The sequence below is a fragment of the Anopheles funestus genome, chromosome X (genome assembly GCF_943734845.2).
Source record: "Anopheles funestus chromosome X, idAnoFuneDA-416_04, whole genome shotgun sequence".
Taxonomy (NCBI): Eukaryota; Metazoa; Arthropoda; class Insecta; order Diptera; family Culicidae; genus Anopheles; species Anopheles funestus.
This window is the reverse complement of record NC_064597.1, coordinates 9757525-9829613: the sequence shown is the minus strand read 5'-3', so window position 1 is coordinate 9829613 and position 72089 is coordinate 9757525. Positions and strand designations below refer to the sequence as shown.

Below are 72089 nucleotides of genomic sequence, written 5' to 3'. Positions count from 1 at the left end.
GAGAAAAAAGGGATAAAGCCGAGAGTGTCGCCTGCCAGTAGCAGATGATAAAGACCTAGATGGTTCGAGGAAGTGGGCCTTGGAAGGGAGCCTTGTTTCCCCTCTACATTCTTTCTCTGACAACGCAAAACAGTACTTCAGGGTGAGGAGGGGAAGGGGGGACTCGTGCAGGAAGGAATGGCAGTGTGTGTGTGTGGCTTGTTTCAGAACTTTTAACCTTCGACCGATCTCCATTTTGGTTTGTCCAGTTTTTCTTCCCCCTTTCACTCTCCACGATGTCGCAGTTGTTATTCTTCCTTCCACCTATCTGTTAGATGACAGATGAGGTAAAACCACCATGCTTTTCTATATTTTTCAAACTTCACTCACCTTTCGCCTCCCCCCGGTTCAGCTACTTCCTTTTCTTTGTTTCTTCCTTTCCATTGGCTCAGGGGGGAAAACCATAATGCTTTCGGCAATAAGTTTTCCTCGTTCGACAAGAACCGACCTTTGTCCTTGAAAAAATCGGTTTTTTTGGGGAGGGCGAGGGGGGGGGAGGTGGGGGGTAGGGAAAAAAACTCTTCCCAAGGACCGCAGGTGCGTTTCGATGGAAAAGCGAACAGAGAATTGTTGCTTTCCGTACAGGGGCTCTAAGTGCCGTATAGCAGCCGGATGGAAGAGATGGTGGTATATTGCAAGATGGAGCCACGTTTGATGCTGTGGTTCGGAAAACAAAACCCAGCAGAGGAAAATCATTACGCATTTTACGTGTTGTTTTCCTTTTGTTTTGCTTCGCTTCGCCTAAATTAATCACTTATCTGTGGACCACAACGAACCACGAGCTGGATGAATTTGCTGGTTCGACCAGCCGAGGGTACACCATTTCGGATCTTGTAATTATTTCATTCGTCAGTGCGCAGATGAAAAGCAAACAGAAATAGCTTTCCGACCAAAAAAAAAGGGAAGAAATTCGGTGTGGGAAACAGCTCGGTACATGTCCAACGGCGGACCGTGTACTTACGGTACGACCGGAGGATCTTTCCGTGTAAGCGGATTCCGTGTGTTTTATTATGTTCCCTGCTCTACCTGCAAACTGTCCCAAAGGATCTATTGTTTCAAATATGTTTCTTTTCTCTCTTTCTTTCTCTCTCTCTCTCTCTCTCTCTCTCTCTCTCTCTCTTCTTCATCCTGGAAGGGGTAGTGTCACGAACGGTGAGAGTCCTTATTTGTTCGTACCACATCTATTCCTGATGGGCGGTATTATTTATTTTAGATTTTCAATTTACGTTTCAAGCTTTTTTTTCTCTATCCTCTGCTTCTCCTGGTACTGTCGGAATAGTAACGAATTTAGGTTGCTTTGTACTTTCCGCTGGACTGTGCTGACTGTGGTGGATCACTAACCTATATGTGATGGTTTATTGAAGTGAACGTTTCACTTGCCACTTGACTCATGGAAGTATGAAGTGGATTTACTCTGAAGTATACTGTGAAGCTCGACTCGGCAGATTATAAATGCTACCATTTATGATTAGCTCTTAACATGGCGTTCACCCCACAAGCGGTTAGTGATCAGGAAAAATGATATGGTTATTGGAAATACCTTGGAAAACAATATTCTCAGTATGGAACTTCATCCGTGGAGATAGATTGTTTTTGCCTTAAATAGTATATCAAGACTGGACCATGCCTGATTTACACCACTGCATGGAGTTGCATTGAGCATTGAGTGACAGTGTGTTTTTTTCATATACCCCGGGGTTTTTTCGCCTATTAAACATACCATGTCTTATTATGTTAATAAGAAAACTCCCCCAACAGCTCCTAGTTAGGGAATTTTCTGGCTTTGGCTTTTCCTTAACTTGTTGAAAATCACGTAAGTGACTTGTATACTCTAAAATTGCCAGAAAAGGCACTCCAGTACTCCTCCTTACTTCAATTCAATGTATACACACATCGGGTGTTGCGCTATCCCACCCTGCTACTGTTCTTTCCACCCCCCCCCCCCCTTCCCCCCTCTCACACGGCATCGGCGACCTGAACTTGGCCTCTGTAATCGAGATCTCTTCAGCTGGTGACAACGTCTGCGCCATTCGGCCTCTAGTGCTCGCTTCCGCTACGCCCCGTCTCCTTCTCAAGCGAGCACTTTCTCTTCTGTACATCGTAGATCGGATGAGGTCGGCGTCAGACGGTGGCGCCCGGCGTCGACGACTCTTTCCGGGAGGAACAGGTGGTAGAGTTCCCTCCCGGACCCTCGTCATCCACATTCGCTGCATACACAGCCTTCTCTCGTGCCGCTGACGCAGTACCTCAGGAGAAGGTGGACACGCTCCGCTTCCACTGCCGCCCCCAAAATTTCCTCAGCCATTATGTCAGCCAGTGCCTTCTCGTACCTGCCGTCTGGAAAGAGAGCACCCACACTCTCCAGGACGACATCCTCATCTCCAGCGAGCGCTGCGTTAGGTGTACTGCTCTTATGCTCTTCCTCCTCTCGCCAGATGCGCTGCAGCACCATCGTGATGCTCTTAGGGGCCCGTTGAATCCGGCACCACCACTGCGGACTTTCGAGCAACTTCATGGAGATGTTGTCCATGGTCACCGGGGCTTGCTTGTCCCTATGCCCAGCTGCTCACGCCTAATGTCCTCGAACGTCGGACACTTCGAACATGACATGGGCCACTGACTCAACCTTATCACAGCACCGCGGACTGTTGAGTGACAGTGTGTGAATGACGGAATACGGATTAGTGTAAACACCTCAACGACCCCAGCAACGTATCCGACCAGATGACTGAAATACTGCGAAAAATAAAGGCGGACCCTGTAACCCCGGACCTTGACGAAAATATGACCAAAGTTCGACGAATGCAAAACGGTGGCATGTTACTTAAGCTGAAGATCGATGATGGCAATATGGCGGTCTCCTTCAGAGACATGATGCAAAGAACAGTGGGAGAATCTAGAAGGGTTGGAGCAACTCTGCGATCAGTTTGACCTCGCGGGATGCAGCTTTTAAAATAAGGAAGAAGTCGTCATACAACGGCATGCACACGGCATATATTAATATGCCCACCAAACTCTCTAGGCTTGTCGTTAAGACCGAGAAAATAATGGTCGGAGGGTTCATCTACACCTTGCAGATTCTTCGTACGATCAAGAAGTACTAAAGTTGCTGAGTAAGAGATGGCTGAGGAAGAGATGCCCTGTTGTAATCGTCGCTAGGCGGTTGAGTGAGGCTGCAGGTGCACCAACAGCAGGGGTTACACAGTGATGGTGAGCATAGCTGCATCAAACAAGAGATTTCATCGCCTCATTCAAGCACATAACCATTCGCAGCACTTTCTCCCAGTACGCGCCTCGGTTCAATTATTCCTGGAAATCACCACAGCAGATGCGCTGAGCGCTACCGGAGGACATCACCTTTGAGGCGATGTCCGTCAATGACCATTGACGTATGATGAAGCAAGCCATAAGCAGCACACAATCGAACCATTGACCCCGTAACACGTAAGCAGAGGAATCAAAATTTGACGACTGAGAAGGCAGCCGATCCGACTCTTCCAGGACAAGGAGCGCACTTTGAAAGAATCGGATGAGCAACTGGGGCAGCAGCTCGGGCGAAACTCGTAAGCTTCGTTCCATGAATGCTATGTACCGCAATGAGGAGGGAGACATCCTGTTGGACGAGCGAGAGGTGATCGACAGGTGGAAGGGCTATTTCGACAACCACCTGAAGGGAGCAGATGCAGGAGATATCGAACCAGGCGCAGGAAGCAGAGGATTGCGACTACGACAGCCTTCATGATGATGACGAAGTGTTCCCACCATCCTTGGATGAAGTCATCAGTGACATCAAACATGAAATGCAACAAGTCAGCTGGGAGCGATGGTCTGGTGGCCGAGCTGTTCAAGATGGGTTCGGAGAGACGGCAACCATTACGCATCGGCTGATCGTAAGGATTTGGGATCAGGAAGAACTACCGGACGAGTGGAAACTGAGTGTCATACACCCAGTGTACCCAAAAAGGGCGACATACGGGACTGTGTTAACTTCCGAGCCATCACAGTCCCGAATACTCCTCTGCAGAGTTGCGCCCCTTGCCACAGATTTCGTCTGAAGCTACAGCTTTACTCTACAGCAGATCCTCCAGAAGTGCCGAGAGCAGCAGATCTAATGCTCTGTTCATTGACTTCATTGGCCTATGACACCATGGATTGGATCGAACTATGGAACACCATGCAGCAGAATGGATTCCCAGGGAAGCTGGTACGGTTGTTGAAGGCCATTATGGACGGGGTGCAATGCAAGGGAAGAGAGTCGAACATGCTGTTGGAATCGTTCGAATCTCACTGGGGTCTGAGGCAAGGTCTGTTTAACATCTGAGGCACGATTTTAACCCGTTCTCTCCAATTTCTCGACTTCGCGGATGACATCGGCATCATCGGAGGGACATTTGCGGCGATGTCCGACTGAAACGCGAGGCCGACAGAATTGGATTGAGGATCACTACGACGAAGACAAAGTACCTGCTTGCCGGATGCTCTGACCGTGATAGAGCCAGACTCGGGAGCAGAGTGTCAGTTGACGACGAAGATCTCGAGGTGGTAGTGGAGTTCTGCTACCTTGGTACGATCGTAACTTCGGACAACAACATGAACAGCGAAATCCGAAGGCGCAATCTTCAGGGGAATCGTGCCTACTACGGGCTCCACAAACTCCTGCGATCCAGAAGACTTCATCAACACACGAAATACACGATATATCGCACACTGATACGTTCGGTAGTCCTCTACGGGTACGAGTCCTGGACTATACTAATGGAGGACCATTCTCCAACGGCAGATGCTCAGGGCTATCTTCGGCGGCGTGTACCAGCAGGGTGAAGGAAAATGAATTTTGAGCTGTTTGGCGATGCAGATATCCTGACGGTGGTCAAAGCCGGAAGGATACGATAGCTGGAGCACATGATGAGGATGCCGGACTCATGCCCCACCAGGAAGGTGCTCGTCAGCATTCCGTTCGGTACAAGACATAGAGGAGCCGACCGAGTTCGTTGGACGGGATCAAGTGAAGTCAAACTTGACGGAGATCGGATGCAGCCGTGGATGGAAGATTTCTCGATGTTTTTACTGGTCGATCACGAGGACATTAACGAAAGGAAAGACACGAGCAATAACTTACTTTTCATTCTACTTATACACACTATCGATCATATGTTCCAATGTTACGTTGAATCATGCTCAAGAATAGTTTCAAGAATGATGCTCAAGAATAGAATAGTAGAAAAAAGTGAAATATATCATTCGCTTTAAAGGGTCGTCTGTAATATGAGGACACCACAACTGAAACAAAACTCCAACACAAAACACTTTAAGCAACAGCAACAACAAACACGGTACGAAAACTGCCTAAAGGAAAGCTGATTCCTGGTCGGAGTTTTCCGGTTTTTTTCCACAATGGACGTTCGGCTGTGTTTTCCATGTTTTTTTTTACACCGCCACGGTTGCAGACTATCAGCTCAAGCAGGGAGACCGCAACGGCAACACGATTGCACTGACTACAGATTAGTTCCACGCTTACAGCTGCTGCGTACACGATTCACCGTGGTGAAATTGCCCGCGGGGAAATTAACTCGCGGCTCGGAAGAAACAGCAGCAACAAAAAAAAAAACACATCAACCACTCAACATCATCCGCTTCGCTTTACTGCTTCTTGAGACGACTACTAATTTCAGCATACGCAGGCATCAGCTGAAACCAAAGGTAGAGAGTTGAGAGCAAATAAATATAAAAACCAAGTATGACATTTCACGTAAGGTGTGTGATTTTTTGCTGTTTTATTTTTCTAGCTACTGAAGACATTGGTAGCCAGTTCTTGATCGTTGCTCAAATTCACCACCTTCCGGTGCTCGGTTGGGTAGAACTCGGTCAAGACACGGGGACCCATCCTCAACGTCCGCAATCCCTTTGGATCCGAGTTCCGGTCCGAAACCGAGAATTCCAAGGACACATCATTCAGCAGCACCTAATGAGCCTTCGGGGCAGACAAAGGATAAAGACAAAGCTCACCATCAGCTCAACGCTTGGCGACACACCCAGGGGACAAATGGTAATGCCCGTGAGATCCGGTACGAAAGACCGAATGGGAAATCGGGATCCGGGGATCCGTTCTCGGTGCGAACACACAAGCGAAAATGTAGTTTTACCTCGTCTCCCTGTGGGTAGAATAAACCCCCACCCCCCTCTAAAGGGAGCGAGTGTTACTCCTTTCTCCTGTGTTTTTATACGCCACCCTTAAAGAAATGCTCGGAAATGAAACGAACATCATCCCTCTTCCCGGATGCCATCAATGGAGAAAGACGGATCCCTTGGGTACGGCATAGCACTTGGAGGATTGTCCATAACTTTCAACAATATGTAAAGGACACTTTACTTCTTTAGTTTTGTAAACATATTTAAACGAATAAAATAAAGTTCTTTATTTTTAAATGTAATTCGACCATTCGTTTCAGTTAATGGTATGGATTCATCGCTGAATATATTTTCTCTTGTTTTTCATGCCATTGAATTCAACATCCGGCATTTAGTATTCAAAAGGTTTTTTTGTTTTTCAACAATAGAACCTTCCGACCGTATTTTCCATCCATAGTTTTTTTTCTTCATTTCGCCTACCAAAAAGAAAAAGGACACACAGGGTAATTTTTCTTCTGCCATTTGTCTGTTTTTCTTCTCGCTCTTCCTTCCTCCCTCCTTCCCTTTTCAATTCATAAACACCAGCTGGTGTGTGAAAATTCAACTCGCCCACCGTATAGCACCGTTTGGTGTAGAAAACAGACAGGCTGAAATAAGCAAACAAACGCACAAGCGCGTAAGTGATGGGAGGCATTCCAACAAAACGAAACCAAACCCGCTTGTCCGTAGTCATCCTTTCGCTGTTGGCGATCCGCAACCAACCGAAAATGGTGCGATACTGGCCGATACGGGGGTCGAAACGGTCCAGTACCGGTTATGGCTGTGTCGGAACAAATCGAAACCGAACCTCTTTCACCCAGAGCGCCATGATAAATTCTCCCGAAAGCTCCGATCTGCTTTTCCCGACCGGAATTTGGGAGAAAATGTGAGCGCTTGACAAGATTATAATTCTTCCGCTCTCATATTTCGTTTCGCTTCGGTTTGGTGGTTTTTGCGCAAGATGGAAAGGTGAGGGACAGAGAGAAAAACTAGGACGAATTATCATCCATCTGTGACTGCTCCAGGCCAAATGCTCACGAGAGGTTCTCGTACGGGAAAAGGAAGCGACAACAACAAAAACAAAACATTCATCGATTATTTCGACAAGGATATGGAGCGAAGACACAAACCAACTCACTCACATGAGAAGGAAATGTTGGGAATATCCTTCTATGTAGTTTGGTACGCACACCGAGCAATAGAGGGCGCTTTAACTAAAAAAGGATATTTTCCTTTCCGTTAGCGTTAGCGTTACTGTTATACAGATTGTTTTAATTTGGCGTTACTTCATACAGGACAATGCGAAATATTTCAAAGTAATGTTTTTGAGCTGCACATAGGCCTTTGATAGGGTCAATAGAAGCTTTTTGTGGCGCACTGTGTCTGCTATGGGCTTTATTCCAGGATTGTGTCTGTGGCTTTTGCGTACGGTTGTTGAACGATCCTCTTCTCCCCTCCTTGTAAATAGACATTTTTCCGCTTGCCTTCCTAACCACCGTCACCCCGTCACTAAACGCTTAGCAATTGTCGCGTTTACAAAAGCGATTCAGATTTTTTTTCAAAATACCATACCCTGTTTGAGAAAACGTAATATTTTCCTCATTTTTGCACAAACTTTTGCCTATAACTCGGTCGGTATCCAACGGATCGCTAATCTTTAACTTGTGGTCGATAGATGGCACCAATGGCTACATTTTCTTGTTGGACGGCCATGCAGTCAGATGTCTGTGCCAGAAGTTATTCGAGGAACCAAGTTCCTTACCCTGTTTTTGAACAATTTAGCAAAATTTTAAATGTGATATATTTTAATGGGAATTTGTTGCAATATGTTTCTTTTCACTCAAATAATGCTTTAAACTCAAAAAAAGAATAAAAAATCGAAAAAAAAAATTTCAAAAAAATTTCAACTCGAAAATTTCATAAGGCTTACCCCTTACGTTTTTTTTGAGAAATTTTGCAAAAAAAATAAAATTGTTTTATTTTAATCCCAATTGGTTGCAATGAGTTTCTTTTCACTCAAATAATGATTGAAATAAAAAAAAGAGTGAAAAATAATGAAAAAATCAAAAAAATCAAAAAAATGAAAATTTACTAAGGGTCATTTTTGCACCAAATTTTGCCTATAACTCGGTCGGTATCCAACGTATCGCCAATCTTTAACCTGTGGTCGATAGATGGCATCAATGGCTACATTTTCTTCTTGGACGGCCATGCCCTCAGATGTCTGTGCCAGAAGTTATTCGAGGAACCAAGTTCCTTACCCTGTTTGATAAAATGTAAAATTTTTCTCATTTTTGCACCAACTTTTGCCTATAACTCGGTCGGTATCCAACGGATCGCCAATCTTTAACTTGTGGTCGATAGATGGCACCAATGGCTACATTTTCTTCTTGAACGGCCATACCGTCAGATGTCTGTGCCAGAAGTTATTCAGGGAACCAAGTTCCTTACCCTGTTTTTGAACAATTTAGCAACATTGAAAAATGTGATATATTTCAATGGGAATTTATTGCAATATGTTTCTTTTCACTCAAATAATGCTTTAAACTCAAAAAAAGAATAAAAAATCGAAAAAAAAAATTTCAAAAAAATTTCAACTCGAAAATTTCATAAGGCTTACCCCTTACGTTTTTTTTGAGAAATTTTGCAAAAAAAATAAAATTGTTTTATTTTAATCCCAATTGGTTGCAATGAGTTTCTTTTCACTCAAATAATGATTGAAATAAAAAAAAGAGTGAAAAATAATGAAAAAATCAAAAAAATCAAAAAAATGAAAATTTACTAAGGGTCATTTTTGCACCAAATTTTGCCTATAACTCGGTCGGTATCCAACGTATCGCCAATCTTTAACCTGTGGTCGATAGATGGCATCAATGGCTACATTTTCTTCTTGGACGGCCATGCCCTCAGATGTCTGTGCCAGAAGTTATTCGAGGAACCAAGTTCCTTACCCTGTTTGATAAAATGTAAAATTTTTCTCATTTTTGCACCAACTTTTGCCTATAACTCGGTCGGTATCCAACGGATCGCCAATCTTTAACTTGTGGTCGATAGATGGCACCAATGGCTACATTTTCTTCTTGAACGGCCATACCGTCAGATGTCTGTGCCAGAAGTTATTCAGGGAACCAAGTTCCTTACCCTGTTTTTGAACAATTTAGCAACATTGAAAAATGTGATATATTTCAATGGGAATTTATTGCAATATGTTTCTTTTCACTCAAATAATGCTTTAAACTAAAAAAAGAATAAAAAATCGAAAAAAAAATTTCAAAAAAATTTCAACTCGAAAATTTCATAAGGCTTACCCCTTACGTTTTTTTTGAGAAATTTTGCAAAAAAAATAAAATTGTTTTATTTTAATCCCAATTGGTTGCAATGAGTTTCTTTTCACTCAAATAATGATTGAAATAAAAAAAAGAGTGAAAAATAATGAAAAAATAAAAAAAATCAAAAAAATGAAAATTTACTAAGGGTCATTTTTGCACCAAATTTTGCCTATAACTCGGTCGGTATCCAACGGATCGCCAATCTTTAACCTGTGGTCGATAGATGGCATCAATGGCTACATTTTCTTCTTGGACGGCCATGCCCTCAGATGTCTGTGCCAGAAGTTATTCGAGGAACCAAGTTCCTTACCCTGTTTGATAAAATGTAAAATTTTTCTCATTTTTGCACCAACTTTTGCCTATAACTCGGTCGGTATCCAACGGATCACCAATCTTTAACTTGTGGTCGATAGATGGCACCAATGGCTACATTTTCTTCTTGGACGGCCATACCGTCAGATGTCTGTGCCAGAAGTTATTCAGGGAACCAAGTTCCTTACCCTGTTTTTGAACAATTTAGCAACATTGAAAAATGTGACATATTTTAATGGGAATTTGTTGCAATATGTTTCTTTTCACTCAAATAATGCTTTAAACTTAAAAAAGAATAAAAAATCGAAAAAAAAATTTCAAAAAAATTTCAACTCGAAAATTTCATAAGGCTTACCCCTTACGTTTTTTTTGAGAAATTTTGCAAAAAAAATAAAATTGTTTTATTTTAATCCCAATTGGTTGCAATGAGTTTCTTTTCACTCAAATAATGATTGAAATAAAAAAAAGAGTGAAAAATAATAAAAAAATAAAAAAAATCAAAAAAATGAAAATTTACTAAGGGTCATTTTTGCACCAAATTTTGCCTATAACTCGGTCGGTATCCAACGGATCGCCAATCTTTAACCTGTGGTCGATAGATGGCATCAATGGCTACATTTTCTTCTTGGACGGCCATGCCCTCAGATGTCTGTGCCAGAAGTTATTCGAGAAACCAAGTTCCTTACCCTGTTTGATAAAATGTAAAATTTTTCTCATTTTTGCAGCAACTTTTGCCTATAACTCGGTCGGTATCCAACGGATCGCCAATCTTTAACTTGTGGTCGATAGATGGCACCAATGGCTACATTTTCTTCTTGGACGGCCATACCGTCAGATGTCTGTGCCAGAAGTTATTCAGGGAACCAAGTTCCTTACCCTGTTTTTGAACAATTTAGCAACATTGAAAAATGTGATATATTTCAATGGGAATTTATTGCAATATGTTTCTTTTCACTCAAATAATGCTTTAAACTAAAAAAAGAATAAAAAATCGAAAAAAAAATTTCAAAAAAATTTCAACTCGAAAATTTCATAAGGCTTACCCCTTACGTTTTTTTTGAGAAATTTTGCAAAAAAAATAAAATTGTTTTATTTTAATCCCAATTGGTTGCAATGAGTTTCTTTTCACTCAAATAATAATTGAAATAAAAAAAATAGTGAAAAATAATGAAAAAATAAAAAAAATCAAAAAAATGAAAATTTACTCAGGGTCATTTTTGCACCAAATTTTGCCTATAACTCGGTCGGTATCCAACGGATCGCCAATCTTTAACCTGTGGTCGATAGATGGCATCAATGGCTACATTTTCTTCTTGGACGGCCATGCCCTCAGATGTCTGTGCCAGAAGTTATTCGAGGAACCAAGTTCCTTACCCTGTTTGATAAAATGTAAAATTTTTCTCATTTTTGCACCAACTTTTGCCTATAACTCGGTCGGTATCCAACGGATCGCCAATCTTTAACTTGTGGTCGATAGATGGCACCAATGGCTACATTTTCTTCTTGGACCGCCATACCGTCAGATGTCTGTGCCAGAAGTTATTCAGGGAACCAAGTTCCTTACCCTGTTTTTGAACAATTTAGCAACATTGAAAAATGTGATATATTTCAATGGGAATTTGTTGCAATATGTTTCTTTTCACTCAAATAATGCTTTAAACTAAAAAAAGAATAAAAAATCGAAAAAAAAATTTCAAAAAAATTTCAACTCGAAAATTTCATAAGGCTTACCCCTTACGTTTTTTTTGAGAAATTTTGCAAAAAAAATAAAATTGTTTTATTTTAATCCCAATTGGTTGCAATGAGTTTCTTTTCACTCAAATAATGATTGAAATAAAAAAAAGAGTGAAAAATAATGAAAAAATAAAAAAAATCAAAAAAATGAAAATTTACTAAGGGTCATTTTTGCACCAAATTTTGCCTATAACTCGGTCGGTATCCAACGGATCGCCAATCTTTAACCTGTGGTCGATAGATGGCATCAATGGCTACATTTTCTTCTTGGACGGCCATGCCCTCAGATGTCTGTGCCAGAAGTTATTCGAGGAACCAAGTTCCTTACCCTGTTTGATAAAATGTAAAAATTTTCTCATTTTTGCACCAACTTTTGCCTATAACTCGGTCGGTATCCAACGGATCGCCAATCTTTAACTTGTGGTCGATAGATGGCACCAATGGCTACATTTTCTTCTTGAACGGCCATACCGTCAGATGTCTGTGCCAGAAGTTATTCAGGGAACCAAGTTCCTTACCCTGTTTTTTGAACAATTTAGCAACATTGAAAAATGTGATATATTTCAATGGGAATTTGTTGCAATATGTTTCTTTTCACTCAAATAATGCTTTAAACTAAAAAAAGAATAAAAAATCGAAAAAAAAATTTCAAAAAAATTTCAACTCGAAAATTTCATAAGGCTTACCCCTTACGTTTTTTTTGAGAAATTTTGCAAAAAAAATAAAATTGTTTTATTTTAATCCCAATTGGTTGCAATGAGTTTCTTTTCACTCAAATAATGATTGAAATAAAAAAAATAGTGAAAAATAATGAAAAAATCAAAAAATTCAAAAAAGATGAAAATTTACTAAAGGTCATTTTCGCACCAAATTTTGCCTATAACTCGGTCGGTATTAAACGGATCGCCAATCTTTAACCTGTGGTCGATAGATGGCATCAATGGCTACATTTTCTTCTTGGACAGCCATGCCCTCAGATGTCTGTGCCAGAAGTTATTCGAGGAACCAAGTTCCTTACCCTGTTTGAGAAAATGTAAAATTTTTCTCATTTTTGCACCAACTTTTGCCTATAACTCGGTCGGTATCCAACGGATCGCCAATCTTTAACTTGTGGTCGATAGATGGCACCAATGGCTACATTTTCTTCTTGAACGGCCATACCGTCAGATGTCTGTGCCAGAAGTTATTCAGGGAACCAAGTTCCTTACCCTGTTTTTGAACAATTTAGCAACATTGAAAAATGTGATATATTTTAATGGGAATTTGTTGCAATATGTTTCTTTTCACTCAAATAATGCTTTAAACTAAAAAAAGAATAAAAAATCGAAAAAAAAATTTCAAAAAAATTTCAACTCGAAAATTTCATAAGGCTTACCCCTTACGTTTTTTTTGAGAAATTTTGCAAAAAAAATAAAATTGTTTTATTTTAATCCCAATTGGTTGCAATGAGTTTCTTTTCACTCAAATAATGATTGAAATAAAAAAAAGAGTGAAAAATAATGAAAAAATCAAAAAAATGAAAATTTACTAAGGGTCATTTTTGCACCAAATTTTGCCTATAACTCGGTCGGTATCCAACGGATCGCCAATCTTTAACCTGTGGTCGATAGATGGCATCAATGGCTACATTTTCTTTTTGGACGGCCATGCCCTCAGATGTCTGTGCCAGAAGTTATTCGAGGAACCAAGTTCCTTACCCTGTTTGATAAAATGTAAAAATTTTCTCATTTTTGCACCAACTTTTGCCTATAACTCGGTCGGTATCCAACGGATCGCCAATCTTTAACTTGTGGTCGATAGATGGCACCAATGGCTACATTTTCTTCTTGAACGGCCATACCGTCAGATGTCTGTGCCAGAAGTTATTCAGGGAACCAAGTTCCTTACCCTGTTTTTGAACAATTTAGCAAAATTGAAAAATGTGATATATTTTAATGGGAATTTGTTGCAATATGTTTCTTTTCACTCAAATAATGCTTTAAACTAAAAAAAGAATAAAAAATCGAAAAAAAAATTTCAAAAAAATTTCAACTCGAAAATTTCATAAGGCTTACCCCTTACGTTTTTTTTGAGAAATTTTGCAAAAAAAATAAAATTGTTTTATTTTAATCCCAATTGCTTGCAATGAGTTTCTTTTCACTCAAATAATGATTGAAATAAAAAAAGAGTGAAAAATAATGAAAAAATCAAAAAAATCAAAAAAATGAAAATTTACCAAGGGCCATTTTTGCACCAAATTTTGCCTATAACTCGGTCGGTATCCAACGGATCGCCAATCTTTAACCTGTGGTCGATAGATGGCATCAATGGCTACATTTTCTTCTTGGACGGCTATGCCCTCAGATGTCTGTGCCAGAAGTTATTCGAGGAACCAAGTTCCTTACCCTGTTTGATAAAATGTAAAATTTTCTCATTTTTGCACCAACTTTTGCCTATAACTCGGTCGGTATCCAACGGATTGCCAATCTTTAACTTGTGGTCGATAGATGGCACCAATGGCTACATTTTCTTCTTGAACGGCCATACCGTCAGATGTCTGTGCCAGAAGTTATTCAGGGAACCAAGTTCCTTACCCTGTTTTTGAACAATTTAGCAACATTGAAAAATGTGATATATTTTAATGGGAATTTGTTGCAATATGTTTCTTTTCACTCAAATAATGCTTTAAACTAAAAAAAGAATAAAAAATCGAAAAAAAAATTTCAAAAAAAATTTCAACTCGAAAATTTCATACGTTTTTTTTGAGAAATTTTTCAAAAAAAATAAAATTGTTTTATTTTAATCCCAATTGGTTGCAATGAGTTTCTTTTCACTCAAATAATGATTGAAATAAAAAAAAGAGTGAAAAATAATGAAAAAATCAAAAAAATCAAAAAAATGAAAATTTACTAAGGGTCATTCTTGCACCAAATTTTGCCTATAACTCGGTCGGTATCCAACGGATCGCCAATCTTTAACCTGTGGTCGATAGATGGCATCAATGGCTACATTTTCTTCTTGGACGGCCATGCCCTCAGATGTCTGTGCCAGAAGTTATTCGAGGAACCAAGTTCCTTACCCTGTTTGATAAAATGTAAAATTTTTCTCATTTTTGCACCAACTTTTGCCTATAACTCGGTCGGTATCCAACGGATCGCCAATCTTTAACTTGTGGTCGATAGATGGCACCAATGGCTACATTTTCTTCTTGAACGGCCATACCGTCAGATGTCTGTGCCAGAAGTTATTCAGGGAACCAAGTTCCTTACCCTGTTTTTGAACAATTTAGCAACATTCAAAAATGTGATTTATTTTAATGGGAATTTGTTGCAATATGTTTCTTTTCACTCAAATAATGCTTTAAACTAAAAAAAGAATAAAAAATCGAAAAAAAAATTTCAAAAAAATTTCAACTCGAAAATTTCATAAGGCTTACCCCTTACGTTTTTTTTGAGAAATTTTGCAAAAAAAATAAAATTGTTTTATTTTAATCCCAATTGGTTGCAATGAGTTTCTTTTCACTCAAATAATGATTGAAATAAAAAAAAGAGTGAAAAATAATGAAAAAATCAAAAAAATCAAAAAAATGAAAATTTACTAAGGGTCATTTTTGCACCAAATTTTGCCTATAACTCGGTCGGTATCCAACGGATCGCCAATCTTTAACCTGTGGTCGATAGATGGCATCAATGGCTACATTTTCTTCTTGGACGGCTATGCCCTCAGATGTCTGTGCCAGAAGTTATTCGAGGAACCAAGTTCCTTACCCTGTTTGATAAAATGTAAAATTTTCTCATTTTTGCACCAACTTTTGCCTATAACTCGGTCGGTATCCAACGGATCGCCAATCTTTAACTTGTGGTCGATAGATGGCACCAATGGCTACATTTTCTTCTTGAACGGCCATACCGTCAGATGTCTGTGCCAGAAGTTATTCAGGGAACCAAGTTCCTTACCCTGTTTTTGAACAATTTAGCAACATTGAAAAATGTGATATATTTTAATGGGAATTTGTTGCAATATGTTTCTTTTCACTCAAATAATGCTTTAAACTAAAAAAAGAATAAAAAATCGAAAAAAAAATTTCAAAAAAAATTTCAACTCGAAAATTTCATAAGGCTTACCCCTTACGTTTTTTTTGAGAAATTTTTCAAAAAAAATAAAATTGTTTTATTTTAATCCCAATTGGTTGCAATGAGTTTCTTTTCACTCAAATAATGATTGAAATAAAAAAAATAGTGAAAAATAATGAAAAAATAAAAAAAATCAAAAAAATGAAAATTTACTAAGGGTCATTCTTGCACCAAATTTTGCCTATAACTCGGTCGGTATCCAACGGATCGCCAATCTTTAACCTGTGGTCGATAGATGGCATCAATGGCTACATTTTCTTCTTGGACGGCCATGCCCTCAGATGTCTGTGCCAGAAGTTATTCGAGGAACCAAGTTCCTTACCCTGTTTGATAAAATGTAAAATTTTTCTCATTTTTGCACCAACTTTTGCCTATAACTCGGTCGGTATCCAACGGATCGCCAATCTTTAACTTGTGGTCGATAGATGGCACCAATGGCTATATTTTCTTCTTGAACGGCCATACCGTCAGATGTCTGTGCCAGAAGTTATTCAGGGAACCAAGTTCCTTACCCTGTTTTTGAACAATTTAGCAACATTGAAAAATGTGATATATTTTAATGGGAATTTGTTGCAATATGTTTCTTTTCACTCAAATAATGCTTTAAACTAAAAAAAGAATAAAAAATCGAAAAAAAAATTTCAAAAAAATTTCAACTCGAAAATTTCATAAGGCTTACCCCTTACGTTTTTTTTGAGAAATTTTGCAAAAAAAATAAAATTGTTTTATTTTAATCCCAATTGGTTGCAATGAGTTTCTTTTCACTCAAATAATGATTGAAATAAAAAAAAGAGTGAAAAATAATGAAAAAATCAAAAAAATCAAACAAATGAAAATTTACTAAGGGTCATTTTTGCACCAAATTTTGCCTTTAACTCAGTCGGTATCCAACGGATCGCCAATCTTTAACCTGTGGTCGATAGATGGCATCAATGGCTACATTTTCTTCTTGGACGGCCATGCCCTCAGATGTCTGTGCCAGAAGTTATTCGAGGAACCAAGTTCCTTACCCTGTTTGATAAAATGTAAATTTTTTCTCATTTTTGCACCAACTTTTGCCTATAACTCGGTCGGTATCCAACGGATCGCCAATCTTTAACTTGTGGTCGATAGATGGCACCAATGGCTACATTTTCTTTTTGGACCGCCATACCGTCAGATGTCTGTGCCAGAAGTTATTCAGGGAACCAAGTTCCTTACCCTGTTTTTGAACAATTTAGCAAAATTGAAAAATGTGATATATTTTAATGGGAATTTGTTGCAATATGTTTCTTTTCACTCAAATAATGCTTTAAACTAAAAAAAGAATAAAAAATCGAAAAAAAAATTTCAAAAAAATTTCAACTCGAAAATTTCATAAGGCTTACCCCTTACGTTTTTTTTGAGAAATTTTGCAAAAAAAATAAAATTGTTTTATTTTAATCCCAATTGGTTGCAATGAGTTTCTTTTCACTCAAATAATGATTGAAATAAAAAAAAGAGTGAAAAATAATGAAAAAATAAAAAAAATCAAAAAAATGAAAATTTACTAAGGGTCATTTTTGCACCAAATTTTGCCTATAACTCGGTCGGTATCCAACGGATCGCCAATCTTTAACCTGTGGTCGATAGATGGCATCAATGGCTACATTTTCTTCTTGGACGGCCATGCCCTCAGATGTCTGTGCCAGAAGTTATTCGAGGAACCAAGTTCCTTACCCTGTTTGATAAAATGTAAAATTTTTCTCATTTTTGCACCAACTTTTGCCTATAACTCGGTCGGTATCCAACGGATCGCCAATCTTTAACCTGTGGTCGATAGATGGCATCAATGGCTACATTTTCTTCTTGAACGGCCATACCGTCAGATGTCTGTGCCAGAAGTTATTTAGGGAACCAAGTTCCTTACCCTGTTTTTGAACAATTTAGCAACATTGAAAAATGTGATATATTTCAATGGGAATTTGTTGCAATATGTTTCTTTTCACTCAAATAATGCTTTAAACTAAAAAAAGAATAAAAAATCGAAAAAAAATTTCAAAAAAATTTCAACTCGAAAATTTCATAAGGCTTACCCCTTACGTTTTTTTTGAGAAATTTTGCAAAAAAAATAAAATTGTTTTATTTTAATCCCAATTGGTTGCAATGAGTTTCTTTTCACTCAAATAATGATTCAAATAAAAAAAAGAGTGAAAAATAATGAAAAAATCAAAAAAAATAAAAAAAATGAAAATTTACTAAGGGTCATTTTTGCACCAACTTTTGCCTATAACTCGGTCGGTATCCAACGGATCGCCAATCTTTAACCTGTGGTCGATAGATGGCATCAATGGCTACATTTTCTTCTTGGACGGCCATGCCCTCAGATGTCTGTGCCAGAAGTTATTCGAGGAACCAAGTTCCTTACCCTGTTTGATAAAATGTAAAATTTTCTCATTTTTGCACCAACTTTTGCCTATAACTCGGTCGGTATCCAACGGATCGCCAATCTTTAACTTGTGGTCGATAGATGGCACCAATGGCTACATTTTCTTCTTGAACGGCCATACCGTCAGATGTCTGTGCCAGAAGTTATTCAGGGAACCAAGTTCCTTACCCTGTTTTTGAACAATTTAGCAAAATTGAAAAATGTGATATATTTTAATGGGAATTTGTTGCAATATGTTTCTTTTCACTCAAATAATGCTTTAAACTAAAAAAAGAATAATAAATCGAAAAAAAAATTTCAAAAAAATTTCAACTCGAAAATTTCATAAGGCTTACCCCTTACGTTTTTTTTTGAGAAATTTTGCAAAAAAAATAAAATTGTTTTATTTTAATCCCAATTGGTTGCAATGAGTTTCTTTTCATTCAAATAATGATTGAAATAAAAAAAGAGTGAAAAATAATGAAAAAATCAAAAAAATCAAAAAAATGAAAATTTACTAAGGGTCATTTTTGCACCAACTTTGGCCTATAACTCGGTCGGTATCCAACGGATCGCCAATCTTTAACCTGTGGTCGATAGATGGCATCAATGGCTACATTTTCTTCTTGGACGGCCATGCCCTCAGATGTCTGTGCCAGAAGTTATTCGAGGAACCAAGTTCCTTACCCTGTTTGATAAAATGTAAAATTTTTCTCATTTTTGCACCAAGTTTTGCCTATAACTCGGTCGGTATCCAACGGATCGCCAATCTTTAACTTGTGGTCAATAGATGGCACCAATGGCTACATTTTCTTCTTGGACGGCCATGCTCTCAGATGTCTGCATGTCTGTTTAGATGTCTCAGATATTTCTATAAATATGCCTATCTTCTAACGCTGTATAGCTTTAAGCTTTGTTTTTGAATTAATATTGCAAAATTTTAAATGTGATATATTTTAATGCTGCAATAAGTTTCTTTTCTCTCAAATAATGCTTTAAAAGAAGAATCGAATAAAAAATAACAAAAAAAAATAGAAAAAAATTTCAACTCGAAAATTTCATAAGGTTTACCCCTTGCCATTTTTTTGAGCAATTTAGCAAAATTTAAAAATTCGTTTTATTTTAATGCAAAATATTTGCAATTAGTTTCTTTTCACTCAAATAATGCTTGAAATTGAAAAAAACAATTGAAAATAATTTTTTTTTATAATTTCGCCATTGAGTTTCCCTTCCCGTTAGTAAAAATTAATAAATAGATAAATGATTTCTACCGTTAGCTTCTCAGGAGCTGTAGTTTGACGAGAAATCCATCCTGGGCGATCGGGGGAGCCGAATGTCTATTTTAAAGATGACTCTTCATCATCATGCCGTTGAGCTTTTGTGAACAGCATGTTTTTGTCTAACCAGTGGATGGGTATGACAGTTATTGGAGAGCTACCTTTGCGTTCGTTCTGCTGCTCCACAATAACTGTCGGCAGAGCAAAGCATTACATGGCCTTTTTATATTGTCCAGAGATGGGGTGTGATGAATTGTGAACATGCATATGCAGTTGCACATTCGATCGCATACGATATGAATCATCCCACCTAACACACCTGTAACGAGTATAAACGGACCAACAATCTTCATCACAACCGATAGCTCGGGGTCCCTTCAAACTTGCTAGCAACAAATTGGCGGACGTTGAATAGCCACCTTCTATGCATTTCCGCTCAATCTCGCTGATGAAGCACGCGCGCTGATGAGTAAGAGGTCGTAAAAATCGCAATCGATCTTCATGCCGCGCCAACGCGCTGGACACGGCGGCAGAGAAACACTTTTAAATGTGTTGCTGCTTTTTCAATTGAGCTTGAGAATCAACTAAAAAAGGAAACTAATCTGAGTCGTCTTACAAGACGCTTGTCAGGTAAAAACCTTAAATTTTCTTTCGCTTATAAAATGATGAAAAGGAAATTCATTGTTTGTAAAATATCTCACATTTTAAAACGCTCGGCTTCTACCGCAGCAGCCTCTTCGGCGGCATCTAGCATTGAAAGGGAAAGGGAATTTAATAATTTAAGTTCCACCCATCGCTAAGCGTTTAGCAATGAACCTAATCAATCACGTGATTGATGGCAATCTCAACGCGAGTGATCATAAACGGATGGATGAATCACGGTCGGTCGCGAGAAAACAACTGGAATGCAGTAATATACACGTCTGCTCCATGCTGTTTCGTGTTTATGGGTGGATTGTTGACAGTCCCCGTGATACTTAGAGGTATGACCAGTTCTTCAGCATCACAACAACTGCCAGCTGAGCAAAGAATTGTTTGCCCTTTTATAGTGAGTGCTGCTTAAATAACGAATGATGAGTATTTGCATTAGCTCTCCCATGCAGTGCGGTGCATTAGGAGTTGTAAAATAATTATAAAATTATTTCCGGTATGACTTTGGTATAGGCAGCGTGAAGCGGAAATGTTTCAGTGAATACAATTTGGATTTATTTTCAAATAATTTATTTTTTTATTAAACTATTCTTAAGATAATTAAGGAATTTCTAATCGATTTAACATGTTAATGATTATTGTAACAGGTGCTTAGCACCTAATTAAGATGAATGGCATGCTCTACCACTATCACTACACACTCGTCCATTCGATTGTGCAAGTGATAGTGGTAGAGCGCGAAACAGGCTGTTCAGACGGTTTTATAGCTGGCGCGTGCGCTTCAAGCGATTTGCATCGATGCTGCAGATTTTTATGACGGCTGTGTGCATCATCCGGTGAGCATGATTGATTTGTCATATAATCATTGCTTGGACCTCCCTTACCTTACGTAGTCATTACTTATTTTATGACCCAGTTTTATTGCATTTTTATTGCTTGTACGTCTTGTCTGGGAATAATTTTAAGGGTAAGTCAATCATAACACCAGAAATGAACACGACACGAAGTATAAAAGACTCGTGGACACACAGCTTGACACTTCATTAACACCGTCACCACAAGCGACGCAACGCACTGTATGACGTTGTTGATGAAGATACCAAAAAACCTTGCGTGTTAGAAAACGATTGATCGTTTATAAATTATATTAACGCTATTAATTATTTAAAAATGTTGTTATCTAATTTAGGTATTTACTACAACACAAAATGAATATTCTTTGACACTTTAAAAGATTAAACTTTTTTTTACATTACCAAACATATTCTTATACTCTCTTTTCACGCATTGAAATTCATCTTCTACCCCTATTTTTGCATGTTAGCTTCGGGGATGAATAAATTGAGCTTAAAGCTCAATCGAGCGAAAGTTCGCACCTACTTCGCCATTGAAGTAAAGCTTATCCGTAAATGTGGGGCTTTTTCTCAAAAAAAGAAAGTGAACTTAAAACGTAACATTCGTAAATGCTTTCTTGGGAATTAATTCCAAAACACAACTTTGAATATTTTCCTTACCTGATATGCCTTCACAAGATGAGTGAAAGCTTGATGAGCTTAAAGTATGACCAAGACTAACAGAAAAGCTTACTAGTGTGTGCATGAGATAGCAGATCTCCATCTGCTGGAGAAACCGGAGAAAAGCAAAATGAAAGCTCAGCTAAAGTGAGGGATGAATGGATGTCAGGATTCAAAGGATGTCAGGACAGAAGGGATATCCAACTGCCCCTAACATGTAGAACAGGCGCTGGCTGTCCTCCTCCGCTTAATTTAGCCGAATAACCCATCTTCCCAAGGGGTTGGGTTTCTCCGTATACCCAAGCTCAGATATTTAGAGAGGTATGTTACCATGCTGTACGACGGGGACGTAGTGAGTCGGAGTAGGGTATGGAGTGTCTATATTATCCTTCTAGATGCTTCGAATCCATACCCATATCAGTACGGTATTGCTACATATACTGACAACAGACCTACACGAGATATCCTGTCGGCCGAGCGAGAGATGATCGACAGTTGGAAGTGTTACTTCAACAGACACCAGAAAGGAGCAGATGCAGGAGAGACTGAGACTGAGGAAGCACTCTAGAGAAATACTAGGACAGCCCGCAAGACGATGATAAAGCGCCCCCGCCATCCTTGGAGGAAGTCATCAGTGTCGTCAAATAGATGAAATCCAATAAGTCAGCCGAGCTATTCAAGATGGGCCCGGAGAGGCGGCATGCATTGGTTTACCCGAAGGATTTGGGATCTGGAACGAGACCCTTGCCACAGATTTCGTCGGAAGCTACCAAGCTGGATTCGTTGGAGGTAAATCGACCGCCGACCAAATCTTTACTCCACGGCAGATCCTCCAGAAGTGCCGAGAGCATCAGATCCCTACGCAACACCCGTTCATTGACTTCAAAGCGGCCTATGACACTATAGATCGGTTCGAGCTATTGAACCCAAGCAGCAGTATGGATTCCGAGGGAAGCTGGTACGACTGTTGAAGGGAACTATGGAAGGGGTGCACTGCAAGGGCAGAGAGTCGAACATGCTGTTGGAATCTTTCGAATCTCACCGGGGTTTGAGGCAAGGGGATGGACTCTCCTGTTTGCTGTTTAATATCCGGAGCACGATTTTCACCCGTTCTATCCAATTTCTCGACTTCGCGGATGGCATCGATGTCATCTGACATCTGCGGCGGTGTGCGACGACCCGACTGGAACGCGAGACCGACAGAATTGGATTGAGGATCAATGTGACGAAGACAAAGCTTGTCGGAGGCTCTGATCGTGATAGAGGCCGACTCGGAAGCAGAGTATCAGTTGACGGCGAAGATCTCGAGGTGATAGAGAAGTTCTGCTACCTTGGTACGATCGTATCTTCGGACTAGAAAAGCTCCACAAAGCTAGAAGACCTAGAAGACTCCAACAGCAAACGAAATGCACAATATATCGCACACTGATACGTTCGATAGTCCTCTACGGATACGAGTCCTGGACTATGCTAATGGAGGACCATTCTCCAACGGCAGATGCTCAGGGCTATCTTCGGCGGCGTGTACCAGCAGCATGAATCTTGAGCTGTTTGGCGGTGCAGATATCCTGACGGTGGTCAAAGCCGGAAGGATACGATGGCTGGGGCACGTGATGAGGATGCCGGACTCATGCCCCACCAGGAAGGTGCTCGTCCACAGCAAGCTCGTTGGACAGGATCAAGTGGAGTCGAACTTGTCGTAGATCGGATGCAGCCGTGGATGGAGGACGGCAGCCCTCGACCGAGATTCCTGGAAACTTATTGGAGACCTGGCCATGTCTACGCGACGTTCTCAATCGTGAACAGGGCAGAAAAAAAAATTAGGACTTTTCATCATAATTGGAAAAAGCACAGCTTTCGAAAGCTTATTTCATACTAAACTTGCATGCATTATATTCATTTGAGTTGTAACGCTGGAAAAGCACAAAAATGAACTTGAATTCGAAAATGAATCCACAATTTACTGTATGATACTGTATGATGGAAGTCGACAAAAGAAAGTCCTTGCAGGATATATAGAAAAACCCTGCGATGTATTTTGCTATAAAATAGCTTACCATAAAGTCGGACATTTTACTTCTGGCTGACACTTACCATTCCTTTCTGCTTTATTACATATAATTTTGTTTCTTTCACACCTTTTACAAACAAACACACACAGACACGCAGTACCGTTTCACGTTCAATGATTACAAATTAGGTTGAATACTTTATTGTCTCGCCAGCACCTTCGCAAACATAAAATGCGATGGCGAATAAATACAATAGAAACATGGACCCCGCCACAACAGGGACGGTACGGCCCAACTGGACCCTCTTACCAAAAAAATGGAAATGTTTTAAGAGTAAAATCTTACACGGATACACAGTTACAGGCTAGCTCTGTTGCTTTTTTGTGTGTTTTTTTTTCATTCCTTTTCCAACGTTTTTTTTTCTTCTCTCTTGCACCAATATTTTGCACGCACTTGTGTGTGCACACGCTACTGATTGCGTGCGGAGGAAAATATACCGCGTTTTTACAAAATATTTATTACGCTGCCACCGACCAAAGGTTACCTACACAACAAGGGTGGAACTATATGGGAACGGGAATGATTGAAATCCTTTTTGAGGGAGAACGGTGATATCCTGTATATGGCGACAGGGCTGCACTAGGAATAGAAGGTACCTTACACTGACTTGCGCACGCGCAAACAAACGGCATCACACGATCGTTCGCTGTCGGCGGTTCGATACATTGCATGAGTATTTCGATACGATACGATAGAGGCAATAACAGCTACCACAGGTAGAACGTAGAGAGAAGGATTTTATAACTGGTGGAAATAGATGGATACAGCTGGTTTCGTTCGTGACGTTCCACCGAAGGTTACAAATGCTGCGTAGTGTGCTTAGCCGACGACGATCTTGCTGTAGTCGGAGTCTACAAAAGAGAACGAGTGTGTGTGAGAGAGAGAGAGAAACAAAAATTAGTACATCTCGCAAGTGACAACTAAGTATCTGCTCACTAAGAGAGCGACTATGCAACAGAATTAGCGACAGTGAGACACTAACGGACTGGGGTTTTAGGTGACAGTTTGACATGCGTGGTTTGAAGGTGAGAGCGGAGTGAGTAGAGCGAGTAGTACAGAATACAGACGTGGCAGAGCTGTCAGGCGTCGTGTAGTGAGCGAGTAGTGTCTAGAGCGTTTAGTGACTGGTAGTGATGGTCTCATGCAAATTACCTGAGTATCGACGAACGAATCGCTTGCGCCCGGTTTTGACACAAGCGTGAAAGCACAACAAAACACACACGCACACACACACACGTACATGTTGCGCATGTTTATGTATCTACTAATGTCTTATGTCTTTTCTAGATGCTAGAGAACGTGACTAAGTTTGAGATGGCTCATCACCAACGCGTTTGTATGTGTGTGTGCGTGTGCGCGCGCGCGTGTGTGTAATTTGCAAACGTTGGAATATCTGTCGTCTCACACTAGGAAATCGTTGTCCGGATGTGTTGTTGCAAAAAAGTTGCGTCAACCTGTCTACGTGTTGGTACTCTGCGGCTTGACAGCGTCCTGGTCAGTTGTCGTGTCCGTCGTTTCATCCGAGCGTCGCTTGTGATGCTGGTGCGTCGTCGATGGGTCAGCGATCTCGTACGCGAGAGACTTCTGCACCTCGATCCCGTTGCCGAGCTGTTTCGTTAGGTCGCGCAACTGCTGCTCGTGTACCAGCTCGCCGGAGGAGGATGACTTTGGCGGTAGCAGCTCGTACGATATACCGCTCGCACTGTGATCTACCTCACGCGAACGTGGATTAACGAGCGAATCGTGATGAAAACCCTTATCGCCACCGTGCCCATGTTTCAGTGCCATCGAGCGGTAAATATCGTACGAGCTGGGAAGCCCGGGATCACTCTCCACGTGTGTCGCCGAGAGTAACTTCGGGTAGCCGCCCGCTCCGAACGAGGTAGTGATCGAGTGCGAATGCGTGACGGAATCGATCGGACCGGCCGGTAAACCGTAGATCGACGGTGGCAGATAACCACCCTTCATCGGTTTGAATGGCGGTGGATTCGAGTCGGACGGTATCTCGTATTGGGCAATAACCTTCTTCGGTAACCCATCCGTATGGTGCGGTATCTTCTGGTTCAGTATCTGCCGCAGTACGTCCGTCGCTTCGACCACGTTCGTGTGGCCTTTAGCGTACCCGGTCGGGAAGTGATCGTGATGGTGCTCCTGCTGATGGTGCGATACTGTAGATAAAAAGGGATAACAGTGACGGAGATGTGCACAGGGTTAGTGCTTGGCTAAAGTCCCGAACAAGCTTACTAGCGTCTGTTTAGTTTACTGATGTTGCTTCGACGACCTTCCAAAATTACCTGTTGCACTACTAGTATTGGGTCAAGTGCGAAAGAGGTACCTCAATCACCATATTGTGCGCGCTCCCGCACAACCCACACGAAAAAGAAGTAGCTACGTACGGAGCGCTACACACAGGAGCGATTGTGCGATGCGCTCCCATTAGCAAATTTCCTAAGGCTATACCCTTACCTTATTTTAGGAAATTTTGCAAAAAAAATTTAAATTGATTTATTTTTATGCGAATCGGTTGAAATATATTTCTTTTCACTCAAATAATGCTTTAAACTAAAAAAAGAATAAAAAATCAGAAAAAAGTTTCAAAACAATTTTCCACTCGAAAATTTCATAAGGCTTACCCCTTACGATTTTTTTGGGAAATTTTGCCAAAAAAATTAAATTGTTTTATTTTAATGCCAATGAGTTGCAATGAGTTTCTTTTCACTCTAATAAACCTTGAAATAAAAAAAAGAGTGAAAAATAATAAAAAAATCAAAAAATTGAAAACAAAATGAAAATTTTCCTCATTTTTGCACCAAATTTTGCCTATAACTCGGCCGGTATCCAACGGATCGCCAAACTTTAACCTGTGGTCGATAGATGGTACCAATGGCTACATTTTCTTCTTGGACGGCCATGCCCTCAGATGTCTGTGCCAGAAGTTATTCGAGGAACCAAATTCCTTACCCTGTTTGAGAAAATGTAAAATTTTCCTCATTTTTGAGCAATTCAGCAAAAATTTTAAATGTGATATTTTTTATTGCGAATTTGTTGCAATAAGTTTCTTTTCACTCAAATAATGCTTTAAATTAAAAAAAGAATAAAAAATCAGAAAAAATTTTCAAAAAAATTTTCCACTCGAAAATTTCATAAGGCTTACCCCTTACGATTTTTTTGGGAAATTTTGCAAAAAAAAATTAAATTGATTTATTTTAATGCCAATTGGTTCAAATAAGTTTCTTTTCACTCAAATAATGCTTTAAATAAAAAAACGATTAAAAATAAAAAAAATGAAAGAATTAAAAAAAAATTAAAATTTCAGGCTAAATTTGAGCTACCTTAAGCGCACCGCACGCTTTAGAGAGCGAGAGCGGTGCGCTCCGCTCTAGCAAAAGAGCTACTTGATCCAACATTATGCACAACTGATGAGAGACGCAACGCCCGACCGAACAGAAAAAATCGGCTTTTTAACTTTTACAATTATTTATTTTGCGCTAAAATTTTTTTCATTGGGTTCGCCAGTCGGGATCAAAAAGACCCTCTCCATGCGGTCACGGATCATCCTCTCAATCCCACGTCACCGTTCAGATCCCGATCGGTGACATCTACACCGGCGCCCTCTAGCGGACGTTAGCTCCACTTCCCGGCTCCTTTTGTAGGTCCTACCTCGATCGCGCCGTCACAAAGTGACAACAACTAAAGATCGATACGGCAGCCCTGTACCCCTGTACGATAAATTCTAACCTCACATTTTGTTCACACCGTGAATGGTGTGAACTTTGCGCGAAATTAATTTTGTGACACACACCGATATATTCGGTTTTGCTGATGAGAATGGCGGTTTCTCCCGTGTGTGTGGTTCGACTGACACGAGGTTCTTAACTCCCCTTCCGTTATTGAGTTGAGCATACTCCATCAAACTTGTGATGAGACTGCTTTGTACCGACCGCGCTCACACCGAGAAGACGAAGTTTGGGGTAGTAAATGTGGGTTTAATATTGCAGCATAGAGTATGGTTGTTTGTGGTCTTTCTCCCAGACGTACGAAATAATTGCTCAAATGCTCGACATTTCGGGGTAGTTCGGGATGCGATACCCGGGGAGGGGGCGCAAATGGGGAATCGATAAGCCGAACATTATATTCTAACCAACAAATAAGTTACCCCTCCACGCGTGTGTGTGTGTGTCAGCCAGTCCCCTTTTACGGTAAAGGTTTATTGATCGATGATCCGTACCAAGCGAGTAATTAATGCTCGATTTCCGGCCTTATCGGCTCGTTAGCGCCAAAGTTGGACACACTGCTCTCGAAAGCCCGAATGACCTAATCTTCAACCCCGGTCCGGCCAAAGGGCACTCCAAACTTCGGGCGGAGGGAGAAGGGTGGTCCAAGCGCTATATCCGTTTTTGGTGTGTCGAAAAGGAAAGGTCTCGTCTGCAGGCAGCGTGCGATTCGATATACGGTGCGTGTACGCACCGACCTTCGGAACCGAAGGATGTAATCATTTAAATTATACCCTTTGCAGCATGCGTTACACCATCCTGCGCCGCCCCGTGCTTGTCGGTTGTAGCCAGATGTCGGTTTGACGGTGCGTCATGTACCATCAGCCCAAATTCTCTGCTCCGTGGCGTTTGGTGTGGCTTTCGTACGCAAACATACAGCGCTAGACTTTCTCCCTCCCACCTGCCAGCCTTAATGATTGCTGATCTAGAGACGCAAGGAACACACGAACTCGGATGATGAGCGCAAGCGAAACAGTCGACCACATCGGGGCTTGACTTTGATAAACAAACGAGCCGTTATTCGTGGTGGAAAGATTCTTCCCTCTTTCGGTGCTTCCCGTGTTTAAAGATGTGTCATAAATATTCCAGCAGGTGAAGTTACCGATTCCCGATTGTCACCATTATCGTTGCCTAGGGCACGCACAACGGTATATGCTAGTTGCGAACCCAATATACACCGACAGAGACTGCCGAGAACAGCTCGCGGTATGTTTACCCACCCAGAAATGCAACACCCGACACGCTATTCGATGCCATTTCCATCGGTTATTTTGCCGGTAAGGGTAAGAGCACCATACTGTCACGACCTCGGCGGTGTACCGCGAACGATACATAATTGAGCCCGTCACTCCGCTGCAACTGTACCTGTATGCGCTCATGTATGGCGAATTGGTTGGCTTGAACTCGTTGAGGGAGCACAAACACCAAACCAACAAAAAAAAAAACACACACAGAAGTTAAAAACCTTGCCCAACATTATGCAAGCCGATGTTTGCATTATCGAGTTACGGTTTTGTGCAGTGGGACGCTCATTAGTCGCGACATCGATATGATAAATCGCATCAAAATTCGGTACTCGGTTCCGATATTGTCGCCGATTCAATTACAGCATACTGTTTGCGTGAGCGGTGCATCGGATGTTAGCCTGCGGGGGCGGTTTATCGGATGTAGCTAAAGCCGTTCGAATCTCGGACGGTTGCCCCGGAGTGGACGGTAATCTGGTAACGTGCGGTACACCACAAAATGTTTAATAGTGTTTAACGAGTGCTAGTTTCATAACCGTTGACTCGATTTATCGGCTGAGCGGGTTTTGGCTTTATCACCCGAGCCGATTATGAGCCGATTCTGTGGGATGAGAATGGCCCGGCAGAACATCTGTCGGTGTACAGATGCTCACAGCGTGCTTCGTACAATGGGTTTCAAAGATTTTATCAATGTTGAAGCTTTTTGACGTCAAGAGCTTCCAAAGTGTTTGAAAATAGTTGAAAAAGAAACTTCAAGGTTTGCCCAAAAAAAGTTACCTGAGGAACGCATCTACTGAGAGCTATTGAGAAGGAGAAATTGAAAGGATTGTCTCAGGAACGCATCTACTGAGAGTTATTGAGAAGGAGAAATCGAAAGGATTGTCTGATTGAAAATAGTTGAAAAAGAAACTTCAAGGTTTGCCCAAAAAAAAGTCATCTGAGGAACGCATCTTCTGAGAGTTATTGAGAAGGAAAAATGGAAAAGATTTCTTTATTGGATTCTGTATTGTCTGAAGAACGCATCTACTGAGCGTTATTGAGAAAAATATTGGAAAGATGTCTTTATGGGTCTCTGTATTGTCCAGGAACTTCTTTATTCTTTTAACCCGAGAACTCTGAACTATTACTGATGCGATGGAGTCATTTAGTTCTCAATTTTGGATACCTTACGATCTCATCTTCTGTTGAGTGACACAGACACAAGACTCCAGAAGGGAGAAGGTCCTCAAAAGTGGTCTATATCCAGCAGACAAGAAGTGCCTTACGATATATAACTTCTTCACTCAGGAGTCTGGATATTGCCTCGATGATTTCTTGGGGAATGTAACAGACCAACTGATAACGTCCTCAATAATGTCCTATTCTGTGTTAAAACACTTGCTGGTAAATCATGTCATTAAAATAACACCGAACAATCTAGTTTCTAACAGTTAACAGGAGTAATCAAAGCACTTTGACGTTTTGAATTCAATATAAAATATGTTTTTAAAAAGATACTCAGCTTTTAAATTTCAAGCTGTCAATTAAATTCTTTGAATAATATCTCGATTATCTCGTAAAAAAAATATAATGAACTCACCACAGTACAATATTGTTGGGGTGTAACTGTAGATAAATTGTTTCACGCTAGCACATGTCAGTCGTTCTCGGCAAAGTAATTTATTTAACACAAATAAATTAATTTATCATTCCAGCACCATTCAAAAGTTCACAAGTCAACGGTGGTGCCCCATTACATGGTTGCATCTGTGCTGCCAGGCAACTACCAAGCGGTGGTCAATTTTGTAGCGATGATAATTCGGCTAATTGAGATGTAATTCTTATCGTTTCAGCAAACCCGTATTCAATGAGCGTTACGGTGCATTTGCATTCATTGGTAGGCTGCAATCGCAATCATCTCCCCCCTGCCGACGAACGACTTCTTTACCGACACGATATTGAGTTTTATTAAATTGAAATTGTTTACTCGCCTTTGCCATCGCCACACGCTCGTTGCTGTCGCATATGGCAAACAAATTCTCCTATTAAAACATTGCATTGGATCGCACTTTTTTTCAATTGTTGTGTAAATTGGTGCGGTTGATGGTGGTTGATCATTTTTATAACCGTACCAACCGTAGCTCGGTTTCAGGCTTTATCGCTTTATGTACCTTACTTTCTACAAATTCGTGCACCCGCTGCTAATAAAACTGCTCGCATTGGTAGCGAGCCGGAAAGGGCTTTTTTACCCATTGCAAAGGTGTTCTCTCTCTCTTCTTGGCTTTTAACGACCTTACAGGTCACGCCGGCCATTTCTGGCTTACTAGACTTATTTTTACCACGTAGCCGGATAGTCAGTCCTTGCTACGGGGGGACGGTCCGGATGGGATGGCAAAGGTGTTGTTTTGTATTAATTTCTTCCACACTATTAAATGGCGGTTACACTATGGTGGGCGCTGGTAGGTTTATTGAATAAAAAAACACACACATCCACAAAAAAGTCATCCGTACGAATTTAATGTCCCACTAGGGTTTTGTCGTTTTTTGTTCTCCCATCGCAATTGAAAACATTTCAATCGATAGTAAATCGGTTTTGCATCGTAAAATGAAGTTGTTTTTTTCTGGCTCAATATTTCTTCATTTTAATTCACTTCACCGCAAGTAAAGGGAACACAGCTGATTCGGCTCGAGTGGAAATGTGTTCAAAGTGGAGACGCAAAAAAACATGTTGCCGGAAACAAAACATACAAATCTCGCGGGCAAAAAGCAATAAAAAAGGGGTGCATTTTATGTGCAATAGTTGGCAATTTTTCTGCATTGTTGCGTTACAAGCGCTTCGTTTCATTTGCCACCCCGTACACGAACATGAAATTTATTTCATTAATGATCTATTTTTCATCTCCCATCGCCAGTGGTTTGCCAGCGTATTATACGCATAATGCACGCATACATCCGTACTGGGGTAAATGATGCGCAAATAATTGCATTCCTCTTTCACGTCGTATGCAAAAGAAAAATGCTAACCGCCCAAACGACACAAACATATCGGTTACCAAACCAATAATCTTTCCCTAAACGTTTATCGTCGTGGCAACGTGGCGAAACGTTACTTTTTTTTGTTTTTTGGTTTCGTCGTATCATTCATCGTATGATGTCGTCCATCTTATGTTTCGCCCCCCCGAGGAAAATGGGGAATGGGGGAGGAGGGAAAAAAAACTGTCAGCAAATGGCACGAGATTGGCACGTTCATGATTCGCATGATTGTTATTATGAGTAGACTGAAGCAAGGGAGAGAGCAACAACAAAACAAAAAAAAACAAACCTGGCAAAAACAACACAGAAAAACCTTACCCTCGAGTTGCCTTCGAGTGCAGGTTTTGTTATCTGGGGAGTTTAGATTTTGTGTTTTGCTTCTCTTTTTTTGCTTCTTCCTTTTTTCTTCCCTTCGTGCAGGTAGTACTTACCGTCGGTAGAGTGACCGTACTTGCCGGCGGACACATAGCTGCCACCGTGATGATGGTGGTCGTCCAGATCCGCACCGTACGAGTTGATCGAGGGTGACTTGTGCGAGCTCTTTGATGGTGGTATATAGGACGGACCGGACGGACCACTCAGTGCACTGTGGGAGGAGTCGTGCCCGTAGCTGGTCGGTCCTTCGTAGCTGGTAAAGCCTAGAACGATGCGATGAAAAAAAAGGCCATGGTTTAGTATTCCACTACCGATCTTGACTATCATACAAGTATTTGTACTTTTATACTAAAACTAACAAATTAATCTGCAGCAATTAAAAATTTAAATTACATTTAAGAATATGAAAATTTCGTAAGGCTGTAGCCTTCTTTTTGGGAGATTTATCAAAATTTTAAAAATCGATTTATTTTAATGCGAATTGGTTGCAATGAGCTTCTTTTCACTCAAATAATGCTTTAAATTAAAAAAAGAATAAAAACTCAGAAAAAAAATTCAAAAAAATTTTCCACTCGAAAATTTCATAAGGCTTACCCCTTACGATTTTTTTGGGAAATTTTGAAAAAAAAATTAAATTGTTTTATTTTAATGCCAATGGGTTGCAATGAGTTTCTTTTCACTCAAATAATGCTTGAAATAAAAAAAGAGTGAAAAATAATAACAAAATCAAAAAATTTAAAAAAAAATGAAAATTTTCCTTATTTTTGCACCAAATTTTGCCTATAACTCGGTCGGTATCCAACAAATCGCCAATCTTTAACCTGTGGTCGATAGATGGCATCAATGGCTACATTTTCTTCTTGGACAGCCATGCCCTCAGATGTCTGTGCCAGAAGTTATTCGAGGAACTAAGTTCCTTACCCTGTTTGAGAAAATGTAAAATTTTCCTCATTTTTGAGCAATGTAGCAAAAATTTTAAATGTGATATATTTTAATGCGAATTTGTTGCAATAAGTTTCTTTTCACTCAAATAATGCTTTAAATTAAAAAAAGAATAAAAAATCAGAAAAAAATTTCAAAAAAATTTCAACTCGAAAATTTCATAAGGCTAACCCTTTATCTTTTTTTTGAGAAATTTTGCAAAAAAATTAAATTGATTTATTTTAATGCGAATTGGTAGAAATAAGTTTCTTTTCACTTAAATAATGCTTTAAATTAAAAAAAATAAAAAATTAAAAAAAAATCTATAAATTTGAAAATACCCTCGTTCGTTCGCAAACGCGACAATTGCTAAGCGTGTAGTGACGGGGTAACTTATGTTTTGTAGAGAAATAAAACCCCGAAATGTATGCAATTCGCCTTTCAAAGGAATGCTTTTCAAAGGGTCTTGTTAATAGTAAAATTTGTCTTTTTTTTTCTATGTCCCGCCACGTTTGCAGGTGCAGCAGTCGAAAATTTCTTCCAACAGATATCATCCAGCCAGCTGGCTTGTTGTAGGAATGGAAGGGCATCCTTTTGATGCGTAATCCAAAACAACCTCTTACCGACGACGAACGAGTGGCCATTTTCATCCTTTCTGTGCTAGTTTTCAAAATCAATCGATTTCCTTTTATCTTCATCGACCCATCAACACCCGCCAGATACGTTTAGGCTAGAATCGAAGAAGGGAACAACATAACCAACCGCTAGTGCTGGTGCTAGAAGGCAAACAAATTTACGACCCAATGTAAAAAAAAGGGAAAAAGAAAAGAACCGAACCGAATGCCTTAATCGAAAAATTTTTAACCCACAATGACACACACACACCCATCCCTTCTAGGTTTATGGGGGGGTGGGAGAGGGGTTGAAGGGCGGTGGTTTTGCAAACGCAACAGATTAGTTGACCCACGCGTACGGGTAAAACCACCCAACAAACGAATGGTGGACACATTTATCTTTATCCCTTTCTTGCGGGGTTTTTGTGCCGATATCAAGTAGATTTGTTTTTTTTTCTTTTTCTGTGTGTGTGTCTATTTTCGGGTTTTCACTGGCTGAAAATGGCACCCCGTCGACAGGAAGTTTCCTTTGTGAAAGAACATACCGAAATACAGAAATAAGTTGAAGCACCGGATTGTCGCGTGTTTGCGGCAAAACAAATACTGAACGGAAATATCGGAAACGGGGAAATAAAGCACACGGGTTTTCGGTTCGGTTTTGCTTGTTTGATACCATCCCTTGGGTGTTTCTCTTCTTTTTTGCCTCCTTCTTTCTTTTCTTTGATTTAGCTGTTGCGCTCTGTTCATTGCTATTTGCTTCTTTCCCTTTTTTTGACCACTTCCGCCATATTTTTTTTTTTGGTTGTGGGTATGCGTGGTAGCAGATAAACGAAACACGGAAACTCGACAAATATCGTCCTCATCACGTATCACGGTAGTAGCAAGTAAAGTAAAGCAAACGAACCGAAGCCTCGAAGTAAAAGTCGTGAATAGAAATCGGAAACAGTATGACGTTTTGCTGACGTCGGAGACGTGTGGGAGAATGATGGGAGAGAATTTCTGTACCTCTTTATTTCACCCCCCCCCCCCCCCCCCCCCCCCCTGTTATTTCATTTTAGATTAGTCTTCTTTCGCCGTTCAACTTTATCGTACCGCGCTCTTGGAAGTAGGAAGGTTTGATACCATTTTTGACAGGGATTTATTTTGCGATGCCTTTTCGTCCTCATTCTTGCAAGTCTTTCGGGTAGCACGATGAGCACGATGAGCCGTCTGATGTGAAGCATCGTTCAAACTATAAACAATCGATTTGTAGTGGATGGTTTGTCGCAATCGTATATCACGGGAGTGATTGGGATGGGTTTTAGCGTTCCAAAGGAACTTTTGCTCAATTGTTGTCCCGTAAAGCTAATGTGAAGGACGGATGCCGTGCGGGTGTTTGTGAACACCCTGCGGTGCGTTCCAGGCTCCAATTAATTAGATAATTAATTATCGCCTTTTTTGTATTTTTCTTTGCTTTTGAACCAGTGGAGTCCCTTTCATTTGGCTTAATGTCTGGAGAACAAGCTGAGAAGAAGCGGAAAATATGTGCGATTTTTCGATGACTGAAATTGAGATGGGAAATAGTGGATGTAAAATTTTATCGCGAGAAGCTTAACTCCACTCCACTCCCGTCACGTTGTACCGCTGTGAGAAAGAGACGGATGCGAACGATATCAAACTAATGGGCGGTGAAGGGCTGAACAATCAGCATCGAGAGGAAGTTCGTAATAATTTGCATCACTTGTCGCAGCGATTCAGCCAGCCGGAAGAACGATAGGAGCTTCCGGTTGGATGAGAAATAGTATGAAGCATTCAGCATTTGTTTGTCACCCTTTTTCCATGTGCTAAAACCTCCTCCCGAGGGGGAGCAAGGAAGGTATGGACATAAAATATTACTTCCCACGACCGACAAAAAAAAATCTGCGGATTTACGTCCAAACATGCTAAGTCGTACGTAGACAATATATTCCTCACGATGAGAATGAAATTTTTGGGCGGTTTTCCGAATGACACTAAAAGTGGTTCAAAGCTAAAGAAAGATCGTTTTTAGGGGTTTTTTTTTTACTTACTTTCACCCGACGCATCACCATGATGATGACCGGAGGAGGATGAGGATGAGGACGATGTGCCGGACAGACCGGACAGGCCGGACGACGACGATGACAGGATACCGCTCAGCTTGGCAAACGGATGGGACGCATGTTTCGGCGGGATGAGATGGGCCGACAGGGCAATCTTTTTACCGACGCCGGTCACCGCATCACCACCGGAGGCGATCAGTTTGCCCGCACCGCTCACCAGATAACCGGAACCCTTGATCAGCTGGCCCTTGATCGCCGTCACACCGCCGGTGATGGCTTTCACCGCCTGGAACAGCGTGTTCAGGATCGATTTTTTCAGCGACCAACCATCGAAGTGTGTGTCCTCCTGTTTGACGAGAAGCGAACCGAGACGAAGTTAGCCAATTAGCATCGGAATAGGGGCACGAACGCCCGGAACGCATTGTGCAGAATCTTTTGCTTTATATTTTATTTCCTGCGTTTCAGTTATGGGTAGGAAACGGTTCCAAACATTGATGCGATTTATCAAGCGTGAGAAATGCTTTTTGTAAACAAAAACATAAAATAAATTCATAGCTCATTTCACCGCTCATCAAGAGATTTACTGAGAACATAGAGAGAGAGAAAGCGAGAGAGAGTGAGTGACATTACGTAAATCAACCAAAAACTACGGATGGATGGAAATGACACTGCTCCAAGCAATAGTTTCGAACCTCGCGGATGTGTTGATGATAAATTTTGAATAATGGCAGTGTTGCCAGCCAACCAAATTTAACCTTCCGATCAATGTTATTTTAGAAAGCAAATTATTTGCTAAAAACAAAATCTCGCTGGAAACCCCGAATTATCGTAAAATCAATCACATGTCCTATATTTTTTAATTATTAATTTTTTTTAATTTCTAAACTTACTGAGGGTTAATAAAAATGTAAAGGCAGTAAAGGAGCAAAAAAATATGAAAGACGAGAAAATTAATTACTAAAAAAAAAACACATTAAATGAATGAAATCTTCAACGGCATTGAATCGACGAGATAGTTAAAAAGGAAATAGGTCATTAGAGTCAATTAGGATGCAAAGAGCATGGCAATCAAGCAGGAAATGAAAGGAAATAAGAAAAAAAGCATACGTTTAAGAATGTGAGAAATGATGGATTTTCATGGTTATTTAGCTGGATGTAGAAATCGAATAAGAAGTGATGGTTGAAGAGGATGTACCATCAAAGAACCGTTGGCTGAAAGAAAACTTGAATGATAAAAAGCAAAGGAATTATCAAAGTAAAGTACACCCTCTACTCGCAATGCAAAAGCAAAACTAGTGAAAAGGACGTATGGCCTTACGGACTGAAAGCTGACGAACAAACCATACCAGATTACGTTAGCTTAGTCTCATACTCTAGCTTACAGCTGTAAAGCTGTTAAGCGTCTTCTGAAGCTTCTTAAATTGATAAAGTTCATCCTCAAGATTCTTCTCCATCGTTTCCGTTGCAAGGAATGGAGATGAAGGAAATATTTTAATTGAAATGCACTAAACAAACCATTAATAAAATAGTAGACGGGAAAGCCTTTTTTGGGATATTACGTACGAAGGGATACAAATCAAGAGAGAGAGAGAAAAAATTGCACTATTTTAGTTTTAAAAATAAAAAAAATTCTCTTCGATGGAGACGCCCAGTAGTTTATAAAAAAAATCAATAATAATTTAAGAACCTTTAAAATTCTCTCTCCGATGGAGACGCCTAGTACTTTACTAATTCACGAAAGAATTAATATTGATTTAAGCCTTATTTATGCTCTATTATGATCATTTTAAACCTTTAAATTTAAAGTAAAAATTATTCTTTTATTACAAGAAAAAAAGGGTAGCAATTTCGTTTCATTTCTAGCTTAACCTTTAAAATTCACCTACAATTTGTGTCTATGCTTAAAAAAAATCAATTCAATGAATTTATTTTCCTACTTTTACTGTGCGTGTTGAGCTATTCGTGTATTCGGAGGGTAACGCACCCCCGGGTAACGATACTCGTCAGCATTTTAAGCTGTCACGCGACACGTTTCGGCACAAAACCTCATTTACTTCCGACCCGTGCTATTATCTTGTCAATGTTTTAAACGGCGCCGCTCGTACGCGGGACCAGTTGAGGCCCAGGTGTGTGCACCCCGAGTGTCACATTTCATAGGTTTCGATGGTAATCATAACGTATTTATGCCTGGTTGCTTTCTACTGGTTGCGGCACAGTGTTTGCCCGATGACAATCGACCGTATGTTTACGAGCTTGGCTGTGTTAGAAATTGTTTGGAAGGTTTTCAACCCAAAAAAAGAACCAAAAAAGGGAATAGACAACAAACATTTTCTCACATGCAACCTATGGTGATGATAATAACTGAAAATGTTGTGACCCTTGGCACTCTGGAGTGGAAAATAGTCGTCAACACATTTGTTCTGCTGGTGACAGTACACGATGGCGTGTAGTGTTCTAACCGCAATGTGAAATGAATGATAAATCGTTTTTTTTCTTGGTTTTCATTCTGGAATCAATTTTTGAGGTTATTTATCTTGTCGGAACCTCAAGAATATGGTGAGCATTATATGTCGCTGAACTTTACGACGATGAAGTGTCTACTAGTTTCTCCAGAAGCTTAAATACGTCTAGACGTCACCAAAGCAACCGCCGTACTGCCAGCTTCTCCATCATACTTACGTGCGGCTTTTCGTACGAATGGCCAGATGAACCATAGCTGGAGCTACCGCCGCTACTTCCGTGTCCCGAACCGGAGCTCAGCGATGAGCTGCTGCTGCCCGCAACCAACGATGCCGAAGCGGATCCAATACCCGACAGCAGTGTCTGTGGGAAGAGGAACACAAAAGCACAGCCAAAGGTTAGCAATCGTGTCGATTTTGCTGGCTCACAATTCTCACTTCCCACGCTTACCTTCTTGAGACCGGACAGTAAATCAAACGAACCGCTACCACCGAACCCGGACCGTTTGATTCGCGACACGTCCTCCGCCAGCTCCACGTCGGCAAGGTCGGTCGGGTCCAGGCTCGTGGTGGCAGGTTTGGCGTAGGATGCTAACGGCAGCAACACAGCGATCAGCAGAATGATCTGTTACGAACGAGAGTTAAATACGATACAAGAATGAACAATGTTATCTGGAGAGAAATTGAAGAACGAGGGGCAAGGAGTTGAAGAACAGAAGAATAGAAGGCAAGGCAAGTTTCAAGTGGGAATTCTTCGGGTACTTCATGTAACTGCCCGTTCCTGGGGCACTGTGTCGTGGTTTAATTGATACTCAAGCTAATGACGATAATGAGTTCAGGCGAGGGTAACAACAAAGCAAAACAGGCACACACACAAGAGAGAAAAAAAAAACACAAGATTAATGTAAGTACACAAAACAGAGAGCAAGATTTCCCTATTGCCCCTTAAGTCGCCCTTTAAGACAATAGAGATGAAGGGAGATTAGCTTCAACCGCCGCCGCATTATGTGTGTCTTTTCTCCCTCACGCTTTTATCGCTTTTCTTCTGCTCGCTTACATTGTTGTGTTTACTTCGTTGACACCTTAGCCAGATCTTGAAATGTGACTACTTCACACGATGACTCCCATACACCCCCCCCCCCCTGGTAGAGCTTGTCTTGGAAACTGGAACCCTCCGGACACACTGGTCGGGGCTCTACTGGCTAACTGGCAGAGCAAAATGGTGACTAATTGTCACTTCTCGGCTTTTTGTTATTTGTTTCCAATTTGCCTTCTAATTAGGTACGGCCCTAACACGTCCAGGATTGGACGTCCAGGATTAAAGAGCACCATCAAATACCGACACCGAAGAAGTGCCGTCCGGTAAGTGGTTGTTTGCACGCGACTACGTCCCGGGGTTTGGGGTTAAACAATAACCACCGATGGTGGCTTCCGTACGATGTGTATCGAACTAATCATGCCCATTTACCAATCGTTTCACACATTTTGCACGTCACGCAGGAAGGTCGCTGAGGAAGCGAACTTCCGGACATCCCGCACAAGACAAGGTGCTTCACAAACTTCAAAGTTGTCAAAGTTTAATTGAAATTTAATTATTTCGGATTGCCGTTGCAATGGGAAGCCATACCACCGCCGTCCGGTACGTCATCTTCACATCCGCAAGGTGTCGCCCCGCCTCCGGGTGTAAGATTGCATTACCGCATTACCCGTATGCATCCCCCGTTAGCGAAAATGGTAAACTTTTCGAAGCCTCCCAAACCCCCCGTCAATGTTTCACGCTGGATGTAATTAAATTCCTTGAACAATTCGAGTTTTCGTTGTTCGTCCAGAGAGAGAGAGGTTCACCTTTTGCGACACATCAAACGCTGTGTGTGTGTGACTTGTTAATTGAATGTCCGGCGGTACTCGTGCCACACTGAAAACCACATCCTCTGCGAAAGCTGTTTTCGGGGGGCGTAATGTAACCAATTATTGGTCGCTCATTATTGGAAAGCGAACAAATTACTGAGGCCCAAAATGTTTTCCCTTTCCAGGCGTTGGGACGCTTTTGGGCAAAAACTGGGAACGAACATTCAATTACGCGGTACGATATAAATCGCATTCAACCCATCAGAGGTACTCGTAGGGCGTCGCTTAATGGGTTTTGTCTTCCAAATGCAAATCTACATACGTGTGCTCGGTTTGGTTGAGCCGCATAATTTATATGCATTCCTGCGTCGCTTTTGCGATTTTTGCTTCAAGATTTTGCCTGCCACGCGAAAAAAAAAACATTGGAAGTATACGATAACTTCACCGGATTGTTGGTCGTATGGACGAAGAATCACGTTTGATTTGTTTTTTTGTTTTCTATTTTTGCTCTGTTGGAGTGTTGGGTAACTGTTACAGTTCCAAGAAATTCTATCCTTCTGTAACGGATGCAAACCTACATTTTGAGGACGTGATGTCCGGTAACTGGTTCGTTGCTTTAAAGCTAGTATCGCCGACGAACCATGGTGAAAGGATGAATTCTGGAGAACCATTTGCATACACGGAGTATAATATCGGGATTCATCCTCACGTGCACGAAAGACAACACACAAAAACTCCCCACAACGACCACTCAGATGTATATCCGTTTCTGTGCGAGCTTTACTCGCAGGTGCTACAAACAGATTGATTTTTTATTGCCATATTTAGACGTACACAATGCGCTGACACACACACACATTCGTGTGATACCATTTCGGTGAAGAAAAGAAGAAAAAAAAATAGAGTATCAAATTGCGGAGGTTGCAAACCATGCGAAACTTGCTCAGGAATTCTGAGGTACTCGCTACTCATTCCAAATCCGTATATCCCTGATGTTGGGAAAAGTGTTGGGAAACGATACGGAAACACACAACAACTAACGTCGACTGCATCTGCATTCAAACGAACGCTAAACTGATGCAATCCTGATGCCCTATAAAAGTGGTCTACATAGAACTACCAACCAGAAACCCTTCCTTTGGCTATTAAAGAGGGGGAAAGAAGGGAGAAGAATAAAACGTTCCATCGTGACCAAAAAGCCCGATATCCAATATTGCTGTTTTATTGGCCCAACAGCTAATATTAACCAATAAATATTTCTCATCCCGTCGCCCAGCAACAAAAAAAGGGCTTCGAACGGAACGACTCGATAGATAGGGCAATTACCGGACATTTATTGTCTGTGCTGCTGTTTCTACCGCCGTACTTGACCTTCTTAGCCCGCGTAGTAGCCCGCTTTAAGGATGCCTTGGGAAATGAATTCAACCCAACCGTCGCGTGAAAGACATTCTCGTCTAGTCTCGGACAGATAATGACATTACGTATTTATGCAGTTGACAGCAGCACCAAACGGGTGTCGAAAAGTGAAATCGAGTGGTAGGAAATTTAGGCCGGATATTGTTTTACTAGGCTTCACCCCAAAAAAAAGGCGAGGCTTCTTTTTATTTTAGTAGTGCGATAAAAATAACACGCCACCATGGAAGAATTTTATTTGCCTCCTCGCTTGAGGTTTCGAATATTTGGCAGCATAAAACCCGAATCGATTGTTGTATGAATAGGGAGGGTAAAAAGAAGAACCAAAATAATGAAAGGCCTGCATAAAACCGCGGTCCACAAATGTTTGGATCAGTTCGTTAAAATCTTGCACGACTTGCGGGGTTGCGGCATTTCAGATTCGAGCCTGAATTTCCCGAGGTAACGACGGGGTTCTTTGGGTTTTTTTCGCTTTACTTCCGCCTTTACTTTCGATACGTTCGTCTACATTCATTACCAGGAACCCTCAGCTTTATCTCCACGAAAGTAAAGAAAGTTGAAGCAATCTGCAATCAAATTTTGGCTGACTTCAGCTCCGACCATGGGGAAGAAATTGATGGACAAAGATGCGACCAGCTGAATGGCTGAAGATCTGTTGCGTGTCTCTTTCCCGGTGGGTATGAGGGTGGAGTGAGATTATTGTCAGTAAAGTTGGATGACCTTATTACAAGCGTATTCCAGGAATAGCTAAAGGCATTGCCGGAATTTCAACGCTTGGAGATTGGAAACAACCGCACATAACCTCGAACCAATAGACTGTAGCTCCAAAGTTCCAAGAAGGGGATTGTTTTGGGGGATGTTTAACAGTATTAAACAGAGTGCAAAACATTCATAAGCGGCTTTAATTAGTTGACAAATTTGTCATAATTTCGCATTAGTCTATATTGGAACGCTACATTCCAGAGTACCTGAGGGATCGAAAGCTTTCCCCTGCGAGACATTATAATACGCAACAGATCATAAGCTCACACCAGTGTGTCCATGTCAAGTGCTTCATTAAGGCAGCCTGTAGGTGTGTACATTCGGCGAATTGGTTGCAATTAACCAAATCACTCGAAATCTTGCATTATCCCTCGCGGTAGATACACGCGTACTCCGTCAATTAATTTAGCATGCAAAATGTACGCACGATCTGATGATGTACCGGCTGCAGCTGCTCATATTTTCAACCGTACACGGTATACGGGCAATATTTTATCGTCCGGTTTGAATGTCGGCACCCGCCGTACCCGCGTATGGAACCGAATGTGATACCCGTGATCGTGTGATTATTTATTCAAACCACGCGTACCTTCCTCACAACTTACCCCGCCACCATACCGAACTACGTAACTACGTACGAAAATGATGATAAAATGCAGTTGCACCGCAGCGATAAAATTGGAGCAGCGAGTGACTTGAGTACGCTACTGCCTTGCGGATAACTTGACACCCTGGTGGTAAAGTTCGGAACGGATCGTTATGGTCGATGTGCGAATTGTGCCATCTTGAACTGAATTGCTGCCAGGCCGCACTCCCGGGAAGATACCTGAGAAGCTCGTAAGGCACTTGGGGTAGTGCCCAAGGTATCTTCGGGAGCATCCTTCCCCGAAGTGTGGTGTTTCGCCAAAGGACAGGGACGTCATGCTGTCAGAAGATGATGCTCCGGCATGTTCAACGCCGCTCTCCTAATCATATTAAGCAGCGTACGGAACGGACCTAGTATCCTCAAGTCTTCGCCTATCGGCAAGTAAGATTCGTGTGAATTTAAATAACAATTGAAGCATTATAAAGACCAACTTCTTAAGCTCTACTCCCTCCACTACTTATCATGTTTTCATACAAGTTAAAGAAAGAAAAAAAAAGACGCCAACATTGCTTGCTTATTGATTTCCCGAAAAGCACCAATGTCAGCCACCGAAAACAGTAATGTCCGGATAAAGTTGTTGCTGACCTTCCCCTCTCCGAAAAGCCGGTTTTGTTGGTGAATTTAAATTTTATTCCACCCACATCAAGGTTGTCTCGTGTTTGTGGATGCTTTGCGGTGATGTAGCGTGAGTTAATTGAAGTTTTATTTATACCATGCTACGACGGACAGCTTGAGGAGCTTTTAATGCTGCCAGTCGTCCATTTTCCTGGACCAATGATGCCCTACAGTTGTGAGGTTAGAAAACTTTTCTAATCTAACGCCTGCACGACCCCCCATGCAATAAAACCACTCCAACACTCCCCGAAACCCGAACGAACACACAAAATGTGTCTCTGTGTGTGGGTGTGTGTGTGGAGGGGGGGATGCGACATAAATTCCAAGTATCTCCAGGAATTATACATGCTTGCTGTAGAAGACAGTAACTACACTTATTCCAACGTTTTGCTACTGAATGCGAAATAGACATACACAGTGTAACGGTGACAAAGAAGGAGTTTAAACGAAGATGCAGCAAAAGTGGGGTTTTTTTTGCTTCGTTTGAGCCCTGTAAGTTTCGCCATGCGCCATTGCAATTTTAGCAGCCGAGAAAACTCGCGTACGAGCCGAAGATTAATGTATAATATTGGCGGGGTACAATTTGTACTCGTGTGTTAAAGGCGGTATAAGGGGCCAACAGCGTGACTTAAATCCTTACCGTGCGTGTTCAACTTAGACTTGGAGAGATTAGGTCCTTCCCAAAAAAAAAAGAAAAGAGAGGGGAACTTTACCTCCAAAATGAACTCCTTCAGCTGAGGAGCTCAGGAACTGCAAGTATGCTTAACCTGATTTTATGGAGAATGTAAAGAAGCTTCAGATGGGATGTCTTCTACTCTCTGCATACAACAACGAATGAATCTTTATTTGCATCTGCTCCCTTTTTTTGCGACTTCCGGGAACAAGGAGAAACTTGACTCTTCCAATTTCTTGAAGTTACTTGTACTAACCTTGGTTACCAAGCGTTTATAGGGGCTCTTTTTTGTTGAATTTTCCTTCGAGTAGCCCCATATGATGATGCTACCGAAAAAAACAATGTTGATGGAAAGCCGTTTACACATCCTGCAAAGTGTGTCAAATGATATTGCCCACCTTCGAAAAGCGTGGGGCAACGCTTATCGGCACGCAAGAGATCGGTGTCTCAATCAGGACGGGACGGGAAATGGAAATCGCTCCACCCGGAAACGTGCACCCGGAACATAAAGTTTCCTTTCTCCGCGCTATCTTAATTTATGTTGTATTATTTTTGGCTTTTGCTGTTGTGATTCCAGCAATGGGCTCCCCATTTTTCCGTACATCGAGTGTATTTTTTTTTAAAGTTTTGTTTTGCTCGTTTCAGCTAAAAGGGTAAAGGGTCCTAGTGTAGCATGTACTTTATTTGCGTGTTTCAGTTTTCATTCCGTCTGTGTTTCTATACTGTTTTTGCTTTTTTGTTGCTTATGTCGCATGTTACCATTTTTAAACCTATGTTTGCTAAAAATAAAAGGAGAAAAGCAAGGGGAAAACGCACTACAAATACCGTAGCTATTTTCGACGATGAGCGGAAATAGATTATTCACTCCATTTTAAAGCGAACTCATTTACCATTTAAACGGAAAAAAAACAATTTTCACCCCAAAAATGGTAACCTTGCCCTTTCACGATTTGGTGCTACAACGACGGATGGGTGGGAAATTGGTTTGTTATCCTGTTGCATATCAACCTTGGTTTTTTTTTCATTTAGACGGAAGAAATTGGTGAAATATATTCTTGTTCAAGTTTTTTTTAACTCTCACGCTTTGGTTTCTTGTGACTGGAGAAATACAGGAAAATTTAATACTCAGCATAACTCGGAAACACTTTCCTACAACTCGATTATCTTACCATCGACAAGCGTCAGGGTTAAATCAAAAATGGTTTTCTGCCTCTCCCAGGTATTTCGGTCTGGTTTTTGCCAATACCCAGCAAAACACATTCGTTCACAATTTTGTGGCTGCGTAAGACAAACGCGGATAATTACACAGTCATTACACCAAAACATTCTCGAAGGGTTTACCCTCTCCATCCTCTAAAGCAAACTTGTCTGGCTACACACCTGGGACGGGGGGCTGTCCCACTTTGTGACGCCGTCAGCATCCAACCAACCGAAACTTCGATCGTTCCAATTATTCTTGCTTACATGGTAGCACCAAATTCATCAAGCCGACCAAAACCGAAGCAACCAGCGGAAAACTACTTCTCTCTGGGTGTGTTTGGAAGGAGGGGTGGGCGGGGGGGGGGGGGGGGGGTTCCACCCCTTTTGGGAAAAAGCTTCAAGGTTAGGGACGCCCCATAAGAGCATCCCAGCACTCAGAAATCTCCCAAGGTCTCATCGATCACGAGATCTTGACCAACTGTGCTGGGTCATTAGTCACCTGAGTTTTCCAGAAAATGGAAAATTCGTCTAGTTATTTATTTATTCACTTAATTACATTTTAAGGATTATACATACACAAAAAAGGTTTATACAAAAAACAAGGTTTATACATAATTAAAAATTAATCTTCCATTAGAATAGAAAAATTATTTTCGTTTTTTTTAATCTAAATAAAATCATAATACACCTGTTAACAAAAGTGTAAGAAAGTCAGAAGCGAAGGACAGCAATAACTTACGATTGCATCAATCAAAGCTCGCTCTAGATGTTTGACGATACCGAAAGGAGCGTACTAGCAAAGGGAGAAAAATAAAATCATTCCTAGCAAAATCGCTTCACCTCTCACAATATTGCTCGTCACATCAAACGTATTATGCAGCATGAAAAATCACTACCCTTTACCATTTTCTCATCAAATATGCAACTCATATTGTATTGTTTCGTACTATCACCATATACCATTCGTTTACCCCCCCTTTGCTCCGTATGGAATGAAGCTGCAAATGAAAACTGTTCGCACGAAGCGAAGCATTTGGGTTGCAAACAACCCGTTCCCCGAAAAAAAAGAGGTGGTTGGGCGCGCGTAAAAGACACATTTTCACCACCGTGTGATGGTGTGCGGACGGACACGGGCATACTTTAACACACAATTGAAAAAACCTCAATTCAGCGCTATTTTCCTACAGCACCGTGATGCAAAATCGGGGTTTTCCATTTTGCACTCCGCAATCGTTCGTTCTTGGCCGGAAAGGAAGGATTTTTAGTTGGAGAAGAATTTTGCTATTTGTTTGCCATCTTGTATCGAGGATTTTTTTTTACTCGTTCTTACGGCGATCCTTACAATCGGTAACGTTCTGTGCCGGACCACTTCACACGGCTCCCGATTGGATTTACTATTGGTACGGTACGTTCTCACAATCACAGGTGTTGGTATCAATATTGCTTCTGCTACTGGAAAACGGCATCACGTTCAAAATGCATTTCCCTACCCACACACACACACACTCAGACACACTTAGCGGAACCGATTGCCCTACAGTTGAGTTTGCAACAGTACAAAAGCATTCGTTTTATCTTGAGGAATGCTTTCCTGTTGCTACCAACGTTTTTGCAATCGCCGCAATACCGAAGCAAAAGTGCATCAGATGCACTTTTCTCCCCTCCCACATTGAGTCTTTTTTCCTTTCCATCATTCCTACGTACACACACACCACTGCTTCCGGATTGGTTCAGGTCAACGGGTCCATCCCATCGATAATTGATGCTTCCAAAATGACGCTAGGTTGTGCACAATATGTTTGTTCGGAAACACGACCAAATAATAAATGAAATTGGAGAAATTTCATTCACCTTCCTCGATAAAAGCGCTCCCTCGGGCAATAAAAGCAGGGCAATGAAAATGAAAATTACCACCCGAAACACCCGTTGCAACAGAAGAGGAGGAGGAGGAAGAGAGCAGAATGGGGTAGAAGAGTGGAGAGCTGTCCTCCAATTTTTTCCGGTCTACTTAATGGTATATCGATGCGTTTTGTTGAGAAACAAACACCATCCAATAAAAGCTGGCGTACCGCAAAACATGCAGCACACAACACATTAAAACGAAAAACGAAGAGAGAGAGAGGGAGAGCGAAAAAAAAAAATCACTCCAATGCACTTCGAACTCGTATTGCGCGATTATAATGGTGATTGATAGCATTCGGACATTCAGATAGGTGGAGGGACGGGACGGATGAAGTTTGCGGGTATGATGCAACGGCGGTGTGCAACGGTGTGTTCATCATAATGCCCAGAAATGCCGATTGAAAATGGTTCAATGTAACAAATTCTCACCGACCGGTACGTGTCATGGTGATACATATTCAGGGGTTGATCTGTCAAAATTGATAATTAAACATAATGAGTGATTTTAGTGACCGTAACAGATACATGCAAAAGTCAATGTACGAAACATTATTTATTATTTCAAATTAAGTAAATATCTTGATGGAGAGTAAGCAATGTGGAATACTTCAATCAATTCAAAAAGACTTTAAGAACTACCTTTCATGAACCTCAAAATATTGGATATTAAGATATTCTGAAGTATTTGAAGGGAAAAGACATCCTGGTTGACAAAGTTCTTTTCGCAATTTAAGAGAGTTTTCCAAGGAAATTCAGAGCATTGCTATCATTGGATCTTTTGAGTAAAGAGTTGACATTCGAAAGATTTCTCAAACTTCCTTATAGACATTCAAAGTTGGTCGTTCGTTTTAAAGATTCAGCTGCTTCAACCAAAAGCCCTCAACTAATGTCCAGAGTTGTCTCTTACTGAACTCTTATTGTCCAGAGTTCAAATGGACAATAAAAAATCCAAGAGTCCTGGTGATATTGGTCTATTTCCTTCTTTTTCTTCTTCTTCTTCTTCTTCTTCTTTTTCTTTTTCTTCTTCTTCTTCTTCTTCATTCTCTTTTTCTTCTTCTTCTTATTTTTATTTTTCTGAGAAGCGCTTAGGTGATACAATTGAGGAGTCCAATTTCCTGGGCCCTTCCCTATTACTTCAAAACCTCCACATTTTTGGAGACCGGCAACAAAGCCCATAAGTCTTGGTCTATTACTTAGATACGGTATTTATTTCCAAAAACAATGTTCTCCTTTATGTCTCCTCTGTTTTATGTATCTCAGAAAAATCCTAAGCGACCTCTTGAGGGAGTCTTGAGGAAGTCCCAATAATCTGGTTTAGTAAAGAATGTTTTGTCAATATTGTGTAGATAAGACGAGAGCTGGAGACATTCACTTCCATTTGAAAGTAAAGCATAACATTGTACGCTCACTTTTGCAATGAACTGTAATTCCTGAATTGCAAAGAGAAAGTGTTTCGACGAGGGATAAACAATGATGCTATCATGTTGCATTTTTTCTCCGCAATATTACATATTTTACCAATCCCTTAATAATGCTTAATTGTATTTCACGTTGATTGCAAAACATCATTTCATTTGTCACGCGGTAAATGACAGATGTGTGTTTCGGGATCATGTACACACAAAGAGACAACAATAGCTCAAACTAAACTGACCTATCAATCGTTAGGTGTGTATTGGGGTAGTTACAACTAATATGCGTTTCATCCATATTTTCTAATGAGCTTTAACAACAAGAGCAGGTTGTCGTAACCGAAGCAAAAACCAAAACCACGGTAACGACGGAAGCTCATTGCGCAATCTCGCGCCAAATGCACATTAGTTCCGATTAGTTTACCGGCCATATTGATCCGATCCGGGCCGCGGAGTGTCGGTTGCAGATGAAGCCGTTTTCATTTTTCACAGCACGAACAGCTCGTCAACCGGCAAACAGAAAGCAGCCCAAACGACCCCGAAAGAGAAAGATCGACGACGTTTGCAACACTTCACGTAGAAAGGAACAATGGACTTTGCCTTTCACTGTAAACGCGAAAATCGCGTTCCACTGCAGTGGTAAGTGGATGAAGGAGCGCGGTGAGAAAGGGGGGAGCGCGGGCATAAAGGTTGCGTAACGTACTGAGTGCAGTTGAAAGGCCGAAAAAATGAGCTATAGCATGCGGCTCAGCATGAAGCGATCGGAGTTGGCAGGCTGTTTCAGGGAGACACCGCTACAAGGTGACACAGCCGAATGGGGGGATCACTTTTTGTGGAGCAGTGTCACGTTATGCGTGCATGTTTGCACATCATTACATTACGCAGAAGGTACCGTTGAAGTTCAATGCAATTCTCATTAAGCATTGTGGAACAATGGACATCAACCGAGATGTGGACACTGATGTGTCCGGGCGCGATTATTACCGATCGGTACGCTACACCTTACGCAACAGCTATTCATCTCTGTCTCAATTCTAATCATCCGCTAGAAAAGGAAAAAAACGGCTGAGGATAAACCGCACCAAAAAAGATCAAATCAACCACTGTCTGAAAGACTTTCACAGCGTAACCGCAAAACCCCCTATTTGTTCAACAGTCGAATCTTGCGAATCTCCAGAGCTCGGAGTAATTTTGGGTCAGTGTGGTACACCCCGGGAAAGATCCCGCAGATAATGTCCCGGTGGAAGCTTTCTACAAATATAAAGAAACTAATTTGTGCTTGTGTTTACGTCCCATGGTGCAGGAGTTTTGGAAACATTCGTTTCTCATTTGTGACGTTTGCGGAAGGGGAATATTTGTGCGATTTAGATAATGTGTGCTTGAAAGTGGAAAGGCTCATCGGTGAGCTTGAGTAATAACGATAATGGTCAAAGACCATTAATATTCCCGACCATTCAATCTTTTAAGATGTCACTGTAAACGAATTGGTGAACGTCACCAGTTGACAGCCGTGCTAGTAAATGTGATTACTTAGCAAAAACAGCATCAACACACACACATACCACGAAAACAAAATCAAATCAAAACAAATTACTTACACGAATGGAAAGGTAAACATGACATGATATTTGGAGAAGTTCGTACACTTCGATATGTGATATGTTTTTAATTGACCCAGTTACATGTGAATGAAACCATGCGACGTTGGCAATAAAAGTTGGCTAAAGCTGTTACGCAGTTTCAGCTTTTTTGGTAGAATTCTTGTCCCCGAAAGTACCTGACAGCAGCCTCGTGAATAATTCAATGATGCTGTAAGTAGACGTACCGCTCATTACCTTTGCTTCTCGAATTCGTATGTGTGTTTATGTGAGCGAAATCGATAGAGATGTGTCGAAGTGTCGACATATTCACACCCACACCCACACACACACATCGCATCGTTATCTTACTCACTTCAAAGTGATTGGAAGTGATTCTTTCAGCACGTCCCATCATGCTGTCCCCACACTTCCAGCTGCCCAACATTGACAGGGGTACGGCAGAAAGTAAACGTTTCCTTCAAACAACCGATAGGCGCAATTAAATTCGACTTGGTTTCGAGAGACACGTTTGATATTTGTGCGCCATTGGCAAAATGCCATACGGTAGCATTATGCATACATATTACTTGCACACACACTTTCTGACATTCTGATTCTGGTGTGGCCGAACAAACTGTGTGTTGTATGTGTGTGTAGTGGATCGATAGTCGCGTACACTGCTGCTTAAGAACTGGAACGATTGCTATAAACCGGAAATATATGGTGTCGCGATAAAACGATACTCTTATTGGCTCAATTTAATTTCGTACGTTTGTTTGGTTAAATCTTCACATCAAGCAGTAACAATTCGTTTGATTCTTTTTGTTACCGTTTTACATGCGAAAAAGGAATTTCTCTCTGGAGGAAGAGTTACTGCAATCACATCCAAACGCTTGAGGAAACTTGAGAACTAATCAACTTCAAACATTACAATTGCAATGTGTATTACCATGTTAATCTGTCACCTACATCATCCTTCGATTGCGATTGGGAAAACGAAAGCACAAGCTAGCAAAGTGTCCACTCGAGTGCTGTTTGTACGGATTGTAATTGCTGCGTAATCTGTACAAGACGATTACCGACCGGATAATGGTGCGGGTGACACACCGGGCTGCCTGTCACACGCGAAACGATACTTAAATCCCAAAAACCCCAATCCTCGTGTAGTTGTACTAAAATTCCTACCCAGCAATAGGTAATGGATTCCTTTGACCCGATCGTGCTCGGTGCTGTAGTGATGGGTAGAAATTCGACAAAAAAAACGGAATCGCTTCCGAATGACTCCATAAATTTTGGAAGTGGCTCCGGAAGGTAGGTGCAATACTCCGAATTCGGAGTCCGTCCGGAGCCGTCCGGAGCCGTCCGGAGCCGTCCGGAGCCGTCCGGAGCCGCTAATCGCCAGCCGGAGTCGTCGGAGCCGTCCGGAGCCGCTAGTTGGCAGCCGGAGCCGTCCGGAGTCGTCGGAGCCGTCGGAGCCGTCCGGAGCCGTTAGTCGGCAGCCGGAGCCGTCCAGAGTCGTCGGAGCCGTCGGAACCGTCCGGAGCCATCCGGAGCCGTCGGAGTCGTTGGACCCGCCGGAGCCGTCTGGAGCCGTCGGAGGCGTCCGGAGCCTTCGGAATCGTTGGAGTCGTCGGAGCCGCCGGAGCCGTCCGGTGCTGTCGGAGTCGTCGGACCCGCCGGAGCCGTCCGGAGCTGTCGGAGTCGTTCGGAGCCGTCGGAGTCGTCCGGAGCCGCCGGAGCCGTCCGGAGCCGCTAGTCGGCAGCCGGAGCCGTCGGAACCGCCCGGAGCCATCCGGAGCCGTCGGAGTCGTCGGACCCGCCGGAGCCGTCCGGAGCTGTCGGAGTCGTTTGGAGCCGTCGGAATCGTCGGAGCTGTCGGAGTCGTCGGAGCCGTCGTAGCCGCTAGTTGACAAAGATATAACCTAGATTTTTGGTCTATCACCAAATTTTATATAATCCGATCAAAATAACGAGTTGAAATGAAACATTTGCTTATTCGTTTATTTCATAGAAGAAATTTTTGCACAGCACAGGCCGGCTGCCGATTAGCCACTCCGGACGATTCCCGACGGTTCCGACGGCTACGACGGCTTCGGCTGCCGACTAGCGGCTCCAGACGGCTCCTACGGCTCCGGACGACTCCGACGGCTCCGGACCGCTCCGACGGCTCCGACAGCTCCGGACCGCTCCGACTGCCGACTAGCGGCTCCGGATGACTCCGGGCGGCTCTGGGCGGCTCCGGACGGCTCCAGGCGGAATCGTGGTTTTAACCTAATCGGAATCGGAGCTGCTGCTCGGAATCGGAGGATTGCTGTACTCGGAAGCGGTTCGGAGCCGTGGGAGCGATTCCGAGAACCCCCATCACTAGTGTCCTGTTGTGAGTGGCTCGCAAAACCTAACCTACACCCTTTTTCCAGTTGTCAACCTGGTAATCCGTCTCACGGCAAAAGGTATGTTGTTTCTCTGCAACCGATCGATCAGGACATTTGCATACGAGTAAGGTTTTTGCTTTAGCAGTCCTGTTTTTTTCATGAGTTTGTTGCGCATTCCTCTGCTAGTGCTAATATTCCTTTGCCCTTCCTCTTGATCCCTATCCCTATCGGTCCCATCCACAAACACTTGCGTGGGTGCTTTGGTGGATTTTGTTTATTACAATCGTCCCCATGTATTATTGCCACTGCTTTACGTCCTACGGCAAAAACCGATTGATAAGCGTCACGTACACGCACGCCCGGGCACGTGCGACTATGAGCGAGTGGAAGGAACAAGTACGATAAATGGTTCGCCGGCACGCAATCCAACCCAGTGTCCCAGGGACCGATTTGGGGGGAGGGAGGGAAAATCACGACCCCGGTCGATTTTGGTACGCGATTTTCTGCACCTAGAATCTGTTCCATTCTTCGTGTTTGCGTACGAATGGGATTCTGACTGTAAGTGCATTCCAAGCAATGCGATGCACCAAGTTGCTGTTAGTTTGAAACACTCCTTACCAAGTATCTTTCTTTCACAGAATAGTTTTTTTTTAATTTTATTTTTGATTCTTTGTAGATAAAGAATATGTCAGGACGTGATTGTTTTTTTTTCTCTTCTAACTTCTTCAAAGTTCAACAATAGTCGAAATAGATCTGATGCCATTACCAGAAATGCAAGATCGATAAGAACATTTTATTCCCTATCTCCACATTCATGATTGGCACGCTCTCTTACTTTCCAAATAACTATCCACTCACCTGCGGCTACTGCGGCAGTTCACCGTCTCCTTCAACCTTCAATGAGCTTCATCCTTAAACTTTTCCCAATATTCGGGTGCAAATTCCACAACCCCGGCCGTTGGGCAGAAAGTTTTCCAATATCTCAAAAAGCACTCATAATGAAACAGCACGCGAATGCACACACGGTTCTGTGATTGTGCCGTTGTTGCGTGCGTCACCGAAAGATGCTCACATTGATTAAAACTTAATCCCCGGCTGGGTATGCTAATGGGTACCGTACCGTCCTCCGGTCCCAAAATAGGTCCTGGACAGGCCGCTTACGGTACCGTGTGACGGATGTAATGACGCCATCGAAGTGTCACTCTCCGAGAGTGCCTTCCAGTTCGCAGTTTCATCACCCATCACCTTCCTGCCTTAGCTCGCATTCACTAATGGTAATGCTTGCACGAAGAAATAATAGAACTCCAGCAATACCGGGCTGCACTACCAGTGCATTACTGTCCTTTAAAACAAGGCACCTTAATAAGAGAAAATTGTAGGAATTATACCCCCTATTCGCATAACCCACCAATATGGGTAGAGCGTGCAGCGACTGAAGTGTGTATGTGAGCAGAGTAATAGCCTAGATAGGGTCGTCTGTGATACAAAGAAAGGCTGAACGAGAACTTTCCCCATCCTCACGGCGGACCCTCCCAGTTTCGGACTGTTGGGAGCGGAAAAAAGGAACGCTCTACGTACGTTGATGGCATCGTTGTCGCTAACAGACGATGACATGCTGCGCCAGGCATTTATCACCCAACAACCGAGGCCTGTCCGAGTGTTGCGGGGGCGGGTTGGTAGAAGACAAACGCTCGGTGACGGTGTGTAAACCGACCGACTACTCTAACCGTTTCAGGTGTCCCGATGCGGCAGCACAGGTGTGCGCATACAGCGATGAAGATCTCTCCTCATGCTGGTAATGTAAAATGAGCAGCCATAAAATATACTGCGACAAGAGAAATGATGATGAAGAAGAAGAGAAAAAAACACACCTCTCCCCCCCCCCCCCCCACACCTGGGAGACAGGAAAAGAACATTCAATACCGATATTCCGTTGACGGTAAAGTGCAGCATCCGTCCAATAGGTGGTACGGTGACTTGCTGGGACCGATGGTACAGAGATGGCAATGCCTTAAAAACAAAGGCACCGAATCTGTGCCACTTTGCAAAACTAGACCTTCAGCTCAACCGTTGCACCATTGAAACGAATGCCTAGACGCAAAGCCACGCTACCGGATGCTCCCGTAACGTTCCATTTTCTACCATTCCGATTGTATTGCGTTTTGATTTTATGGAATTAGCAATCGAATTCACCAGAACACCACTCATCTGTATGCATGCAGATTACGCCTTTTACTAAACACGCTAAATCTCCTCTATGACGGGCGGAATACAATGGGTGTATTGGTCTATCAAACCGAATCGAACGCTATCAAGAAAACTCATCAAAGACACCAAGCCGCCCGTGAACTACACACTGGTTTGCTGAGAAGTTGTATGTGTGTGAAGCTACTACAAAGGTTCGAATGTACACTGCTGGACAACACATTAAGGGTTTTCGTGACCAACTAACTATAGCCTTAGGAAATTCTTCATTTTTTTGAATTTTTTGATTTATTTTTATTTTTTAATCGTTTTTTTATATTTAAAGCATTATTTGAGTGAAAAGAAACTTATTTGAACCAATTGGCAATAAAATAAATCAATTTTATTTTTTTTCAAAATTTCTCAAAAAAAAAACGTAAGGGGTAAGCCTTATGAAATTTTCGAGTGGAAAATTTTTTTGAAATTTTTTTCTGATTTTTTATGCTTTTTTAATTTAAAGCACTATTTAAGTGAAAAGAATCTTATTGCAACAAATTCCCATCAAAATATATCACATTTAAAATTTTTGCTACATTGCTCAAAAATGAGGTAAATTTTACATTTTCTCAAACAGGGTATGGAACTTGGTTCCTCGAATAACTTCTGGCACAGACATCTGAGGGCATGGCCGTCCAAGAAGAAAATGTAGCCATTGATGCCATCTATCGACCACAGGTCAAAGATAGGCGATCTGTTGGATACCGACCGAGTTATAGGCAAAATTTTGTGCAAAAATGAGGAAAATTTTCATTTTTTTTTTAATTTTTTGATTTTTTTTATTATTTTTCACTCTTTTTTTTGTTTCAAGCATTATTAGAGTGAAAAGAAACTCATTGCAACCAGTTGGCATTAAAAAAAATGAATTTGATTTTTTTTGTAAAATTTCCCAAAAAAATCGTAAGGGGTAAGCCTTATGAAATTTTCAAGTTGAAAATTTTTTTGAATTTTTTTTCTGATTTTTTAATCTTGTTTTAATTTAAAACATTATTTGAGTGAAAAGAAACTCGTTTCAATCGATTTGCATTATAATATATCAATGTATAAAATTTTGCTAAATTTCCCCAAGAAAAGGTAAGGCTATAGCTTTAGGAAATTTGAGAGCGATTGAGGTACCTCTTTCGCTCTTGACCCAACACTACTAGTAACAACAACAAAATCTGAAAAATCTCAATTGAAATGAAGAATGAATGGAATCCTCCAAATGAAACAAGTATTAATGCACAACTCAAAAAAGCACTCCGGTTACATTAGCGGAGTTGAAAAACATTGGTAGAAGTATGGTAAACGAGGGTAAAACTGTCTGAAAGAGAACACCAAATTCCAATATAAAACCCCAATATGTTCCAGTAACTCATAATATACTACTTGCCAAATTATATGCAGTTACCAAATTAGGTAACTTTAATTGAGTATTCAGAACTTTTCAAATGATTGCGGTTTGAAATAAAAATAAAAAAGACGAGGACTATTAAATAAAGTACATAATTATTATACTTTTCTCCGGCAGTGTATTACCTCTCCGGTAATAATTCCCACATCGCCAGGTCTGGATTTGCTGAAAGTCCGAAAGAGCTTCGTTTTCAAGCTCTGGTATAACAGTTCCGACTTTACTATCTACCAACACTAACTCTAATACACTAAACAGCACGCAATGATCAAACAAAGAGGACGTGTGCCCGAAATCGGTTTTATTGCAAATGAATTGGGTACACAGAGGACTCCACACTTCCACCCGGGCCGGTACAGACCGGTTGGCTGGCTCTGTGTGTCTGTCTTCTGTCTTGTGCTCGCACGGTTGCTTCCGGGGACTTTCGCAGTGTTTGACCGCTACAGCGGGACAGGTACCGTAGTACGTTCCATTCGTACCAGGTACTTGGTAGAGTTGGTACGTACTGTCGCATTAAATCAAATTTCTCGTACAAAGCAAACAGACTCCCAGCCCGTGTATGGGGTAGTGTGTAACAGACGATCTGGAGTGGGGAGAGCTATTTTTTCGACGGTAATAAAATTGAATTCCCTGTTTGCTTAACCATCTGCCGGACCTGTTTGCCTTTTTTTTTGGTCGATAATACCACCACCACCAGGTTTTTGCTGGTGCTGAGATTAGTTTGTTTACTAGGTATTCGGTTCTGTTTTGCTTTCGTCATCAGCAAAAGCGTGGTGGGTATATACGGTGCGCACATCTTCTCTTCACGATTGTGTCATACTCAGTACACATATAGAACATTCCTTCCTTGGAAAAAGGAATCCCGGCCGAAACACAAACTTCAACCGTATGATGTGTGTGTGTGTGTGGATCAAGTGTATCGAAATAGAAAATTGATACTTCCAGGATGGTTGTGTGATGTCTGGAGGCGCTTCTCACTATTATACGCACCCATGAAGGAACACGTCCAGCGGCACCCGAATGACCGGACGGTAGCGGACCATTTCCTGTCATCGAACCGATCCTCCTAGCTATGTGTGATTGTGGACAACAATCAAGATACGATGGGTGAAGAAGGTTTGCACGATGCGTACGTAGCGTGTAGAATATTGGGGCAGAGGCACTTCATAGTGCCCGGACGCGTCTCTCGGCGAATGTACCGAATATGGCTAACCATACGGCCTGACCTGGTGATGTGTGTTACCGAGACCGAGACGCGTTACACCTGCCCCGCCCACTACTCTGCCGATGTGTGATGAAGAATATTTGGGCGCAAAATATTTGCTCGCTCGAGCAAACAATACCCCAACCACCAACTCCCAGCCTGGTGCTGGCTATTGCCTACCGGCGGAAAAAAGGGGATTTTGACCTTGTCCTCGGGCCGATGGATTCTTTCGCCCTTTTTTTTCGGAGGCCGTAACTCCTCCATTCCAGCCAGAGGCAATTCTTTGTCCCGACGCTAGATGTGACTAGAAACTCAATCCCGGCTTCTTCAACACATCCGGTAGCTTAGGAACAATCGTATGTACATAACCGCCCGCCGAGTATTGGCCGGGTAGGCGTCCGAGAAACTGCCCATACTGACGACACTCACCCTACTCACACAAAAACCATATGCCCCGTAGGTTCGTCTCCGCTTCCCATACTGTTTCGTTGACTGATTGGTCAAATGTGACAGTCTCTTTTTCTTTGGTTAACTCACCCTTTCCATTTGCTTTCTATACGCATTCACCACGCTTAGTGCTCTGGCTCGAAGTGACAATTTTCGGACCAACATTTCACCAGTTTTTTTTTTTTGGTTCTTTTTTGATCCTCACTGAGACTAGCAGGCGAGACTCCCGTACATGTCCTTCTGATTTGTCCTACTTCGGAAAAGGATGTGAATATAGCCCCAATCATATGGTTGACGGTCGTTTCTATTTGCTGCTGTTTTTTCCTTTTCTTTCAGATTTTTTCTTTTCCCCCCGCTGTATGTGTCCCTTTTTCCAAGGAAATTGTTAGTCAACGCAGGACGAACCTCGGAAAGCGTCCCATAAATCGTATCGCTCCTGACGTGTGGCAACGGGAAGCCATTATCGTGTTAAGCACTTTTTTTTCCCCCGTCTACATTTTGAAGCTTTCGGGCTTTTTTTGGTTGTTGGTATAGTCTACTATCTACTATAGATTGTATTCTCTTTTTTTCTGGTCTTTATTTTTAGGAGAAGCAATTCTGGAGCAATTCAGCCCATATATCTTCGCGGTGGGAATACAAAAAAACAATCCGCTCCAGGCGGGGGACGTTTTGTTGGTGTATCCAAATCAAATACATTCGTCACTAGAATGTCTCTGATGGCTGATGGCAATGTTGCATCCCTTCGCGCGACTAGAATGTTGTTTTTTTTTTTTTGCTGTTCAGAAGGCTCCTCTTCCCGATTGAGGGGTTTGTTGGAAAATGGAACAGATTCGTACCATAATTTATCCTGCAGCACAGGAGACAGTATTGGATTTCGTGAAAACCCTTTCTGTCATCGACGTCCAGACTAATGCTAGTGGCCAGAGCATCAAGATTCTTCCCTCGCCATCTCTTGCAAACTCCCAGCAATTCGCATGAAATAGCATGGAATACGAAATTTCCCCATCAAAAACATTAAACTATATAATCTTGTACCGCTTTTCAGCAGCAGCAGCAGCAGCAGCAGCAGCAGCAGCAGCAGCAGCAAGAATTCCAAAGATCCTGGCTATATCTTCGTTAAGGATGCCGGAGCGATTTGTACTTATTTGCTTTTCGGTTTTTGGGAAGAAATAAATAAACAAAATAGATACATAAAGTCTTCGGGCAAGGAAATTTCCGTTTCCCGGCGGCTAAGCATTAACCATCGACAAAGACGTTCCGTTTTCCCCTAGGCAACAGGTGACACACCCGGTGACGGTACACATTGCGGATCTTTGTTCACTTCCCGGAAACAATTCGAACGAAACGCGGTAAGTTTTCCCGCTGGAATTGATTATTGAAGGTTATCGCTTCGCACGGCAAGATGGTGTTTTTTTTTTGGGGGGGTGTAAGCGCGGATGTAAAAGTTTGCCCGACTTGGCAAACAGAAGAAAAAAGCATCCCAAAAACTACAAAAAGGTGTAACTATTTCCCGGACTGCAGCTTAAAGTTTACAGTATTTCAATCGTTTCCTTCTTGTAACGTTCCACCGTGCGCTGGTACATCCTTACCACAGCTGCATCTTTGCAGGCAGAAGTGCAAAGCGTAGTTTTGCCAAGTACGGTGAGCGTGTTCGATTGGTGTACATTGCCTGGTGCAGGGTAGAGTGAAAATAAAATATTATTCCCACCGCTCCTGGTGTGTTCGCGCAAGGCACAAAACGAAACTGTAAAAAGGCGGACACCAAACTTTGTCACCGGTTCGATAAAAGCTCGTGCTGGATTGACTTTTCAATCGTGGAATAAAAGAAGCAACTAAAAGAAACAACCATCAACGGTATATATTCTAGTCTATTGCTGGGAAAATACACAGAGAAAGAGAGAGAACAAATCCTCCACTTCGACACACGGGTAAACAAAATCTGCTGGCGATGACATCAAGTGTTTATCAGAGGCCTGGAAAAGAAGATGATCGTACGGTATGACAATCTAAATTAAAATATTTCCCATGTGTACCGTCAATGGGCCCATCCATGTATCCATTTTAGCGCAACTGTTACGGGAAGGTAGCAAACAACTTTTGCCTCTCACCTCGGCAAGCAAATTATGAGCAGCGTCACGTCAACATACTGCCCGGGCTGGGCTCCGTACGCAAACACGCGCGGACCAATGAAAGATGAAGCATCGATTTTGCTTCCCACATACACACACATGGGATGCTTTGCGCTTCACACCGCCACAGCCTCTAAACAGGTGAGGGTGGATAAATGAATGAGTGCTCGCTTTCGCTTATTGACAGTAAAAAGACACTTTGACACGCGGTAAATTATCGCTTACATCTAATTCTGTTTAAGCGCGTTGTTGCCTAATGTTGCTTCACCGAGCGTTTCATTTTCCAAGCGAAATGATATACGCTTTACACGCTGCACGGCGGAGAGACCTGGCGCTTGTTTCGCGCTGTACATGCAATAAGCGGCTTAAGAAGCGTCTTATAACACACATACATACACACACGATTCTGTGTCGTTCTTTAAGACAATCGCTTTACCGGCAGAAGAATGGCAAACGCTCACCAAGCGCAGAGTGTGTGCTTTTTGTTCCGGCACGGAGGACCTGGAGCTTAATACGCAAAAACTACACACTTTAGACGAGCGGGTAGGACTCGCTGGAAGTACGGTTAAAGTGATGTGTGTATCGTTAGATACAACTCAAAATGTTTACCAATCACATCCAACAGATGGTGATGTAACTCGCTGGTATAGATTCTTCAAGAATTCCAGAATTCCTTGAAATTTAAGGTTTTTGTGCCCCACTCTTCCCGCAAAAAAATCCTGTTTTGTTTGCCATCGTTTTCAATCGTTCTCCAGCCCTTTTTGCACACAATTGCTCCTCAAGACGGGATGTACGTATATACAAGGTAAATAAATTAATTTCTCATTCGTGCTTGAAGTTTACAACGGTGCGTTGGTAAAAGTTTATCCACCACGGCCTATCGCGATGATTTTATGTAGCAATTGAAGCCCAAAACACACACACCGCTTCTACGCAACCAGACTAAATCAGAACCCCGGGTGGGTGCATTATCCAATTACGGCACCAGTAAATCAGACCTGGCAGTACAAGTACCCGATATCATTTCCCGGAAATACAGTGGATGCTGTTTACCGTTGCGCTTGTTTGCCCAGCGTGCGGTGATCACCAATTAGGTCGCTTGTCACGAAATGCGTCGGTAGCTTCAAGAAGCTACCATTGAAATAAAAGCAAACGGCACACTAAAGCCCGGTAGACAGTAGATAGTGTCCGTTGAAGTACTTTTAATAATTCACCTTTTCTTTTTTTTTTTGAGTGTGCCATTTTGACGCGCTGCATGCTGCCCACCCGATGACTTCGGGGCATGATGAATTATTTTCAAAATCTGCCACCCCCAAAACAAAAAAGGCAAACGGCACGTTGCCGTTGCGTGCCGGATGTTCGAGATATTGCTAAGTCTATGCTTGACATTTGTCACCCCAAAAACGGGAGAGGGTGAGAAAGGGGATGCAGGAAACGTGTGTGTGAGAGAGAGAGGTATGTTTGCGCGTACTCCATCTGGGGAATGGGTATGATAAATGAATTGCCACCATTTCGTCGTGCGGTGCATTAGAAGCACGAAGAAGTGAAGTAGAACGCGCAAGAAATCAGTGTGCCGTGTGGTGTAGCGTGTGCTTACGCTTTCGGCTGTCAGTTGGGCTCCCCGAGAAGTCACCGTACTTGGCAAATGCCGCAGGGAATCGAAATGGAGACGACGAGTCAGATACCGATTGGAGCTTACAGAAATGAACCTTGAAGCTGAGCTTGATTTTTGGGAGTCTTCAGCTTCGCAACAAAAAAAACGATGGCTTTTGCCAGTGGAAAGGTAAAAGGCGAACCTTATCTGCTGCTTTTCAACATTTATCCTTAGTTTTTTTCCCCTTCGTTTGTCTTTCTCTTCGAGCAGCACCAGGAACATGCTCTCCCTCCGTTTCAGGGCCGGTTCGGGCTGGGAGGGCTTTTAATGAAGATTTATTAGAACCAAACGTCGGGGGCCCGGGAACAGAGCGACAATACCGAAAACATCCTTACCGACAGCAAAACCGGTGACCGTGGACTTGCTGCGGTTCATTTCCGTTGAATTATTGATTTCGTTAGCTTCGCTGCTTGTCGCTTGTTATTATTACAACGTGATTGCCGATAAGCGATTTCGGTGCGCGGTACGAAGCTGAAGCACAAGCTGCATCCCTTACTAATGGGCAATGTTATAGGGGTGAAGACAAAAAAAAAATCGCTCAAAGCGCCGTGACAGTGTACACGCTTTTGGCTAGGAACGGCATGCTAATCAGGGACGGGTAGACATGCAAATTTTTAACCAGATGTTGACCAATCGCGATTTCGTTTGATGAGTTAGAAATTTGCAAAATAACAAATAAACCATTCGTGGTAGCATTTCCCATTTAGCTTTAAATCAATTTAACGTTCAACAATCATTTAAATGGAAATATGATTAAATGAGGAAGTATGTCACAAAATCGAATTATTTCTTCTTCCGTATGTCACTCACTGTTGGAGGGGGTGAGAAAAATTTTGCCGCTGTTTAACTGCGACAAGATGACAACCGAGAGTTACCTAGGGTTGCAACTATTAGAAACATTCCCAGTGTGAATGCTTCGCTTAATAGCACTCCACACAGCAATGGGGCCGCCCAAAATGCGGCATAATCCTTTTTGTCAAGTTCCACAGTAAAGTTTACCGTGCCGGGGGGGTTTTAGTTCTAGGTGCAGAAGTTTTCTTTTCATCCCACCACAAACTGGAAAGGTCGGTAGAATATGTAGTGCAGGAAGTGGATGGAAATAACAGTGGTCAGCAAACCTTGTAACCTCTCCAAAAACAGGTATTCTACCTTAAAGTTGACTTTGTCATCCTGGTCACGGCACCAAAATATGTTTTATGTTGTGAATTTTTCAATAATAAATTAACTTACTTATATCTTCGTATGTCGAAAAGTTATTTAAATAGAAAAAGGTTAATTTTTGCAGTTTTTTATTCTTTTGAATTTTAATTGTCTTCCACTGAACCTTGGAGATCCAGAAAACCTTGGTGAAGAAATAGACTCAAACTACAAATTTCCTTGCACACAGGTATGGAATAGTTTTTGCCTCTTCTTCTTCTACATGTTTGGCAGCAATTCACAGCGGTAAGAGCAGTGGTAGTGCCAACCCAACCAACTCATACGGAACAGTGTTCACCCATTAGACGTGTGGCACTAGACTACCGGCACAATGGAAAACAACCGCTCACACGAACTACCAACATCACAGGCAACACTTGTGCAAAATGTTCGCCAATGTTCGGTAAAGAAAGCAGAAGCAAACCACCAAAAAAGAAAAAAAAAACAGCAAATGGGAAGCGACAATTATGAAGCCTATCACGCGCACCACACGGATGCCTTCCTTGGGTGTGAGCTTCCGGGGTTGGGAGTAGAAGGCAATGGAGTCGCATAAAATATTACACAATTGTACGATTATTGCATATCAGCAGGGTGTAGAGTACGGTATGGGGGGGTGTGGAGTACGTGGCACTTGGTGCACATACGGCACGTGCAACCGTATGTGCTTTTGGTGATGTTCCTTCGAGACTGGTGAAGACATCAGGTACGGTGACTCCAAAGGATAGCATTACTTTCGGTGGGTTAGTCTATTCTCTAATGTGGAATTTATGTCTTGCCGCATCCAAAAAACCATCAATGCAGTTGTGAAGTTTACATTTATATATCTGCGGGAAATATCCTATATCCACACATCCTCAGTATTTCCGATGTCATGTGAAAGCTACTTTTAATTGTCGTCGTCTATCTGCTTTCCACTAAGTTCCACCAAAGCACGATATGTTTATGTAAATAAAACTGTTTCAGTTTTTGTTTTGCAAAGGTTTATATCTTCACAACCTGGTGAATCTTCGCCACCAGAAAAAAAGTCCTCACAAGAAAAGAAATTCAATATTGCCTTCGTTCGTCCCCCCCAATCCGATGCAATGGGGTTTTGATTTGATTACTTTTGATTTGCCTTTTTTTTGCACCCCAAAACTAGTTTCAAACCGTACGGAAAAACATCAAACGGTGGGGCTAGTTGCTTCTGCTTGGCATCCAATCCCCGGCAGCCAATCGCTATTATTGGCCGTAATACTGGATTAAACAAGCAAACAAGCTGACCGGTGTGGCGGGAACATTACGGCTGGCGTAACATTTCCCTTCAAGATAATTCAATCAATAACCACCTTACCCATTACCGGAACTACCATTAGCCGAAAAGTCAGTGCCGAAAGTTTCGGTTTCGGTAGCGTCCCGGAGACTAACTTTATCGCCAAAGTTTACTACCCGAGCCATCAACAGGCTGGCAATGCCTGAGAATCTGCCTGCGATGGTGAGGAGGACATCAAAATTTGGAACGAAACCACAATGAAAGATGGTGGGTAGGGGGGGGGGGGGGGAGAGAGGGGGAAGAACAAGAGAAAAAGAACATTGATATAATCTTCCAGTTAAGCCTGCATGCGCCTGCTTACAGCGTCGGCTTTCCCCTCTCGAGGGAGAGCGCGTTTTTGGTGGGGTTTAGATTTGTAAAAGCATCCTTGTCCTTGGATGTATTATTCATTCCGCTTACCAGAAAAAAAACCCCATTTCTGTCCGTGGTTGGCCATTTGTCAGTACCGGGTTTTTTTGTTGGTATTACAACACAAAAGCGACCTCCTCCCGGATAGGGATTGTGCCTTCAATCACTTCAGCTTTACGCGTCGATTTTATGACGTACCGTTTCGCCATTCTTTTTTATCGGTTTTGTTTCTTTTTTTTTTGACTCTCATTCTTCTAGTGCGAATCCAACCGTCCGTCAATCAAATGGAAGGAATATGGTTTGCCATTTTTGATGTTCTGCCCCGAAACATCACTCCTGGTAGCACGTGCCATCGTGGATGTGCGTTGTAGAATCGATAGCACTTGATGCTTATTCGGTTCGATGGTGATAATGGTCAAATGGTCTTTTTCTCCCACTCTCTCTCTCTTCCTCTCTCTCTCTCTCTCCCTCTCTCTGTGGTGGATTCTTTATTTTTAGCATTGTCTTCAATATCCTTGATCATCAAGCTGCTCAAGAACGCACCTTTTTTTTGAGGAGGAAGGAGATTGGGGAGTTTCAGGAGTTTCAAAGACCAAAGGCGTTCGGCAAACCGCTTTTTGGGACTTGGTCTTTTGGGCTTGTGAAATAAAAATAACTGACCTGGTATGTGGTTGTGTGTGTGTCCTGGCGATACAAGTCAAAAGTTATCACTGACCCGTATCGTCCAATTATTGTCGTTGCGAGTTCAAGCGTCCATCAAACGATTCCACTTTCTTGTCTGCGGGATCACATGGGATGCGTGTTTTGTGTGTGTGTCTGTGTGTGTGTGAAGATGTTTGGACTGTGAGCCTAATTTTGAGTGAAGCTGATCTACTCAACGATTTTTTTTCACTTCCTTTTGTTTTGCCAATCAGCAAAAAACCCCCAATAGGGTTACTGACGATGATGGTCCTGGAGTGACGTGGGTTCCGTCCAAAGATGTCCGGATGTTAAATTGTTACCCGGTAGAGTATCATGGCGCCCATGGCGCAATGGGCTTTTGGAGTAGGAAGTTAAGCATACCACAGATCCTCACCTAGAGGATGAGTGGGAAAGGATTTTTCTTATTTATTTATCATCCCTTACGTTCGTAACCGGTCAACTCAAAACTATTTATTTGGAAGATATGTTTTCTTTTTCTCTGGAGTACCTCCACACCACATCTTCCCCCCCCCCATGGGGGAGGTTGCATAATAGTTGAGAGTGTTGTCACAGCGACAACGGTTGACGTATGGGGAGTGATAAAACTGGAAATTCTTCCCTCTCAAAAAAAAAACTGGACCCATTTTGGTTGCACATCGATGCAACGTTGCACGTTTATCAGTCAACGTAACCTTCCACCGTGTGTGCGTGTGGAGCTGTGGACCGGAACCGAAGAAAAGGGAAGGAAAAACACAAAACACCTTTCCAAAAACGTTAAGTCACCATCGGCCTATCGGCCTGCCCAGATGGTGAATGTCAACGTACACCGATTCTCTTCTCTCCCCCTTGGGAGATGCCGCCCGGTTTACGGTTGACTGAATCCGTTACCGGTAGCGCTTTCACTCACCGACCGTTCCAAAGCGTACTCGGCCGTACAAGTGGCTGAAGCTTATGCGGCGGTGAGGTTGGGAATGGTTGTGGTGCGCTTTGAAGCTGAACTTCAAAACACCGCGGTGACGTAAGAGCGCAACCAAAGCTGAACTTGAAGCTGCTGTCGAGGAAAAGTGGATGGAAACGGGGGAAGCCAACAGCACTATTGAGGATGAATATTCCAATTATAACTTTTATCTCTTTAACGTGACCAATCGCGATAGTTTCTCGCTCCATTCGTTTTAGATATTGAAAATGTACGTTACCCTTGGTGATTGTACGCTAGAAAGGTGATGCTTAATAATGTTTTTGTTTTCTGCTTTTGTTATGCTTTTGCTACAGTAGAATATTCTAAGCACAAAACCATTTCCTTAGAATATGTAATCAAGCAAACACTTCGTTTCGATTTAACGAGCTTCTATTAATTCTAAAAAAAAAAACACTCCATTTTAATGAATCAATCTTCAGTTGCCATTCCAGCACGAAGCATTCGAAGTAAACAATTACTAGGAAAATGTAACGAATACACTTCTAAATGATTACAGTTACGAGCGATAGAAAACAAAATTAGATAGCGCTTTGCTTTGACGTTTGCCAAGCGATTGTTTGACATTAATCAACTTGAATTTACTGTTTTGCTGGTTTTACACGGTACCCGGTAGTACCTGGGTTTTTATCGGAATAATTAGCCATTAATACTAATTGTTTCCAATCCATTGGAAACACGGCAAACGTTCTTATCGGGTGCAATAGCCCCGAACGCAACGCTGAAGCTGATAAATCACTTTATCGCTTTGGAGTATTGAATCCATCGTCATACACGGACCCGCAACACTGACACTTAGTAATATGCGCACCCACGCACGTACGCACACACACACAGTCGACTGCAATCTCGCAAACACGGATACACGCTAATGATAAGCGGACAGAGGGCGAATAGTGAAACTTTCTCCTAGCGCATTTAGACGCGATGTAGATGCGAGTTGACCCGCGTCCTCTTCTTCCGCGTTGCCCAGATCGACCAATCGACAGGTGTACCCATCCCGTGATGGATGGTAATTTTGTTTGAAGAAGGTACTGCGAAAACCGGCTCCGGCCATGGTTGCTTTGGTTGATTGGTGATGATCGGGTACGTAATGGGGAGGGCGAGGTGGGGAGAACAGATCCCAAACCTTACATCACACACGCACACTCATTACGTATTACACTGGACATCGGCTAGGCGGAGGCTCGCTTAACGCAGAAGACGAAGGAGAAATAGTGAGGAGCAATCACCATTTGGCCACTGTTTATATTATCGAGTTTCACTTCCAGCATGGCCGTACCGAAGAATCGGTGGTCGGCGAACCTTGGAGAGGGGGGCCCGGGTTGAAGATGCTGCACGCCGGGACCGGGACAGGACAAGGACGCGGCAACAAACCGCCAACAACAGCAACAGAAACCGGAAGCGGATCAAGCGTTGGCTTAAACCAGCTTTCATTACCTTTTAGGAGGCTTTAATCTCGCTGGCAGCAGCTGTGGGTCCGCTTTCGCGAACACACGATTATTTATTATCGTTTGCAAACCCCGAGGATGCTTGGTCTTCCCCGATACGGCGTTTGGTTGATGTCTATATATTTCAGATACACATCAAAACATGCCAAAACATACAACACAACAACACAAAATATGGACACGAAACCCATGCTTGCGCTCTTCCGGTTTTTTTGGGGAGTTGGGAAGCGTCGATTTCCATTTGATGGGCGAACTTGTCGGATTTGAATACGAACATTGCTGATTGCTTATTCACTGCATTCAAGGATTCTCGAGAGATTTTCGATACCCTGCCGACATCTGCCCAGGGTTTTTTCCCATTCAAAAACTTCCCTCCTTATCAACGAAATAGCCCAGAAACCTGAACTGGAGCAGAATTCTGACTAGGTCCCCCATCACTAATTACCTTCATTGTGCTATATCGTCTGGTGGCTAGTAGTTTGAAGCAGGAACGGTTTTTGATCTGACGAAACAGGGTTTTAGCAGCGACCGGTGACACACACAAAAATGCAAACACTTTCACCGGAACAGAAAATCAACAGAAGAGGCGCGTTCGGTTCGGACACCCCCAAAAAAGCGGTTACGGTACGTTACGCGCTGATGTCTTGTTATCACTTTGCCGTGTGTACGGTGTGTATTTTTGGTTTTGTTGCTGTTTTACCTTACCGGACCAAATGTCCACACGTGTAGCAAGATATTCACCCACCGCACAACAAAGATGCACAAACGCGCACACACACACACTAGCACTATTAGTCACTCGTCCACTGCAGATGAATGATGAATTGCCTGAAGAAAGGAAATAAGAAAAGAAATTAAAATACTTCATAAAAATGTTTTCATTATTTGGTATAAAGCAACCAAAATACATTCCATACGAATTGTATACGTCACAAATGTCATCAAGAATGTCACACGCTTTCCCAATGATTTCGCCCACAGCGTACTCAAAACCTCAAGAAATTCACACACAAGCTACCGCGGCTGATGCTGCGCGCGTAAGTCAATGTACTGACTGGAACGGAATGAGTAGCAAACCGTTCCGTACCGGTGCGGGAAATCCCCGCCGAAGAGAAATCTTGAAGTTTATCCCCACCGACGGTAACAAACAAAAAAAACAATAAGGCGCCAAAGAAATGGCATCGGATGCATTTTAATCAGCATCAATAAACATTGGTTGGATATAACAAAAAAAGAAAACAAAAAACAAAAATCTGCATAAATCTCTACAGGAACTCGAAAAAAACCCAGGAAAGAAAACACTAGTGTTACAATTCGAATGATCCGGAAACACCTCCAAAACAGATGGGTTTTGTGCGATAAAAAGGTTATGGGGCGTTTTGTGTGGGGCTGCTACAACACGCTAACGTCTGGTTACGTCACACCGGCCAGCAAACGTCATCGATCGAAAAGGAAAGTTTATCGTCTGGTTGCTTTACACAAACACACACACACACATACATCATTTCAACGAATAATGTAAAACGGTAAGAGACGAGTCATGATATTACTCAACGATAAGCGTAAGCGTGCACAAGACCTAGTTCCACCCATTCAAAACCGCAATATGGCCAATCCGCATCCATGCCCGCCTGGTGAAAGTATGAGCGGAGTCCACGCTTACTCCACGGGGAGGAGAGACACACCAGAGAAAGTTCGTGCCGAGGTACGTACAGCGTATGAAGAAGATACGCGAAGGAAGCAGCAAGAAAGCAGAGACCCCGAAAGCTGTGCGCTGGCTTATTAGCCGCCCGATCGTATTCGTTCACATTGCGCACAGGAAGATGTAACACTGTGTGGCGAACACGTGCGGCATACGTTTTGCGCAAAGCGAGAACGGAAATTCACACGTGACCGGTCGCGAACTTTGGGTGGAGAGAAAGTAATGTGAGGTTTTTCGGGAGCTTTTTTTTGGTGCACTTTATCTGTCCTGGATTGGAGGTGTGAAGAGTTGCTTGATTGCTGTTTTTTCCCCCTCAATGCTGACAGTTGAGGAATTATCTGAGTGTCCTCAGATACTGGTCTATTGCACTGACTGGTAGTTGAGCTACCTTAACTGTATCACATCTCACTTCAAAATCATCTCTCAACCTCACTAACGATTTTTTTGTAATTTCCAAAGACAATTGCTCCGTCACTTGCTATTCGTACTCATCACACAGTTTTCACTATCAACTCCATCAACTAACCTGTATGCTTGTATGTAGTGCGTTACTCGAAGCTTTGATTGCTGTGGTACCCGAGTACTTTGAGCTTGCACAGAGTAATGGTACCGAGTGCGTACACACAACACAACAATCCTTCCGTGGGCGACGGTCACCAGCGTTCGAATGACTTCACAGCCACCGGTGGTACTTCGCTTTATAGACGACTCCGTGGAGCGTTGATGTGGTCGGGGCACCACAAACATTCGGCTGCCGATCGGTTCTGCTCCAGCCAGTGGTTCGGGTGCCCGAAGCGATCGTTACCAAACGTTCGGTGGGGTCTGTAAGGAAGATCATTTTCGGTTTTTGTTTTTTTTTTTTTTTTGCGAACGTCATTGACGACGGCCAGTTATTGTTTTTTTTTGTTTTACTTATTTCCCGCAAGTGGATTAAAGCTGCAGTACAGGATTTAGCAATCGCAACTTACCCACCTAATGGAGAATGACTGCGACCCCCGGGGTATCCTTTGCAGTGTGGGGAGCAGGTGGTTAAGTAGCAGCATTTAGCTTTTTTGCTCACTTAATGATCGCGGGGGGGTTCTTGTTTGGTGTAATTGTTACCACGCAATGAAGATGATATTTTTTCACCTCATTGCATGAAATTTAGATTCTTCAGTGTAACGCGCTTGTGGAGGTGTTTTTGTTGGTTTTGTTTTTGCATTCCCACAACGAGGGCAATATCCTCGAGGTGTGGAAAAATAGAGTGTACGTAATGAATAATTTAACCTAGCGAAACAAATAGTTGTTTGTGACAAAATGCGATGATATTTAGCTTATTTCATCTCTCGACTATACATATCTGGTAGAAATCTCGACTATATCTGGTAGAGCCAGGAATCAAGGCTCATCGTTCGAAGAAAAACTATCCTAATTTTCGTATCTTTCCATGATAGTGAATTCACTCACCAGAGATACCTCCTACTGCTACAAAAGACTCCTCCTCAGCTACAAAAAATGCACAAGGATTTTTTTTAATTTTTCGACTACTCCTAGTAAAATATCCGGTTCCCTTAATTACTTACACCAAGAGCGTCATCTGTCAAAAGAAGAAACCGTGATAGAATTAAATATAGCTATTCCTCTCTCGCTTGTTATCATTGGGCGTGGTCGGAGATATTCTACTATTGACTATTAGTATTCTATTAGTAACCCAGAAGAGTGAATGTTCGAGTAAGACGGATGAAGAGAAAGGTATCCTTCATCTCTTTCAATCAAATAGTCGATACAGTACGTGACATAATTATGTAATTGAGAGTATTAAATAGTTTTTATCAAAGTTAGAAATAAAATGATTTTTAATTAAATAGTCATTTGTATGGTTGTAACTTCTTTATTTATTTTCTATTGTTTAATTAAGATGGTTTTATTTCTGTTTTCTGTTGGATTTTGTCTCTACTAATCGTGTGTAAAAAAAAATTAAAAATCGATTCCGACGTGCTAACACTTTCGAAAACATTTGTAAGTCTGAAAATTATTTATGTTTTCTTATTACAAAACACAATGAAACACTAAGCTAGTGTACATCTCAGCAGCGGATGACACAACGCTAGTCCGTGACGTTTGACACTGTGTCACCAAACGTCTAACGGTGTGGACCGTAAAATTATGAACAGTTACAGAGCAATCATCGTAAAATAATGCAAAATGTTTACCCATAAAGTGCAGGTGTTGCGCAAAAAGATGCACAAAATCAAAATCACCTTTCGCACCCCCGTCCCCGGGCGGGTTTTGTCACTGGTCGCACACTTCCTATCTATAAACCTTGGTGTGAATGTTTCCAATAAAAAAAAACGAGCAGAAGGGAACATGAATCGGGTGCTAATACGCGCCGAGGCACGCGTTGTTGCCCACGAGCCTTTATTGGTTCCCTTGAATTCTGACACGGGCATGAATGGCAAAACGGCGGTTCAAAAGGGCTCACCGGTTATGGCAATGTTAGCACATCTGCTAAGCTGATGCCGTATAATGCCGTTAAAATAGATACCGCGGAACCCGGGAATGGGTTTTCAATGCAGCAAATAAAAATGGCACATAAAACATTAATTAGGTACCGGGAGGGTAACGATGAAAGCGAGATGCGTGTGCCACAACTGCGTAGGTTGTCACTTCAGATGGTGTTAATATCTGCTCATGTCGGAAGTATCTTCTACAGCCTGGGGAAGGTTGTTCTGCGTGAAGCAAAGCTTCCAGGAAATGGTAGAATCTCGCTTGTTGTCGTTTGCTTTCATCCCACAGGTGATAAAAAAAAACAAAACCGCCACACCACCTTGTTAGATTTCCTGTGTAATCTTAACTTCTTGTTGTTAAGTTTAAGACACTCACTTTCAAATTAACGTACATGAGGA

General features: G+C 42.0%; 1 protein-coding gene across 1 annotated transcript; it reads right to left on the bottom strand.

Moving 5' to 3' along the window:
- Positions 1-23696: 23696 nt before the first annotated feature.
- Positions 23697-69931, bottom strand: LOC125766077 (uncharacterized). The gene is made up of 8 exons (XM_049431671.1): positions 69731-69931; positions 67948-68330; positions 38504-38677; positions 38273-38416; positions 35582-35939; positions 32055-32261; positions 24747-25762; positions 23697-24445 (listed from the first exon to the last, which is right to left on the bottom strand). The coding sequence occupies exons 2-7, from the start codon at positions 67951-67953 to the stop codon at positions 25053-25055; spliced, it is 1599 nt and encodes a 532-aa protein (XP_049287628.1). The 5' UTR covers positions 67954-68330; positions 69731-69931; the 3' UTR covers positions 23697-24445; positions 24747-25052.
- Between the last annotated feature and the right edge of the window lie 2158 nt (positions 69932-72089).

What these genes read in the sequence shown, in the direction of transcription:
- LOC125766077 (XM_049431671.1), bottom strand. An exon ending in ATTCGTACGAAAAGCCGCAC is followed by an intron (nt 35,940 to 38,272) that starts GTAAGTATGATG and finishes CTCGTCAAACAG; the next exon opens with GAGGACACACACTTCGATGG. An exon ending in GTACGGTCACTCTACCGACG is followed by an intron (nt 25,763 to 32,054) that starts GTAAGTACTACC and finishes TTTTATCTACAG; the next exon opens with TATCGCACCATCAGCAGGAG.